Here is a 69,207-nt window from a genome sequence, read left to right on the forward strand (position 1 = left end):
GACTTTTACACAAATCTCAATGATGTTGAACACTTGATACAGTCATTTAATGAACATTGCACCACTTTGCTGGATAAAGTGGCACCTCTTAAGGAAAGGACCAGGGCTGCCTATAACACTACTCCGTGGATGACAGACGCTGTGTGCAGCGTGAGACAGAAGTGTCGCAGGACAGAGCGGCTCTGAAAAGCTACTGGGCTAGAAGTGCATCGTTTATATCTCAAAGACCTCAGAGTTTCTTTTAATACTACAGTAAAGGAAGCTAGAACTGCTTATTTTGCCAACCTAATCTCTTCTTCAAAGAAAAATCCCAAGATTCTGTTTGACACAATTAGAGGAATTGTTTTACCACCTGTCTCCACTTTACCATGCTATTCTGTTGACGATTGCAACAAATTCCTGATCTATTTTAATGATAAGGTAACAGGTATTAGGTCTGGCATTCAGCCTGGGATCTGTTCGGCTACTTGTAGCTCCTCGCAATCTCCTGCTGTTATGGGCTCTTTCCAGCCTATCAGCCTTCAAGACCTGATGGACTTAATTACCAAAACAAAGCCATCAACTTGCCCTCTGGATATAATTCCATCCTCTCTATTTAAGAAAGTTCTGCTAACTATTGGCCCTGCAGTAACATCTATTGTCAATTCCTCATTGTCTACAGGAATTGTCCCTTCCTATTTCAAACATGCCACTATCCAGCCCATATTAAAGAAACCTAACTTAGATCCAGCTTTGCCCATGAACTACAGGCCCATATCAAAACTGCCTTTCCTGTCCAAAATTTTAGAGAAAGTGGTGGCCAAACAACTTACTGCTGCACTGGAGAGGCACAATATGTACGACAAGTTCCAGTTTGGGTTTCGTAAGCAACACTCTACTGAAACCGCTCTCCTGAGGGTTTCAAATGACATTCTCATGTGTGCTGATGCAGGTGACTGCTCTGTGTTAGTTCTTCTGGATCTCAGTTCTGCATTTGACACTGTAGACCATGACATCCTGATTAAGAGGCTTCGTGATTGGGTGGGCATATCTGGCATAGCGTTAGACTGGTTTACATCTTACCTCAGTGACAGAAGTTTCAATGTCTCTGTGGGTGATTTTGTGTCTGTTACCTCTCCACTTTCTTGTGGTGTACCGCAGGGCTCGGTTCTGGGGCCTTTGTTATTTTCCCTTTATCTGTTACCTTTGGGACCGATCATAAAAAGCTATAATGTGTCCTATCACTTATATGCAGACGACATCCAACTTCATCTGTCATTCAAACCCAGCGAGGCATTCACATTAACTCGGCTCCTGGACTGTGTCAATGCCATCAGAGACTGGACGGCAGAAAACTGCTTGCAACTCAATGACTCTAAGACGGAGGTCCTAGTTATTGCTCCAGAGGAGTTTGTCCCCATGATCAGGCAGATTATTAGTCCACTCTCCTCTGCTTCCCATTGCAACCTGCGCAATCTTGGGATTTTCTTTGATCGCGCCATGTCATTTGACCAACATGTTAAGCAGCTGTCCAGGTCATGTTTCTTCCATCTAAGAAATATCAGTAAACTGAGATCTGTATTATCAACACCTGAATTAGAAATGATCATACACACATTTATCTCTTCACGCATTGACTACTGCAACTCACTTTTCACATCACTCAGTGTATCTGCTCTTAACCGTCTGCAGGTCATCCAAAACGCTGCCGCCAGATTACTCACCAGGACAAATCGACGGTCTCACATCACCCCCGTACTCCGATCTCTCCACTGGCTCCCTGTAGCATCTAGGATACACTTTAAAATTCTCACCATCACTTACAGAGCACTTCACGGTCAGGCGCCGACTTATGTAGCTGATCTACTTCGCCCCTATTCACCCGCCCGCACTCTCAGGTCAAACGCTCTAGGTCTTCTGTCAGTCCCACGCACACAATTTAAGACCCGTGGTGACCGAGCCTTTGAGGCAGTGGCCCAGAGGCTCTGGAATGCTCTGCCTGCAACTCTGCGCCTCGCAGATACTGTGGATACTTTTAAAAGCCAGCTAAAAACCCACCTGTTTAGGCTGGCGTTTGTGTAAAAGTAAACCCATGTCCTAGACCTGCTCTTAAAATATGTTTTACATTTTTATTTTATTTTTATTTTATTTTTATTTTATTTTTATTTTATTCTTTAACATTTTTTATTCACTCTGTGTAGATAATTTATTGACCCTAGGGTCACATTGTGTTTTTTATGCTTTTAAATGTCTGCTCTGTTAAGCACTTTGTGATAGTACTGTCTGTGAAAAGCGCTATATAAATAAATTCATTCATTCATTCATATCTGCTCTCTCATTACCCTCCACACCAACATGAGCAGGAACCCAGCAAAATTGAACATTAATTCCCAGTCTTTGAAGTCTCAACATGATCAGAGATATTTCCATCACTAAATCCTCTCTAATTGTTTGTTTTGTCTTCAGGCTGTTTAAAGCTGCAGCAGAATCTGAACAGATGACCACTCTCTCAGGCCTGACCTCTTCTACCCATTGCAGTACCAAGATTATTGCAATAATTTCAGCTGTAAAGACAGACAATCTGTCATTAATTCGTTTGAATATTGTCACACTAAATTCTGGTATGAATACCCCTGATCCCACGTGTCCATTCCCGTTATCTTTAGATCCATCTGTATAAATCTGCATATAGTTATAATAATTATTATTGATGTATACTTGAGTCTGATGTCCAATGTCATACAATTTTCTTTCCATCCATTTCTTCCTCTCTTCTATGAGTGTTAAATCCACATTGTGCACTGGTAGTATCCACGGAGGAACATTTCCCCATATTACATTGGGCCCATACTCTAACCCAGTTAACCCGTATTCTTTGGCTATTGCACTGATTGTCCAACCAAACCCTTTGCCTTTACTTTGGGTGTATTCCCAGCATTCATACAGCACATTTGTTACGGGAAGTTCCTCTGCAGATCCCTTTAACTTCACCCAATATGCCAGAGCTAGTTTTGCTCGTCTTAGGCTAAATGGCAGTTTGTCGGCTTCTACCAGAAGTGCGTTGTTTGGGGTCGATTTAAATGCACCTATACTAAGTCTTAGAGCTCTGAACTGAATTCTATCTAATGCTAGTAATGTACTCTTGGCAGCTGTTCCATAAACCATACATCCATAATCTATACCTGCTCGTATAATAGCCCTATAGATGTCCATTAGTGACCGTTTATCTGCTCCCCATTGATGTCCAGAAACTACTCTCATAACATTGAGCACCTTTTTACATTTAGTTTCAATATGCTTAATATGAGTTCTCCACAAACATTTTTCATCAAACCATAAGCCTAAATATTTAAACTCTGTCACCCTCTCCATACTTTGTCCATATAATTTCAGATGAGTATTGCTTATATTTCTCTTTCTGGTGAACAGCATGTAGCAAGACTTATCAACAGACATCTTAAACCCCCAGTCATACGACCACTTTTCAACATTGATTATAGCCTTTTGAATTTTACTGATCACATGTCTAATATTTCTTCCCCTTTTCCAAATTGCTCCATCATCGGCATATAGCAAGGAGCCAATATCTCTGTCAATGTCCATAAAGACGTCATTTATCATAATATTCAATAATATAGGGCTAATAACACTACCTTGGGGGATCCCATTTACTATAGTAAATTCTTCAGACACGGCATCTCCAACTTTTACCTTGAATGATCGACCAGACAAAAAATCCAACATCCAGTTATACATCCTTCCACTAATACCTATTTTATGCTTTTTAATCAATAGGCCCTCTCTCCACATGGAGTCATATGCTTTCTCTATATCAAAATAGACTACAGCCATCATCTCCTTCATACTTATTGCTTTCTATGCTGGCTCACTGGAATGAATTTGAAACTAAATAGAATGGGACCTTCATCAGTTTGATCAATCACACCTGTGTTTACGCTGCAATTATGTGTCAGATTGGCTGCTGCGAAAAGGGCATATAAAGAGACTTGGGATGTACCCTGTGTTAGGACTGGAGTCAATCATTTAGCAAGCCAGAAGAGTCGGCGTTGATGCAGTTTGTGAAAGTGCCTCTTTCGTCCTATTCAGCAAGTGTGGGTCCTATCTCCTGTATGTGGCCCGTGATGAGGGGGACTCGTGGAATGCTGTTGCTCCTTTTAATTCAGACATTAACAGGATGGACAGGTAAAGTAATTGATGTATCATCAGGTTTAAGCTTAAATTCTTCTTTACATAAAGCTGCACTAATTGATGTTTCACATTCACAATGGATCAAATCATTTCTTGTAATGTGAAGGGAGTTGCAGAGAGTATGGAAACCACAGAGAATTAGTTTTCAGTGGCAAAGTTCTGATCAACACACTGTACACTACCTGCCCAGCACCAAAGAGCAGGCAGAAAAAGTTAGCAATGATGCGCTCTTCTCACAGCAGCCATTTCAACATATCATTGCAGGGTAAACCCAGGTACAATTGCTAACATTGATTATGGCCCTGTTTCATTTAGGTGGGCCATGGCCCTGGTATTGTGGATGCTGGCTCACTGGACTGTCTGTGACAAACCAAATGGACTGGGCCCACAATTAACTTTATTTTCACCCGTGTCAAAATGGCTTCTTGTTCTATGACATAAAATATGTCTGTGAATAACTCTCTTGTGAAATTTGAAGCTTAAGTTTCTGAAAAATGATTGTTGCTAACAAGTGCCTAAATGAGACTAATGAACATCAACATGCTAAACTATAGTCTGCCTTTAGCTTAGTGGTGGTGGCGTAACGACAGGGTGGTAGTTTGTTTCCCTCAAACTCTTTCACTTTAACCCTTGAGTTACATCCACATGAAATATTGCATATCATAGAACCCCACATTTTCCAGATAATTTCTCATCTTTACCTCAGAAGAACCATGTGTGAAGGAAGAGTCTGATATGTAATAGTTTATAAAAATAATAAAGCTAAATGATTAAATTATGTTCAGTTACATTTAAGAAATTGGGCGTTTGCTCAACATTGCCATGTGGATTGACAGATATTTTGCCTTCACTTCAACTAGATATGACCACAGTGAGACTGGTCAACTCTGACAGCAGCTGCTCTGGCAGAGTGGAGATCTTCCACAACGAGAATTGGGGGACGGTGTGTGACGACTGTTGAGATTGGAATGATGCTCAGGTGGTGTGTCAACAGCTGGGCTGTGGCAGGGCTCTGTCAGCACCAAGATGTGCACATTTTGGACAAGGAAGTGGACCAATCTGGCTGGATGACCTTCAGTGTTCAGGAACTGAATCATCACTAACACACTGTACACACAGAGGATTAGGAACCCACAACTGTGTTCATTCTGAGGATGCTGGTGTCATCTGTGAAGGTAACTTTGTACATCTACACTGTTTTTTTTTTTTCTGCATAAATAAAACTGGAGGATTACTAAAACATGGTTATTAATGTAACCTTGCAGGTTTGCAGTAGGAAATCTGTTAACACCGACCATTGGACCGAAAACCTGTGAGTACAAAATATAACCAGGTATCAGAGCTGACATCTCGGCACAGTGAACTGTTCTGAATTTATAACCATGTTTCTTTTCGTTTTGATCTTTAGGCGAGGACCGACCGAATGCTGCGTCAATGTTTTTAAATGTATACAAAATGACATCAAGAGTATACAAAAATAAAATCAATATGCACACTCTCATACTTCATTCAATCATTTCTACTATGCGCGAAATCAACATATTTGGTGTTATTACTTGATATCTAAGCTTTTCTACACCCTTGCAAAATGAACCCACGTTTAATGTGGGGTACATGGAGACAAGCACATGCTCAAACTCGCCCCAAATTAGGCGAGAGGGAATAGCACAGGCTAACTAACATGCTAAAAATTATACACTTCCTTCAGTAACATTTAACCAACAGATTTAGCATGAAACGACTCATTCAAGCCTACCGATTTTGATGTGCAGGAGCCAGAAATTTTAGGAAATGCGATCATATTAGTGTAGCTAGCACTACACGATCAGTCTTAATCAGTGGTGTATAAAGTACTCAAAAGCCATACTTGAGTAAAAGTAAAGATACCTTTCTGGAAAACTACTCAAGTAAAAGTAAAAAGTCACCTATTAGAATACTACTTGAGTAAAAGTCTTAAAGTATCTGATATTTATTGTACTTAAGTACAAAAGTACTTTCGTATCAAAAGTAATTTTCTGACATTAAATGTACATCACAACCTGAACATTAAATGAACATCATAACCTGTTCATTGAAAGTAAAAGTACAAGTAAATGCTGTTAATAAAAAAGCAAAGGGTCAGAATTTTGAGAATGATGAAGTTTATTCTTTTAAGTGCTGTGGCACCATGACCAAGGACATGGAGCTGTGTTGAACATAATTGGGTTGGCTGTGATCCATTCAGGAGCAACAATGTTCAACATAATATATTGTACATAAGTATACTTTTACATCTACTATGAACTTATCATCATAATTCTCCGAAAAGCAATATGACACTGAAGGAGTTGTAACAGTGCGTTTATAAGTATGCTCATTAGACTAGAGCAGCGGTTCCCAAACTTTTTAGGCCACGCACCCCCTTCTACATCCAGACCGGGTTCACGCACCCCCAATCCCCCCCCCCCCCCACACACCTTTAAAAAAAAAAAAAGCAACAGAGCCGCATAAAAATCGGACTAATGAGAGAACAGTTTGCTCGCGCGTGGCGTTTGTTTACAAGATAAAAAACACAAAAAACTATTCCTGCACCGTGCCTTCGAAAAGGTAACGGACGTTCACCAGACGATTGGCCAGATTGGCCACATCTGTAGGCTCGTCTACTTGCAGAGAGTAAAACTCACTCTTCTTCACGCGCCCGACTAATGTAGCCAGGATGTCTTCGGACAAAGCATCGATGCGCGCGACACAGTGTTGTTGGACGCGGGATTACGTCCAACTTGTTCGCTTCTCTCTCTCCAATCATACATTCCACCATCTCTTTAACATTTTTCCCTCTCCACCACCGCCTCTCCTTCTCCCTATTACGCGGTCAGAATACTACCACAACACGCCGCCTGTCTCCGGCAGAAATGCGCTCATACACACACGCACCTCCCCAGCAACGAGGCACATCACCCGGTCACAATACCTCCACAATATCCCCCGGGTGAAATCCGGGACTTGGTTTTATGGTTCCGAGTGGCGGGCGCTCACTCGTTGGCGCCGGGACGCGAGGTCTCCAGCCGCCCCCGCCGCGAGGCACCCGGTCGTCAGGTCTTCAGCCCTCGGAACAGGCCGCGGGGCAACAACTCGTGGGTGGCGGGGTAGAGGCGAGGCAGATCACAGAAACATCATAAAGACTAGAGTACAGCAAAGATATGTTGATGAGAAGCGTATTTGTACGTCAAACACAAACGTAATCAGGGAGAAAATCCGTTCGTGGTCAAACGTAATTGAGAATGCATTTTAGTTTTGGGGGAACGTAATTTTTAGGAGACAGGACTGCACCGCCATTACATTTTTTCTCTCACGCACCCCCTAGAGGCAGCTCGCGCACCCCCAGGGGTGCGCGCACCCCACTTTGGGAATCCCTGGACTAGAGGATGTAGAGGGCCAATGCATAATATTATGTTCAGCAAAACATATCCACTTGATGCATCAGGTCAGTGTTGTGAGAAAGGACACCTGCCTTGTAAACTCCTGTGGGCCTGATTTGAACACAATAGGCAAAGGTTTTGCTCAAGCTGAATCTGCAATTGGGCGATGTTGAGAAAATTATTTCTTTTAAGGTGTAATAGTTTACACCTTCTACTGTTTGCAGTTAGTATGGATAAAATAGCTTTATAGCAGCAGCTTTAATAGTCACTAAGCTTTATAGCAGCTTTAATAACCATTAGCTTATGCAGCTTTATTAACCACTCACGCAATACACACAGTACACGCTAGGGCAAGGGAGAAGCAAGAGGGAGATTACTGATTTAACTGCGTCACAAGGAATAGGCCGCCATCTTTAGATAGGCCCAACAGCCTCGGGCTGTATTAACCCAGTCCCCCCCCCCGCAGTCGACAACATTTCATACGCACTGACAGATGACCACGCCTTCTGGGACGGGCCAGTGTGGACGGATTTGTCCAGGCTCCACCCAGGTGTCATACGTGTACAAACACGCTACGCCTGCATCTTTGAGTTTGACCAATGGGCTTCCATAAGAGGAACCCTACATAAAGCATCACGCTGCTATGTTCATGGTGGATCTCTGAGAGTGAAGCTATTAGTGACCCGTGCACGTATAACTGCTGGGCTGAATAACTCTTTTGATAATAAACCTATTGCTTTTGATATAACTAAACGCCTCTTGAGAGCTTTCATTATCCTCTTAAATCCGCTCTGAGTGTGAAAGATAGCTTTATTTTCACAACAAATTGGTGGAGGATGCGGGCAGACACGATACAGAGCTTCGGATTAGAGAAATAATGGACCTCTCTTTATCTTTTCAGAACCAAAAGGCGTTTTTTCCCGTGAGGCTGGGAGCTGGTAATTGCCACCAGAGCAGTGCGAGCAGCTCGGGAGTCTGATTGTACCGGTACATCTAAGGTGAGCAGAAGCCTATTTAACTGAATTCTGCATATTGTATTTATAGACATGATCCAAATTTTATCAGACTGACCGAACTGTGAGTATTGCATAGTCATAGAGTACTTGTAAAGAATAATCAACCGAGCAACAGAGTTGTTATACAGCCATTTGGGGGGTCTGTACACATGCGTGAATGAGTCCAACAGAAAACGTAAGATAAAAGGCGAAAAATAACGCACCTGTGGTATTGTAGAGCTGAAGTAGAGTGAAGCGCGGTCGCGCGCCTCTTCTGTCGCGGTCACGCGCGCCACACGAAGCACTCGAATTCATGCCACAAATAGCGTAATCTTTAACGAAATTTATAAGACGTTTTGGGCTACGAAGACATTGTATAACATGACGGGGATATATGTATATGTCATTGATGTCATTGATAAACTGTATTGAGAGAATTGACCGTGAAGTATTACCGTATCAAGACGTCAAGTCTCCGGACACTAAACCCGTGTGTTGCGTGTGGTGTAAAACCATGTTAACTCTGCGTAGAGTAACCTTTAGATAGTTTCTGCACGGGAGCACAGGTTTTAAGTTAACAGATGTATCGTTGATAGCGGACGAAGAGAGAAAATTACCGTATTGAGACCATCAAATCTCCGGATACTAAATTCGTGAGTGGCGTGCAGTGTAAAAACATGATATCTCTGCTTAGAGTATCCTTGACGAAGTTTCTGTACGAGAGCGCAGAATTTAAGTTAATCGATGTGTCGTTGATAACGGACGTAGTATAAAAAAAAAAGTAACCAGGGGACAGGCCCAGAGCAGAGGCCTAGGCTACTTAAGTGTGTTAAATTGTGTTGTTGATGTACTGCGCTGGTGGTGTAGTGGTTAGTATAGCTGCCTTCCACGCGGTGGCAAGCCGTGTATAGTTGGCATACGCTGACAGCCAATGAAATTGCAGCATTTCATATCGCTGGTTTCAGCTCCTGGACGCAGATTCGAGTCTCACTGGGGCAAAGCCACTCATCAATGACAAAGAGCTATTCATAAATCAAGAAATGTTTATCCAGCTTTACCTTTTACTGATTGTCACTAGATTGTAGTGGCAGATAGATTATCAAGTACTTGACTTATTTTTGGCTATAAACCTATTATATTGTAGTTTTTACTGTTGACTATAATGATTCACGTATTAATGAGACATGTGAACATTAGTGAATGAAATATATTTATTAAACACAACAGGGACAGTGACTATTGAACACAGAGCCAATAATGCAAGGTCACAAATACACAACACAAATATGTTAAACAAATATAATAATGACAAAACACTCCCCTTTTCTCTTACTTTCCCTTTTCAACCTCCCATCTCTTTTTTTCTGTCTCATAAAAAGCAGGTCGTCTGCTTCTCCATGCCCTGGTCTTTGTAAAAGGAAAAGACTTTACCAGGGCAGTAAATGTACTTCCCTGTTAGTCCAGGGAACCCCGTGTGGATGTGAGGACTGTTTGGATCCTGCTTCAGATCCATCTGACAGAATCTACACTTGCGACCTGTGGGCTGGGATTCAGTCCTCTTCCTCTTCTGCTGTCCTCTCTCCTCCACCCTTTTCCTTGTAGCATCCAGTTCCAGCTGAAAGAACTTTGGAGGAGGAAGATCAGAGATGCTGTGGATTCATTCTGGCTGTGGAGGGAGACGCCACAATGACACCATCTTCATAAGGTTGCGCACAGGAATGCAGCCTGGCCAGAGACCCGTGGATTCCAGCTCTGTCTTCATCCAGATCCTCTGCTGCTGTGAACAGGTCCACTGGCTGACTTCATGCTCGTAGCCAGGGAGCTGTGGAGGAGGACGGGTGGGGACAGCTAACGTCCTGGGTGATGGCTCACCTAGTCAGACAAGAATAAACGGAGCAAATGAGTACGATTCTGGTTGCGTCTTGATTTAATCTTTTGACATGAAAAACCTTCTAATACTAACTTTGATCTCTCTGTGCAGGTGACAGTTGAGCGGGCTCTGCAGACGTCTCAGGAGAAATCAGGGGGGCCTCTGACACTACAGAGAATATTAAACATGTTGTCATTATTATTGACAGTAAGATGAAGCAAGGATGTAACATGACAGCTACACTGTAGTCTGTGAAACTCAGCAAGCTGGACACTGGAGTGCTGCCTACCTATTGTCTGAATACAGTGCAGCAGCAACTGTATAGCATTAACAACAGTTTTGATGAACACGACATGAAGTATATTTTTAAGATGCAAATACAGGTCAAATAACACACACCAGGGACTGTGACAGTCGCCTCTGTTGAGGACGACCCGCTCCTTCTGGCAGCAGACACGTGAGCTCCTGAGGAACAGGCACTGGTCTCCTTACAGTTACAGCGGCGGCTGCAAGGAGCGAAGGATCACAAAACATAATCAACGGTTTATAACAGATATGAGCACAGTGAATATGACAGATGTGTTTACATGTTGGATGTATTTACCATCTACTTGTGAACCCTTCAGATGAGTCGGTGCAGCCAGTGTAGCAGATGGTTCTACAATGGAAAACACCTTGTCAGTAATTTATATTTTGACAAAGAAACACAACTGTTAGTATCGTTACTTCACCTTTCTCAGCCGTATCCAATGACAGACTGTTTCTCACATTAATATATAAAGAATATACTTCATTCATACACGTGTGTTTGTCTTTCAATGGGTTAATATTCAGTCGCCAGTCATTGTGATGTAACCTAGGCAGGTGAAGCAACATGGCACACTTCAAACACATGCATTCAGGTGTTAGTAACACAGCAGTTTCAGACATGCATTGTTTCTTTTTATCCATATAAGGAAACAAAGAGTGATACATACCCTCATCATGACTGGTATCAATTCATAGTCACGAGGACAACAAGCAGAACACCTAAACATGAGACAGAACGGTTCAATGCTTCATGTGGGATAAGAAGTCATGGTCCCATGCTTGTCTGTTGATGGCAGAACGTTTTTGGTGAAACACCTCTTTCTGTTCCCGGAGCCTGTTGTTGTCTGGCTGTTTGATGATGCAGAAACAGCTGGTAAACAAACAAAAAACATATCATATACACTGAATAGAACACACGATTAACCGTTCAGCAAACCGGCTGAACTGTAACTGATTTTAAATCTTCAGGTGGTAGAAATGAAAGACATCAAATGTTTACTCTCAGCTCTGCACATGTGGCTTTCAAGGAGATACTCAGCATCCCTCTCTCCAGCTCTTCATCTTCATCCATCACTGAGATGCAAACAGACGAGAATTAGAACGTCATTAAATTAATATCTTCTTGCACTTCTTGTACATAAACATTATTTTAACAGTGATGGAGAAAGTCTACACATCTTGTACTTCAGTAAAAAAATAGGTATTAATACCACCACATGGTATAAATACTCTTTAAGTAAAAGTCCTGCATTCAAATCTTACTTACTCAAAGTCTGACTTCAGTAAAAGTACAAAAAAGCATGTGTTCATCACTTTAATGACTTTATATACTGCTGGTAGTTTAATCTGTAATAACACATCATTTATTAGTTGAGTACATTTTGTCTGATATCCTGAATCTGCCAAGTAACTAACGTTAGTAACTAATGCTGTCAAACACACGTGGAGCAGTTAATGTACATAACTATGAACTACATGCATTAATGACGATACGTGACGTGATACAACGGAGACGTGCATGTTTATTTAACGTTAACGTGATTCACATGAACCACCGGGTCCGGTCACAGCTTGTTGTTCTTTTGTTCCGTGTCCGTAAAGTAACAGAGTATATCTTACGTTCACCATAACCTCAACCGGCCGCTGCTCAGCCTCTGTGTTCACTGACATGCGTCGTAAACGCGAACTCATTTTATTTGAATGCACGTTCGTGTTAACTTGTGATACTTTTGGTCACAAAAACGCATCAAAGTCGGACATGAATTAACCGGTATGAACCGTTAACGGCTCCAGATTACGTTACGTTGTAAGGTAACGAACTCATACAGAAGTCCGACTTCGACACAATATAACACAAAAAAAACACAACTAACTTTATCTTTGAAGCTTTCAAGTGAATGTCAGACAGCCCAGACTAATTGTCATGACATTTTAATTCATTGTTATTCATCTTAATGACTTACCGTTCAACGTAGTGTCCACCCAGCGAATAGATCCAGAAAATGCGGGCTGTCGATGCTCTTTCCAGGCTCCGACTGACTGACAAACACCGGAGAAAATCTTTCTCTCGCAAAACGGTACCACAGCGCTGCTGCTGCTGGTGGCCAAAGATATATTACATCCGTACTGGTTTAGGACTACCATTGAAAATGAATGGGAAACGGTTTAGGGAGTTTTAGCTAAAGAATCCCCGGGTGCCGCGCGGTAGGGCCGGGTTCGATCCCCGGCTGTACTTGTATTTTACAATACGCAGCGGTCGTTTTGATGCATTAAAAGTAGCGCTGTTTGTTTTGTGTGTAGGTTAGGGAAAGAATTGCTTATTATTTGACTGTATTTGTTTGCTGAAAAAGCAGTTTGTCATTTGTGTCGTGGTCAAGAGGCCAGCGATACGGCAGTCGGTTTGCTGAGTTTGAGTATATAGAAATTGTTGTTGAAATACGCTGATGTGAAAGTAGTGTGTCTGAAGACTGCAAAAACGCCATTTCCTAAAGGGACCACGTTCGTGCATGTTGTACACTGTAAAACGAAGATCCATTCAGAGGTTTGTGTACCAGTATTGCAGAAGTGGCCGTGTATGGGTTTGCATGCAGCATAGATGTACTCTGGGAAGACATCGATTCAATTGTAGCACAAGAATTCGCCATTTCCTTAGGGACCGTGTTCGCACAAGGCGTACACTGTAAACAATAAGGTCAATAGACCTTTCCTGTCGAGGTCTGTGTGCGATTATTTGTGGAATCACGGCTGTGTATGGTCGATTGAGTGTTTGAGTATAATATCCATTTCTTTCGGGACCGTTCTCGTGATTTGTGTGCATTTCAGAGACGGCAGTGTATGGTTTCAATTTTGTTTGAATGAGAGTGAATGTGTGGAGCGTACATGTAAGAGAGAGAGAGACAGCTGAGATCTTGAGTTGTGGTTGCACATGTTCGTGTGCTTTTCAAAAATTGACGGTCAGTTGAGCAGAAAAACACGCATGACACACAAACGTTGCAATCACACACAAACATAAAACACTAGAATAGACTGAGAGACAGCTGAGGGTTAATATACGTGTCAGTTTTACTGGAGTAGTTACAAAGACTACAGATTTATTGGAAATTGTGTTTCATAGGGACCGTCAGCAAAGTTAGAAGCGAAAACAGAGCAGGCATTCATTCAGTCAGACAGACGCTGGGAAAATTAGGGAGGAAAAGCATTCCTGATAAGAAAACAGGTGCAGCCTTAGGGAGTTGTATCGGCTTCAAGGTCAGAGGGCTGAAAGAAAATCTGGGAGAAATTCGTAACCAAGTATCAGACACACCAGCACCCATCTAATTCAACTGCCCCTCTTCCCTCTCCATCCCCGAATCAGACACACACCCAGACACACACCCAGACACACACCCGAACTAGACAAAGCACCCCACCAACTTCTGATCCAGACGATTCAGATGATAGGGACCTAAACATCGAGTTACAGCCATTGAATGAGTAGTTCCAAAACATAGAAGTTCACACCTAGCAGGTGTGAAAGGGGGATTTGTAAATAAAATATATTCATTCACTGTTAAATAATATGCGCTATACTTGTAAAGCTAATATTGCGGAGTTGTGAGGTCACTGTAAGTAGGTCAAAAACGCCGAATGGGGCATTCCGTCACCCGTTCGTACGATAGGAACAGATACAGTGGCCCTGAAAGTAACGCTTGCTTAAACCACCAGATTAGGGCAGAAACTGCCATCTTAAAGTAGGGAGAAGAGCTCTTTTCTATTCACACAGAGACTTCGAAATAGTTTAGAACTGCACTCCTTTCATTTTCTTCACCTTAAGTGTTAACAATATGCTGTAGATCAACATTTCACACACACTGACGTTCCAGAGAAGGCAGGTTTCGGACGTGAGCCAGTGTGGATGAAGCTGTCCAGAGCTCCATCAGGCCATTTGAAGGCACTACAGGAACTGCACAAGAAAATTTGGGAGAAGCTTTGGCTCCCTCTGTTGGTACTTCAGGAACTGCAAGAAGAACATTTGACAGGAGTTTTGGCTCTTCTGTGGCCACTTCAGGAACTGCAACAGGAACAGTTGACAGGAGCTTTGGCTCCATCTGGTGGACATTTGGGAATACTGCATCCAAACATTTTATATTGCATATTAGTGGAGACAGTGCAGACATGGCAGGCAAAGAACGCACTTATGATAAACACAGAGCAGCAGTGGAAGGATCAGATGTGGAGCTCAAAGCACGGAAAGTGTCACTAATGAAGAGACAGCTGGCAGAGCTTGACGTGGCTCAAAAGACTGCTAAAGACAAAAAGAAGCAGATGGCTCAACAGGAGACACAAGCAGAACAAGTGTTCCCTGTAATGATGATGCAACAACCATGGCAGCAGAACCAACGAGGAGCCCAAGGGGGTGGCCAAGGAGGAACTTTCTACTGCTACAACTGTGGAAAACCAGGTCACTACGCATGTGACTGCCGCTCGCGTGGTCAGCAACAACAACAAGGCCCACCACGTGGAAGAAGAGGAAATTACCAGAGAGGGAGAGGCAATCAGGATCCAAGAAGCCAGAATCAAGCTGGACAGCAATATCAGCAGCCACCTGCCTGGAAACAACAGAGACTCTGCTGCAACTATTAGCCTCAAAAGGCTACAAAGTCAAGAAAACCAAGGTCCAAACATGTAGGAGACAAGTCACTTTCCTGGGTCGCACTCTCTCATCAAGCGGCCTAGCTGTAAGCACAGCCCACAGGGAAAGCATTCTCCATCATGACAGACCTAGCATTGTGGGACATATGCTGTCATTCCTGGGTCTAACAGGCTACTCTCGCAGTCACATTCCTGACTACGCGGACCTCACCACCTGTGGGGAGCACAATGTGAAGAAACCATACGAAACACCTATGGGCTCTTATCCTGTACCATCAGCGTGCTTCCAGGACATCAGCATAGACTCCACTGACATGGGACCTGAAAACAGAGTACAAGGAAAAAGGTACATCTTGGTAATGGTGGACAGATTCTCAAAGTGGGTGGAGGCAATCCCAACTAAAAGAGAAGACGCACAGACCGTAATAAAGTGGCTGCAAACACAACTGATACCTCGCTATGGGGTTCCTAGATGCATAAGGTCCGATAATGGTTCACATTTCAGCAATAAGCATTTGCAGGAAGGAGAAGCCAGACTAGGAATCAGACATAGGTATGGATCAGTGTATCATCCACAGTCACAAGGACTGGTAGAGAGGGCAAATCAGACGCTAAAATTGAAAATATCGAAAACATGTGCAGCATCAAAGCTGACATGGGTTGAAGCCTTACCATTAGCTCTAATGGCAATGAGGAGCGCACAAGGAAATGAGACGCATCTTTCACCACATGAGTTAATGACAGGGAGGCAAATGCCAGGTCCTCCAAGAGATGGCTGTCATATTCCTGCCCTAGATGTGCAGCAAGTAGAAATGAAGGCATATATGACTGCATTAATCATTCTCACGGAGGCTCTCTCCAAACAGGTCCAGCGAACCAGTGCAGCTGACCAGGAGGAAGTAAAAATCTCATCCGAGTGGGTGACTGGGTCAGGGTCAAAGTTCATAAAAGAAAGTGGACTGACCCCAGGTGGACAGGGCCGTACGAAGTGAAGGAGGTTACTTCACACTCGGTCCAAGTCATAGGTAAAGCAGGAGCCCCTTGGCACCACCTGACACACTGTGCCCCAGCACCTGAGCCGTCCAGACCTCTAGCAGAGGTCCGAGGTGATCTGACGCAAAATGTGGATGTTGTATAATACCCTGTATTCGTTCTTAGGTTAGCCGTCTCATCACCACTGCCCTCTCCAAGGAACCACCACCACCCCCTCCCTATGGAGCCTACCCAGTATGGGAGGAGCAGACCAGCCTGTTAGGGTCAGATGAGGCAGAGCCAGACACATGCGTGTAACAGGACAGAAAGGTAAAGAAAGTGACGTCTTTCAGACGTCAAGAGAGGGATTTGTTGAGAAAATTATTTCTTTTAAGGTGTAATAGTTTACACCTTCTACTGTTTGCAATTAGTAGGGATAAAATAGCTTATATGCAGCTTTATTAACCACTCACGCAATACACACAGTACACGCTAGGGCAAGGGAGAAGCAAGAGGGAGATTACTGATTTAACTGCGTCACAAGGAATAGGCCGCCATCTTTAGATAGGCCCAACAGCCTCGGGCTGTATTAACCCAGTCCCCCCCCTGCAGTCGACAACATCTCACCACACACTGACAGATGACTTCTGGGACGGGCCAGTGTGGACGGATTTGTCCAGGCTCCACCCAGGTGTCATACGTGTACAAACACGCTACGCCTGCATCTTTTATTTCGACCAATGGGCTTCCATAAGAAGAACCCTACATAAAGCATCACGCTGCTATGTTGAAGGGTGTGCTTATGGTGGATCTCTGAGAGTGAAGCTATTAGTGACCCGTGCACGTATAACTGCTGGGCTGAATAACTCTGTTGATAATAAACCTATTGCTTTTGATATAACTAAACGCCTCTTGAGAGCTTTCATTATCCTCTTAAATCCGCTCTGAGTGTGAAAGATAGCTTTATTTTCACAACACTACTTACTGACTCAGCTCTCTATTAAAAGATTGTCGAGCTGGTGTTCTTGCGAGGGAACTCGCCTGGCTCCGCTAACTGCCGTTACTCCCAACGTCTACCCTGCTTCCACCGGTCAGAGCGCGCTCGGCCGAGAGACCAGTCCTGGCCCCGGGCGCTCTCACCAGTCGCGTCGGTTATGGCAGCTTCCCTCTTATGGATCCGTGCTCTTGGTAAATGCCAGGTTAGGTTTTAACGGCTAGGATTAATTCTTTCTAAAACCGTAAGGGATTGTTAAGTGGATTCGGTCTCTAGGATTACCTTTCAGAACTCAGTTGTTAGACATACAATGGCTTTAACTTTTTACTACCACGAGGAACTTTTTACTACTTGAGCAAATGAATGCACTTGAGAAATTTACTTTAAATGCAGATTAGATATTTATTGCAGGTTATATTTGGTTAGTTTTGCAAGGGTTAAAGCTACAGCTCACATAAAATGTCACTACACTTGATTCGTTAAGTTAATTTTCTTCTCTGATTATACTCATTAGTTTTAGTTGCCGAGACGGCTCGGTTGGAGCTGGATTTTCAATGGTGCGATGAAAAGGTTCTTTTGGAGTTGTTAGGAGCGAAGGTCTGGCCAGACCCTCGGTCCTCCTGCTCTGCAGCGGAGCCCGTTCAACAGTCCTCAAAACTCAGTACAAAGTCTTTCTCGGGCTGCTGCGTCTTCTCCGTTGTCCAGATGTTAAGAGTCGAGCAGTGGGGAGAGGAAAACCTCCGTCTTTAATTCTTGTTGTCCACGAACAGCAGTCTTCTTTCCGTGAACGGAGACAAAGTCCTCAATACATCAGTTGCGATCGTCCGTATCTTCCCTCGGTGCTCTTGGACGGCACTCGTGTTGAAATCCCAGTGTGCTGCCTGCAAATGTCTCCTTATATTCATCATTTGGGCTGTCAGAACCCTCCTGTTCAATACATGATCTCATCCCCCCCACCCTCTGGAAAGGGCGTTGGGTTTGAACATGTCCGGACAAGTCCAGGCTTCCTGCCTCTATGACTCATCTCTTGCAACATTCTCCTCCTAACTCCACCCATAACATCTGCTTCTGATTTCTGCAAAGTCATTCTGACTATACATTTCTATCTCAGCTCGAGTTACACAGAACATTTGTTAAACACTTATTACAATAGTTAAATCACTCTATGCATTTAAACATTCGTTACATATTGATTAAACATTTCGTTATATAATTCATACACTTTATCTTTTGATTACACTTCAACTATTGATTTCTGAGTATATGCTTTGTGCTCTTATATCCTGATTCTCCCTTGAATGTGCTCACATGTTACCGAGGCAGCTCTGAGGGGTCAACTCTTCTTGACAGTATATATGAATGAGGAAAACACAGGAACATGAAAACTAGGAAAACTGCTGCAGTGTAGACACAGAGGACTATGATGAACAGAGACGGAGGAACACAGAGTCTGAAACCACTGCGGAGGTGAAGGTGATGAGACACATGTGGAGTCAATCAGGGGCGGGGCAGAAAAACAGTCAAACAAACACAGGACACAAGAGGCAGGGAACTTCAAAATAAAACAGGAAACAAACAAACCAAGATCATGACAGTACCGAATCCCAGACATTCCAAGAGTCAAACAAGACCCGGGGGTGGATGGTGGGGTTCTAGAGGACGGCTGAATGGGACAAAATAGTCAGAGAGCTGGAGAATGGGGGGGGTGAGCAACCGAGCAGAACCGTTTCAGAGCATTGGCAGGACGATGACCAGGCGGAGAGAGCTGCTCCTGAGGGGTCAAGCTGGAGGACGACCTGGAGGGCGGAGCTCTGGTAGCTGGATCACTCACCAAGGGGTCTCTGTGGCCTGGAGCTCTCGCCAAGGGGTCTCTGTGGCCTGGAGCTCTCGCCAAGGGGTCTCTGTGGCCTGGAGCTCTCACCAAGGGGTCTCTGCGGCCTGGAGGTCTGTTGAAACAGGAGGTTGCTGCGGCCCAGCGGGAACAGGAACAGGGGGTCGCTGAGGTCCATTCAGGAGTCGGCCGGACCTCTGAAAGGAAACCTGAAGCTGGAGTCGGGGCTGTGCAGTCAGGGGCTGGGACAGGCTGAGAAGCAGACTGGAGACTAGCGGACTGGTGGCTAGCTGGTAACAGGCTAATCGAGTGGGAACCATCAGGCTTGAGGCTAGCTGACTCAGAGAAAAAACAGGAACACGAGGAAAACTGCTGGACCGTAGACACAGAGGACTATGATGACCAGGCACAGGGACGGGAACACAGGGTTTAAAACCACTGCGGAGGTGAAGGTGATTAGACACATGTGGAGTCAATCAGGGGCGGGGCAGAAAAACAGTGTCGGAAAACAAAGGCAGGAAGTGAAGTGATCTGAAACGAGAGGAGAGGTAAGTAACACAAAATAAAACATTCTGGAGCCCCACAGGGAACTGTTCTGTCTCCCTTCCTGTTCACCTTGTACACCACTGACTTCCAGGACAACTCTGTGTCATGCATCTGCAGAAGTTCTCTGATGACTCTGCAGTGGTCGGTGTGTAAGGGACGGACGGGAGGAGGAGTACAGGGCAGTAGTGGAGGACTTTGTGGAGTGGGCCGGTAGAAATCACCTGCGTCTGAACGTGACCAAGACCAGAGAGATGGTGGTCGACTTCAGGAGGAAGACGACGACTCCACAACCGCTGAGAGTTCTGGGAGAGGACGCGGACATGGTGGAGGAGGACAAGTACCTGGTGTCTCCATCGACAGCAGACTGAACTGGAAGAGGTGGTGGAGAGGACACTGAAGAAACTATTGTCCATGTTGGATAACCAGGACCACCCTCTCCATCACCTCCTGCAGGGACAGACTGATCCAGATACAGGAGAACATTCTGCTATAAGACTCTACAGTAAATCACCTCTGAACAGATCAATCACACAACTATGACTCTGTTACTCTTTTGTTTGTTTGTTGTTGGTGAAATCTTTGCACTACTGTTTAGTTCGTGAATTTAACATTATTCTATTTCATGGTATATATTGTTCATTTGATATTTAATACTTTATATTTACCTGTATCATAATTGCTGATGTAGTACAAAAATGTCCCCTTGATGGATTAATAAAGTATCTATCATATCAATCATTGAGTGCTGTCAGCCTCTCAGGAGAAGAACTCTCTGACCTCATGGAGACTACGCAGACTCCCTCAGAGACCAGCAACACTGCACTTTGGTTGGAATGTACAAAATACAAACCAGTTTTATTTGTTTTATACGATAAAAACATTAAAGGTTACACAAACAGATGATGTGAAAAGTAAAGAAAATAAAAGATAAAATGTCAAAAAGCTCAAAGGTTCAGATCAGCAATAAGCCTCGTCACACATCACACATGAATACATGAATGAAGATCAGTGAAACATGATCATCATTAAATGAACACATGATCAGTAAGAATACAAACCAAAGAATGAAAAGTTACATCGTGACACATTCTGCATTATAATATATCTTCATTGAATAAACAGCTGAGCTGGTTCTTGATCAGTAGTTTGGTTCAAACTTCTTTTGTCTCTTTTGATTTGTTTCTATGAGTTTCATCAAACTAGCACACAGTCAGTGATGAATGAAGTCAAAGTGAACAATACCACGTGAAGAAACAAGCTGCATTCATTTGATCCTTCATGTGAGACAGTGTTCTGGTGGATTTGGACGTTTCTGCTTTGACGTGATGTTTATGTGCTTTATTATCTAGAATCGTCCAAAACTTTGATTTCTTTTGATCTCAACGTCACTTCTCAGAGTTTGTTCATTTGTTACACGATGATCAAAGAAGATGAATTTAGTTTGTTCAAATCAAAACAACTCTTCACAACTTGTGCTTCTTGTTCCACAGATGCTGCATTTGATCCAGAAAGACTCTTGTTTGACATTCGGAGGTTTTTCTGAACGCAAACAAATGTTTCGAGACAACAAAGTTCAGTTTTCTACACAAAGTCAAAGATGTTTCACAGCTTCTCTCAGACAACACATCATTCCAGGTCATTACATGGACCTCGCTCAGCTCTTTCACACATCCATCTGCAACACCACAAGTCCCAGAGAGCTCTCAACCCCCCAGAGTCCAGACCAGCTCAGGTACCCCTCACCTGCTCCAACTGCATCTACAACCACTGAGAGATCAGGTTGGTACCAACTCACATCAGCTGTGTGTGATCCTGTACACACTGAAACATCTGGTCAGCAGAGAGAAGGTTTCTCTGCAGGAGGAGACTCTCCCTCCTCCAGAGAACACAGAGTCACTGAGGGACCAGACCTGAACCTGAACCCAAAGCCAGGATAAAGAGGTTCAGTGAATGTGGTGTTGAAGGTGTGGATGTGGATCAGTGTGTCAGAGGAGACTCTGTAGAAGGACAGAGAGCCAGCAGGACAGTCCACATACACTGCTACTCTACCAGAGGTGGAGGAGGAGGAGGAGGAGGTGATGGGTGTTATCATCTTATTGTGACAGACATAGTAACGACCATCATCATCATAATCACACCACAGACTCCAGGACTGATCATTCTCTCCAAACACACAGTCATCACTGCCTCCTTTCCTCCTGATTCCTCTGTAACTCACTGATATATCAACTCTTCTGCTCCACTCGACCTCCCAGTAACAGCGACCAGTCAGACCAGTTCCACACAGCAGCTGATGATAGTGGTCAAACCTGTCTGGATGATCAGGATATATCTGAACCTCCTTCACACATGTCACCTCCCTGTTGTTGTCAGACAGTTTGAGTTTTCTGTTCACTGTGTTTGTGTCGAGTGTGAGTTCACAGGAATCTGATGGAGAGAACAAGACACAACACAGCTGCAGTTATTAATCGATCATGTGTTTGATGATGACATCAGAGATGTGAATGAGTGATGTCACAGTTTGAAGATGCTTTGTTTCCATGAATCAAACTCAAAGCACACTTACACTTCCTCAGACCTGGTCTGGACCATCGGACTCCAGCAGGCTCCACCCTGAAAGGAGGAGGGGGGTCAGAGCAGCATGGAGACATGGACATTACATCGCTCTCACACACAGAGCTTTGTTATTCATCTTCACATGAGCACTTATTGTTCATCAGCTCATACTCTGTGACTTCACTGGAGCTTCTTCTGATTGGCCCATCACGACAGCTCATTATCTTCACTTATTCATGATGTATTATTATCAGTGTTATATTGACCTTCATCATCCATTTCACACTCAGTTTCCTCTCCAGTCAGTCAGTGAGTCACATGTTTAAACCTGCATCTATTCATTTCTTTGTCCACTTGTGGTTCAGTGAGAACAAGCTGTGAACACAACATGTGACATCTTATCAGCTTACAGAGTCGTTGTGTCTCATGATATCAACAGCTGCTTCCACATCCAGCAGTTACACATCAACATGATGACTCATCAGAGTCTTTGTGTTTGTGTCTCCTGATGAATGGAAGTCCACTCCTCTCTCTCTTAGCTCTGTGTTTGGTCTTGTTGTGAAAAAATGTGTAGCTGTCTTTCACACTTAGAGCAGGTTTAAGAATGAAACAGAAAGCTCTCAGAGGCGTATAGTTGTATCAAAGCAATAGATTTATTTATCAACAGAGTTATTCAGCCCTGCAGTAATACGTGCACGGGTCACTAATAGCTTCACTCGCAGAGTTCCACCATTCGAACACGCTTGAACACATCAGCATGAACCTTAATATAGGGGTCCGCCCCCTTGATACACATTAGTCAAAGTCAAAGATGCAAACGTAGCACGTTTATTACGTGTATTACGCTTGGTTGGAAGCCGTGAATGTCCATTCACCTTTGGCCCCTCCCAATAGGCGTTGGTTTCCGTCAGTGTGAGTGCGGTGTTGAATGCGTGAGGATCTAGAGAAAGAGTGTGTGGAGAAAGCCGGGCTCAGCTGGGCGTAGTCCCTCGCTTGAATCTGAGTGTCTTATCTATTTAAAGATGGCTGCCTGTTCCTTGTGACGCAGTTAACCTCAGTAACCTTCCTCCTGCTTCTCTCAGGCCCTGTGTATGCTGTGAGCACTGTATAAGTGGTTAATAGAGCTGCATAAGATAATGGTTATTAAAACTACAAATATGCTAGTGATTAATTAAACTGTATATATAAGCTAGTTGCTGATTAAGCTGTATTATAAGCTAGCTGTTAATTAAACTGTATATAAGCTAGTTGCTACTTAAAGCTGCATATAAACTAGCTGCTGATTAAGCTGTATATGAGCTAATTTTATCAACAAATCCCTCTCTTGACGTCTGAAGGACGTCACTGTCTTTACCTTTCTGCCCTGTTCACACGCTGGTGTCTTCCTCTGCCTCTCCTGACCCTACCAGGCTGTTCTGCTCTTCCCATACTGGGTAAGCTCCATAAGGAGGGGGTGGTAATGGTTCCTTGGAGAGGGCAGTGGTGATAAGACGGCCAACCAAAGAACGAATACAGGGTATTATACAACATCCACATGAGACCAATATTGCAATGAACACACCCACTGACACTGCTATTGACAAGATCAGGTGCTTCCATTTTCCAAACATGTTTTCCATCCAATCTCCAAATGGATTGTTCACACCTGATGCTTCCTGCATTTCGTTTGACAGTGCCCTCAGACTATTCAGTGCTTTTGTGACTGAACCGTCCGGCGCAGTATTGTTGGGGATGACAGTGCAACACAGGTCTCCAAACATTGAGCAAACACCTCCTTTTTCAGCAAGCAACATGTCCAAAGCCATTCTGTTTTGTACAGTAATCAAAGAAGTAGGGGCCAGCTGCTCAGCCAGACCCTCTATTGCATCCCTAGTATGATTAGCCAAACGAAGAACATTGTAATGCACATAATTGATACGATCAACATTTTTATTCACAGTTATCCATGGAATAATACTTGCGACACTCTCAAAACCTGCTGCAATTTGGTCTACCAATTTGTATTCATTAGGCACTCCTCTGGGCACTCCGATAGCATCTATGTAGGTTGGACCTCTGTCCAGGCTGAACTCAGCTCCAGCTGCTCTTTTAGCTAAGATATGTCTGCGTCTGCGTTGGGTCAGGCTTTGTACTTTGTTTTGCTCCTGTAGTATTTTGTCTCCCACTAAGGTAAGTGGCATTGCTAGCCTCACCATAGCACACATTCCCATTGTAGATGTTGGTATGTTAGTGAATAAGCGCAGACCCCCACAGTAGTAAAATAGCCCTCCCCTAGCCCAAGAACCTATCTCTGAGCCTGGTCGTGTCACGTTGCACCAGTCTTCTGGCACACTACCTAAGTTGGTTTGAGCTCTATCGTTGGTGAAATGGTAACAGACATATCTGGATCCTAGTCCTTTGTAAGCTTTGAAATAACCTACTGTAGTTTGGTTGTCAATCGGTGGAAATATGGATGCCAGAGTAGTGCAATTTGGTGGAGTAGCCATTTTAGTCATATCTGTCATGCACGCGTATCCTGTTGGGTCAGATTCAGGATATAGTGGTGCTGGTTCGGTGAACATAGCTGGTCTAGCTGCAGCACAAGCTACACAGCCACTCATTTTGTTTTTTATAGCATTATCAACAATCCAATTTAACCAAACATTGTCGCTTCCTTGTCCTGTAGCTAATTGAATCACCTGTTGGGGAGTCCATTCAGAAAAGTCTTCTGATAAGACAGTAGGTGGGTCTGGTGGTGGCGGTTGTCTGTGCGGAATTATATTTATCTGAATTCCTACTCTCGGGTCTTTGCCGGGGACGTCCACTAATAGGGCGAACCATATTATGTTTTTTCCTGTGCTGCTTTTGGTGACGTTGTTCAGAGACAGAGATAAGGGATTGGCTGTTGCTGAAAAGTCTCGTTGGAAGTTTATTTTGTCCCATAAGGTCCTTCTCGGACTTTCCCCTCGCATTGTTGGCTTCCACCGCCCTGTATACTTTGTTACCGCCCCCCAGGAATGACAAAACGCTATGTACGCGACGTTCACGTAATTCTCACATCTGTTGACTATGGCATTGTCAGCACACAAATACACAGCATGACCTCTCCATGCTCTTGGTCTTCTTCCACAGTTAATCACATCACACAAATCAAAAGTAAAAACGGTTTTGCTCCCCTGGGTGTAGTTTAAGGTCAGATATGCACGACACGCTTTTGGTGGTGGCTTGTATGCCGGTTCTGCGGCATCTCTTTTTTGCCTAACCTTCCCTCTCTCGAGGTCGTTTTGAGTTTTGTTCACATCCTCGCCGCTTGTTGTCAGATTGAAGCTTGGATGACTCTCAAATCCTGTCAGATTTTGCACTGCCTCTGGCAGACAGTCATAGTTTCCGCTAGTTGGTTTGTTCACTGTTTTGTCCCCCATTTTCAATCCCCAAGTCAAGAATATCACAAATGCCACACCCAAACCCAATAGGACCCACCCAGTTCTTTTACCTATCCCCATGTCTTTCCAGGTGACTGGGGGATGAATCCCCAGTGGCTGGATTTCCGTTCTCCCAAACAGATAAACCGGCATTTTGTGTCAGATTACCTCGGACCTCTGCTAAGGGTCTGGAACGCTCAGATGCTGGGGCACAATGTGTCAGGTGGTGCCAAGGTGCTCCTGATTTACCTATGACCTGGACCGAGTGTGAAGTAACCTCCTTCACTTCGTACGGCCCTGTCCACCTGGGGTCAGTCCACTTTCTCTTGTGAACTTTGACCCTGACCCAGTCACCCACTCGGATGAGATTTTTTACTTCCTCCTGGTCAGCTGGACTGGTCCGCTGGACCTGTTTGGAGAGAGCCTCCGTGAGAGTGATTAAAGCAGTCATATATGCCTTCATTTCAACTTGCTGCACATCTAAGGCTGGTATATGACTACCGTCTCTTGGAGGACCAGGCATTTGCCTCCCTGTCATTAACTCATGTGGTGAAAGATGCGTCTCATTTCCTTTTGCGCTCCTCATTGCCATTAGAGCTAATGGTAAAGCTTCAACCCATGTCAGCTTTGATGCCGCACATGTCTTTGCTATTTTTGATTTTAGCGTCTGATTTGCCCTCTCTACCAGTCCTTGTGACTGTGGATGATACACTGATCCATATCTATGTCTGATTCCTAGTCTGGCTTCCACTTCCTGCAAATGCTTATTACTGAAATGTGAACCATTATCGGACCTTATGCATCTAGGAACACCATAGCGAGGTATCAGTTCTGTTTGCAGCCACTTTATTACTGTCTGTGCGTCTTCTTTTTTAGTTGGGATTGCCTCCACCCACTTTGAGAATCTGTCAACCATTACCAAAATGTATCTTTTTCCTTGTACTCTGTTATCATGTCCCATGTCAGTAAAGTCTATGCTGATGTCTTGGAAGCAGGCTGATGGTACAGGATAAGAGCCCATAGGTGTTTTGTACGGTTTCTTCACATTGTGATCCCCACAGGTGGTGCATTCGTCGCAGAAGAGGTACACCATACTTTCCATGCGTGGGTGCCACCACAGTGCTTCCACCCTTTGTAATGTTCCTTTCTTTCCTTCGTGCGTTGGTCCATGTGCCTCTGGTATCAGTGAGACACACAATTCTGCTGGTGCTACCACTCTGCCATCATGGGATCTCCAAAGTCCACTTTCTCCTTTTGTTGCTCCTTTCCTTTGCCATTCAGACCATTCGTATGGTCCAGCCTTCTTCTGTATCTCAATCAGTGTTTCTTCAGTGATTTCGGGTTCTTGTATGGCCATTTTCAGAATCATCTGTTTTGGTCTGTATCCTCCTACTTCTTTAGCAGCTTCATCTGCCCTGTCGTTTCCCACACTTATTCTGGTCTTTGCCTTGCCATCATGTCCTTTGCATTTCATGATTGCCACTCTTTTTGGTAGCTTCATAGCTTCCACCAGTGCCATGATTTCCTTCTTGTGTTTGATGGGTGCGTCCATTGATGTTGTGTATCCTCTTCTTCGCCACATGGGCCCATCAACGTGAGCTGCTCCATGTGCGTAAGCAGAATCTGTGAAGATGTTTACTGATTTTCCTTCTGCTATTTTCAAGGCTTGTATGAGCGCTTCGACTTCTGCCAGTTGTGCTGATGCTGGTTGAGGTAGGATACCTGATGCTACTATTGTGTGTTCCATGTCTTCGAATTGTCTCACCACAGCATAGGATGCTGTGTTTCCGTCATCTCCTTTGTAGCAACATCCGTCCGTGTATAACCACATTTCTGCTCCTGGGATTGGTGTATTTCCTAGGTCTGGCCTTAGTTTGTTTTCAATGATTGCTCTTGCTTCGCAGCTGTGTGGTTGATCTCCTTGTCCTTGTTGTAGTGATGACGCCATATTGATTCCTCCTGTTTCATAGACAATATGTGGTCTTGTGCATTCTCTTTGAATTTTCGATTTTCTTGCAGCTCCGAACGTGAATTCTTTGCTGAGGAGGAATGCAGCCACACCATGATGTGTGTGGATTTTCAGAGGGTGGCACATGACAATGTGGGATGTTTTCTCGATCGCCTTTGCAATTGCCGCCATGTGTCTTGTACAGGTGGATTGGCCAACTTCAACTGGGTCCAGTTTTGATGAGTGATACATGAGTACCACTCTTTCTCCCCCTTTTTTCTGATACAAAACTGCATTTACCATCCCTCCTTTTTGTTCAGAAACATCTAGGTGGAAAGGGAGTGAATAGTCTGGAGCTTGAAGTGCCGATGCGTGTGCCAGAGTCTGCTTGAGTTTGGTGAACGCGTCTTCAGCGTCTTGTGTCCACACCAGTGGGGCAGAGGTGTTTCTAGTTCCTGGTTCCTTGAGCAGGCTTCTGAGACAGGTGGTGAGGTCAGTGTAGTCTGGAATGTGACTACGAGAGTAGCCTGTTAGACCCAGGAATGACAGCATATGTCCCACGGTGATAGGTCTGTCATGATGGAGAATGCTTTCTCTGTGGGCTGTGCTTACAGCCAGGCCGCTAGATGAGAGAGTGCGACCCAGGAATGTGACTTGTCTCCTACATGTTTGGACCTTGGTCTTCTTAACTTTGTAGCCTTTTGAGGCTAACAGCAGCAGCAGAGTCTCAGTGGCCTCCAGGCAGGTGGCAGAAGATGGGGCAGCAATCAGGAGGTCATCCACATATTGTATGAGGACGACACCATCCGGCACCTCTATATCAGACAAGTGTAGTCTGAGATGATGGTTGAACAAACCTGGAGAACAACGAAAGCCTTGTGGCAGGCGAGAATAGGTGTATTGCTGGTCGTTGAATGTGAAAGCAAACAGTGTCTGTGAATCTTTGTCCAGAGGGATGCTGAAGAAGGCGTTAGCGAGGTCAATTACCGTGAAATATGAGTGCTGTGGGCTGAGATTTGTTAAGGCAATATGTGGATCTGGAACTGGATATGACGCAGGTTGTGTGGCATCATTGATTGGTCGAAAATCTTGTACCATCCGCCAGCCTGTGTTGTTTCCGGCCTTCTGCACTGGCAATATTGCTGTATTGTATGGTGATTGAGTTTTCACCAACACTCCAGCTTGTAGCAGACCTGCAATGGTCGGGGCGATGCCTGCGATTTGTTCTGGCTTTAGTTTGTACTGTGGATGCCAGATAGGAGGTGCAAATGGATCCAACAGCGTCACCTTCACAGGTTTGACCGTTGCCAATTTTCCCACATCATAAGGGCCAGTCGTCCATAGTTTCGCAGGCACGCCGTCCAATAGAGCTTGAGTTGCAGGATGGTCAGTGCATGGTTTTCCATGATGGCGTGGCAGTGGTAAATGTTCAGGTAGTGTGTGTTCTTTGGTAGAGATGATCCATCGCCACATATCTTCTTCTGTTGCCTTCAGCAGTCCTGCTGTATCTGTGTGTGTCCATGACAGAGTATGTGCTCTTTTTATCATGGGGCCGAGTCCTCTGGCCTCTTGTCCAAATCCAACCGCTAGGGTGACGTGTGGAGCAGATTCTTTGCTGAGACCATACCACTTGGTCTGATAATCATCCAATATCACTGCTGCAGCCACTCCTTCTTTTCCACAATACACATCATGACATATTAGTTTTGGAGTTAGGTGTGCCATATTGTTGTCCCAGTCTTCAGCATATGGGCAGTCTGGATCGTCCGTGACATTCATAGTGCAGTGCACATATGGCAGAGGAGTTTTATATGGATGCAGTCTTTGGATTTGTTCTCTGTGTATGTTGAACCAGAATTGAATTGTTGGTGTGCTTGGTCCTGTGGCTAGACATCTCAGCCAGTACACTTCTTCATCCAGTGATTCCACATTAATGGACGTTTGTGGCATAGATAGTATCCGCACAGGCATTGATAGTGTGCTTGCAGGGGGAGGGTCCAGTGAGACCTGGACCCCTTCGTTGTTTAGCCATATTGTTAGACCGAATTTAGTCATCAGATCGCGGCCCAGTAGGTTTACTGGGCAGTTTGGAGCAGATAGGAAGCTGTGTGACCATTGTTGACTTCCAATTTGGACATTTAGAGGTTTAGTGCACCACTGGCGTTCTGGCGCGCCTGAGACCCCAACCACTGACACATATTTAGAGGACAGGACCTGTGGAGACGTGAGGCTGGAATATGTTGCCCCTGTGTCCACCAAAAATGTGTGATCCTGTCCATTTATTGTGCAAGTGAGAGTCGGCTCACTTGCTAGTCCAAATTTCATGATGCCGGTGCCAGGTGGTTGTGGGGTGTCCTAGTAGGAATAATGGTTATTCGCCCACTGAGTTTGTAGTGCCTGATTGACATTGTCTCCGGAGCTAGGATCATTTTGCGTCCATTGATCAGTGCCTCCTAGTGGCGCCTGGTATGGCTGTCCAGCTTGATTCTGGTTTCGTGGATCCTGAAAGCCTCCTCTTCCTCTCTGATAATTTCCTCTTCCTCTGGGTCCTCCTCCTCTTCCACGTGTCGGGCCTTGTTGTTGCGGCTGACTACGTGAGCGGCAGTCACGTGAATAGTGACCTGGTTTTCCACAGTTGTAGCAGTAGAAAGTGCCTCCTTGGCCACCCCCTTGGTCACCTCCTCTTTGTCCTCCTCTTTGGTTTTGTTGCCATGGTTGCTGCACCATTACAGGGACCACTTGTTCTGCTAGTGTTTCCAGTTGAGCCATCTGCTTCTTTTTGTCCTTAGCAATCTTTTGGGCCGAGTCCAGGTCAGACAGCTGTCTCTTCATCAGTGCCACTTGCAGTGCCTTGAGCTCCACATCTGATGCTTCTGCAGCTGTTCTGTGTTTATCATAGTGATGCAGTACATGTTCTCTCCATGCAGATTGAGTGAAGGAGGCGATGGCCACAGTGTTTTCAATTGCCTCTCGTACCTTTGCAGGCAATCCTTTGGTCACCATGCTTCTCCAGAGTGCCAATGATGTCTGAGATGCATCTGGGGATTCTCGAAATGTTGTTCTCCATACTTGCTCAGCGCGAGCTAGGAGATCTGTAGCAGCCTCCCCAGGCTTGGCCATGAAGGTTGACATTTGGCTGTGGTCTGTTGGGGTGGGGTACTCTCTCCTTATGGCCTGATGTAGTGCCAGCCTGACACCGCCTATGGGCGTGGGGTCAGGCGCGTTTGTGGTTCCTGCTGCGGCTTCAAGCTTTTTCAGTGTGTGTGGGTCTGATGCTCTGGCCAGCAGGCCTCTGTAGTCACCAAGTGCCAGTTTGTGGGCCTTTGTATATTTATCTAGCTCGTCTAGCCATGGCTCTGCTCCTGAAGTCAGTGAAGGAAGTGCAGTCAGGAGTGTTGACATGTCCATGAAGGAGAAGGGAATAAATGCCATCTGGTGAGGGGCTGCAGCTGTTGGAGCTGCTCTGAGTGGCATCTGACGTGAATCAGGCCGATATAGTTTTCCACTGCGTGTTGTTGATGGGGCTGTGGCATATCCTGTGAATTCTCCATTCAGCGTTAGCTTCTGTACTTCATGTGGTTGTGGCCATGTGTGTTCGTTGGCTGGCCGTGCAGCTAGTTCGATCAAAGCCTCCTCTTCCTCTGCACCAGGAACCCACAGGTTCGTTTGTGGTATAGCATGTCCCTTAGCCTCCATGTATGGCGCATAGCATGCTGCTCCTGCACGCTCTTTTTCCAGCTGTTCGAGGTCCTCCAGTTGTTGTTGCAGGATTAGAATATCATCTTGTGTTTCGTCTTCTTGTCTGAGTTGGTAACGGTCTCTGATTGAGTTGCTCACTCTGTGCCGAGTTTCGAGTGGGGCTGTCAATTCAAAAGCATCGAAGCGTGGCCCATTGTGTGCGTCGACAATTAGTCTAGGTGTAGTTGCAGGTTCGGGTGTGTTTGGCAGCCCTAGGGCGCCAAGCTGAGTTATCAGGTGTCCTACAGTCTTCTCAACTTGCTTCGCTCTTTTTCTTCTCTCCTTTTCCTCTACTGAGACAGGTATATGCAGCTCTCCTCCTTCTACTGCGAAGATGCCTTTCAGGAACCCCTTTGATACTGGTCTTACTGGAGCCTGAATGAAAGGGTTTGTGGGCACATAATCTGGAGGGGGAGGTGGGAGATCAGGGTACAGTTGGCTCTGTTCATGTTCATGCTTGTCTTTGTGTTGAGGTGGCAGGTCAGGATACAGGTTGCTTTGTTCATGCTTAGGCTTGTCATTGTCGATAGGGGTGAATGGGTTGTTGGCATATGAGGGAGGGGCAGAGGATGAGGGTGTTAGGACCGGAAACATGCCTCCGCTGTGTTTGGCGGCCTCTAGTGGTGAACGTGCTGCTTCAGCATCCAGCACCTGCTCCGTCCATTGCTGTTGTTGTCCAGTGGGAGTCGGCTTCCTGTCCATCTTGTTGTTATCAAAATCGAAGCACCTTTTAAGATAAGGCCAGACGCCTTTTTCTGCAGCTGCGTGGTTCCTTGCTGTTCTTTTTCCCATGTTTAGATATCTTGGATTTCTGTCCTGCCATTCGTTCTTCTTCTCTTCACAGTGTCTCATCACTTCTCTGCTCATCTGTTGCACCATCTCTTCTGTAGGGGAACAATTCAGCCGTTCTCCATCCCAAATGGCTTTATCTTTCCATCTGTTTATCAGTCTTTTGTAGGCTTGCTGTTCCACTGGCCAAAGTTTGCTTCGTCCATTAATCCTGCTCTGTTCCTGGACTGCATTCTCCAAGATGCACAGATAAGAGGAGTATTTCGCAGCCATGACGTCTCTCTGCAATATGCAATAAAAGTCTGAAATCAGTATTCCCAAATGTCCACACGATGGAGCCAAAGCTCCTGTCCACTGTTCCTGTTGCAGTTCTTGAAGAGGCCACAGAAAAGCCAACATGCATGACAAATGTATTGTTTTTTTTTGTTTTTTTTTATCATGTAGCACCAGCAGAGGGAGCCAACGCTTCTCCCAAGTTTTCTGGTGTCTGTTTGAACTCAGATCAATGTCATGTACACTGGCGCATGTCTAAAAACCTGCTTTTCTCAGTAATATGTGTGTGTGTGAAATGATGATCTATTTTATTATTAACACTTATGGTGAAGAGGACGAAAACAGTACAGTTATAGATTTATTTCGAAGTCTCTGTGTGAATGGACACAAAAGCTCGTCCATTATACTAATTTGGCAATTTTCAGCCCTAATCTGATGGTTAGCAAGCATTACTGTTCAGGGGTCACTGATCTTTATTCTGTTGTACGAAAGAATGACGGAGTGCTTCTTTCGGCGTTTTAAACCTTCATACAGTGACCTCACAACTCCGCAATATAAGCTTTACAAGTATAACGCATATTATTTAACAGTGTATGAATATATATTATTTACAAATCTCCCTATATACCCCTGCTAGGTGTGAAATGCTATGTTTTGATTACTCAAGCAATGGCTTGTAACTAAATATTTTATAAGGCAGAGAGTGTCAACCTAGCCCCCACCTTTTTAAATATCTGCCGCTCACTGTCCTTGCAGGTAGACACAAATCAAGGCCACATCTGTGTTTTTATCAGGAGTAGTCAAACCCTCCCTAATATTCCCAGCGCCTGTCTTGACTGAATGAATAGAAGCTTTGTAGCAGCTTTAAACCTTGTACATTCCTAATTTTTAGCGTCTGTCTGGCTGGATGAATAGAAGCTGTGTATCAGCTTTAAAACTTTTTTTTTTTTTTTTTTTCTGGTTGCATGAGTGACTGCTGTGTTTCCGCATTGCACTTTGCTACCGATCCCTAAGGAACACAATTTTCCAATAAATTTAACTACGCCAGTAAAACTGACACTTATATTAACCCTCAGCTGTCTCTCAGCATATTCTAGTGATTTATGTGTGTGTGTGAATGCAACACTCGTGTATAATGTGTGTTTTCCTGCTCTAGACACCAAACTTTGAAACAACACACGAACATTCAGCCACAAATCAAGATCTCAACTGCCTGTCTCTCACAGGAACGCACCAACGTTTTACAGTTGTCAACACACCTTCTGTCTTATACAATCACTTCAAACAATCACACGCATTTAAACAAAATTGCAACACACTGCCATTCTTGAAATGCGCACAGATCACAAATACGGTAAAGGAATATCTTTAGAAATACAGTCAAACAAATAAACAAAAGTTAAAACGTACAGCTCAGCAAATAGTCACCCGCATTTATACCAAATAATCAACATCACACGCTTCCGTCTCTTTAAGCATAAATCAGTCACAAGCGCGGAACTGTAGAGGAGATGTACAGCTCTTTTTTACACACTCATCACATTCCATCAGCAAGTTTCTTTTTCTCAACCTCATCAAACAGACTGTCGCGCCACTGATCTTTCGATCACAACGCAAATGACAAACAGCTTTTTCAGCAACCAAAAAACAGTCAGATTATAAAGGATTCTTTCCCTATTCCTTGACAGTTAATCCACTTTATCAAACTAAACAAACAGACACCTCTTGGCCACCGCACAATTGACAACCTGCTTCTCAGCCAACAAACACAGTCAAATGATAAACACAAATTAAAACCAAATCTGAAATGCGCACAATTCACAAATACGGTCTAGAATGAAATTAATATCTTTACAAATGCAGTGAAACAATGAACACAAATTAGAACATACACGGCTGTCTCTTTAAATATAAATCAGTCAGAAGCGCAGCCTTCGGATGAGCTGAACAGCTCTTTTTCTTTTAGACACACTTTTATCAGCAGCGCACTTTAACAGCAATTTGTCTTTTCCTCAAACTCAGCAAACAGACTGTGTACCGCTGACCTCTCGACCACGATACAAATGAAAAACTGCTCTTTTAGCAAATAATCAGTCAAATTATAAAGGATTCTTTCCCTATCGTACACATATCAAGAAAACAGCGCTATTTTAATGCATCACAGCTACCGCTGCGTATCATAAAACACAAATACAATATCTGCTTTGGCTGGGCCGCGATCACGGCCCTTCCGCGTGGAAGTCCGCGGTGCTTCCAACCACACCACCAACGCAATACATCAAACAACACAATTTAATACACTTTTAAGTAACCTAGGACTCTGCGGGTCCTTTTCTCTAGTTACTTTATTACACAACGTCCGTTATCAACGACACATCACTTAACGTAAATTTTGTGCTCTCGCCCAGAAACTCCGTCGAGGATACTCTAAGCAGAGTTATCATGGTTTTCCACTAAGCGCCGCACACAAATCTAGTATCCGGAGATTTGATGATCTCAATAAGGTAATTTTCTCTTCGTCCGCTATCAACGATACATCGGTTAACTTAAAACTTGTGCTCCCGTGCAGAAACTTTCTAAGAGTTACTCTAAGCAGAGTTAACTTGGTTTTTACACCACACGTAACACACTCGATGTCTTGATACGGTAATTTTCACTCTTCGTCCGCTACCAACGATACATCGGTTAACTTAAAACTTGTGCTCCCGTGCAGAAACTTTCTAAGAGTTACTCTAAGCAGAGTTAACTTGGTTTTTACACCACACGTAACACACTCGATGTCTTGATACGGTATTATTTCACGGTCAATTCTCTCAATACAATTTACAGTTTATCAATGACATCAATGACATATACATATATCCCCGTCATGTTATGCAATTTCTTCGTAGCCCAAAACATCCCATAAGTACGTTAGAGATTACGCCTTTTGTGACATGAATTTGAGTGCTCAGTGTGAAGCGCGTGTCTGCGAGCAGATGCGTTACACGGCTCACAACACCTCACATCTACGCTATCACAAGTGCGCAATTTCTCGCCTTTATTTGACGTTTTCTGATGGGCTCATTCATACATATACACAGACCCCCCAAATGGCTGTATAACAACTCTGTTGCTGTGTGTTTAATCTTTACAATTACTCTATTTTTAAGCAAATACTTACAGTTCGGACAGTCTGAGCAAAATTTAGAATATGTCTATGAATACAATGTTGCAGAATTCAGTTAAATAGGATCTGCATACCTGTTAGATGCGTACCGGTACGTCTCAGACTCCCCGAAGCTGCAAGTTCGCTCCGATGGCAATTATCGGTTCCCAGCCTCGAAGGGAGAGATGCGCCGTTATCTGGAATCAAAAGGAGAGGCCTGTTAACATTCCAACCTGAAGCTCTGTATCGTATTGGATCACGTCGGGGTCACCACTTTGTTGTGAAAAAATGTGTAGCTGTCTTTCACACTTAGAGCAGGTTTAAGAATGAAACAGAAAGCTCTCAGAGGCGTATAGTTGTATCAAAGCAATAGATTTATTTATCAACAGAGTTATTCAGCCCTGCAGTAATACGTGCACGGGTCACTAATAGCTTCACTCGCAGAGTTCCACCATTCGAACACGCTTGAACACATCAGCATGAACCTTAATATAGGGGTCCGCCCCCTTGATACACATTAGTCAAAGTCAAAGATGCAAACGTAGCACGTTTATTACGTGTATTACGCTTGGTTGGAAGCCGTGAATGTCCATTCACCTTTGGCCCCTCCCAATAGGCGTTGGTTTCCGTCAGTGTGAGTGCGGTGTTGAATGCGTGAGGATCTAGAGAAAGAGTGTGTGGAGAAAGCCGGGCTCAGCTGGGCGTAGTCCCTCGCTTGAATCTGAGTGTCTTATCTATTTAAAGATGGCTGCCTGTTCCTTGTGACGCAGTTAACCTCAGTAACCTTCCTCCTGCTTCTCTCAGGCCCTGTGTATGCTGTGAGCACTGTATAAGTGATTAATAGAGCTGCATAAGATAATGGTTATTAAAACTACAAATATGCTAGTGATTAATTAAACTGTATATATAAGCTAGTTGCTGATTAAGCTGTATTATAAGCTAGCTGTTAATTAAACTGTATATAAGCTAGTTGCTACTTAAAGCTGCATATAAACTAGCTGCTGATTAAGCTGTATATGAGCTAATTTTATCAACAGTCTCCACCACCTCCTGAGGGAAACATCTGTCTCTTTAGCTGCTAAATGCTCCACTATGTTCACCAGCTCGTCTCTAACTGAGTCTGTCTGCTGTTTGCTGCTGAGCAGGGAGTGAACAGCGGCTTCATCACAGCTTGTTGGATGGAAACAGCTGCTGCTGGAAACACTGAGACTCAAGCAAACAGGAAATGTGCTGCAGAACCAAAACTAGGAGCTAAAACAGGCTAAAAAGCTGTGTAGAGCTGCAGAGATGGAGACAGTTCTCTGTGGGTTCATCACCACTACTTCTGTCTGTGTTGATGGTCTGATGTGGGACACAAACAGTCTGATGAGTCTCTGGTAGTTTGAGGGCAGCTTGGTGTATCAGGGTCATATTAACCAGGCTGACAGTGTGACAGAGAACAAGTCTCCAGCTCGACCTCCTCCATCAGACTGAGTGTCTGTGGCTGCAGCAGGCCTCTTCATACCTGAGAGTTTCCAGTCTCCAGTGAGGATCCTTCTGTCCATCAGACAGCATCTTCACTCCTGAGTCTCCTGGATGATTGTAGCTCAGGTCCAGCTCTCTCAGATGGGAGGGGTTGGAGCTCAGAGCTGAGACCAGAGAAGCACAGCCTTCCTCTGTGATCAGACAGCCTGACAGGCTGCAAACACACAAAACAACACACATGTCACATGATCTGAGGGAACTGTGAGGGCTGGAAGGTTTATGTTTATGACTGTCATCACCAATCTGTTTGTGTGTGAACTTTAAACTTAGTACTTAGTCCAAGAAAAGTAATTCACAGGATCACCTGAGAGTCTCCAGTGTACAATGTGGACTCTTTAGTCCTCCAGACAGCATCTTCACTCCTGAATCCTGCAGGTCGTTGTTACTCAGGTCCATCTCTCTCAGACTAGAGGACTGGGAGCTGAGAACTGAGGACAGAGCGTCACAGCTTCTCTCTGAGAGGTTACAGCCACTCAGTCTGAAGAGACAATGATGAAGAAGAAATAAACAATAAGTAGAAAAGATAGCAGCGTATTTAAGTTATGATCTATGAATCTAACTCTCTCTGTACTTACAGAGCTTTGTTGGAGGCTTTGACCACTGGCACCAGCCTCAGAAGAGCCTCCTCTGAAGCAGAGTATTTCTTCAGGTCAAACACGTCCAGATCTTCTTCTGATGACAGTAAGATGAAGACCAGAGCTGACCACTGAGCAGGAGACAGTTCGTCTGTGGAGAGACGTCCTGAACTCAGGGACTGTTGGATCTCCTTCACGAGAGAACCATCATTCAGTTCATTCAGACAGTGGAACAGATTGATGCTTTTCTCTGGAGACACATCCTCACTGATCTTCTTCTTGATGTACTGGGCTGTTTCCTGATTGGTCTGTGAGCTACTTCCTGTCTGTGTCAGCAGACCTCGTAGGAGACTCTGATTGGTCTCCAGAGAAAGACCCAGAAGGAAGCGGAGGAACAAGTCCAGGTGTCCATTTGGACTCTGTAAGGCCTTGTCCACAGCACTCTGGTAGAGATGTGTTCGTTCAGGTTTGCCTCTAAAGACTTCAGACCAACGGGAGGTTGTTGGTTCTTCTGACAGCAGATTGACTCCAGAGCTGATGAAGGTCAGATGGACATGAAGACCTTGTCCTGGTACAGTCCTCTCTCCTCTCTAAAGACCTGTGTGAACACTCCTGAGTACACTGAGGCTGCTCTGATGTCGATGCCACACTCTGTCAGGTCGGATTCATAGAAGATCAGGTTCCCTTTCTGCAGCTGATCAAAAGCCAGTTTTCCCAGAGACTCGGTCATCTTCCTGCTCTCTGGACTCCAGTGTGGATCTGTCTCAGCTCCTCCATCATACTTGACCATCTTCAGTTTGGACTGAACCACCAGGAAGTGGATGTACATCTCAGTCAGGGTCTTGGGCAGCTCTCCTCCTTCTCTGGTCTTCAACACCTCCTCCAGAACTGTAGCAGTGATCCAGCAGAAGACTGGGATGTGGCACATGATGTGGAGGCTTCGTGAGGTCTTGATGTGGGAGAAGATCCTGCTGGCCTGCTCCTTATCTCTGAACCTCTTCCTGAAGTACTCCTCCTTCTGTAGGTCAGTGAACCCTCTGACCTCTGTCACCATGCCAACACACTCAGGAGGGATCTGATTGGCTGCTGCAGGTCGTGTGGTGATCCAGAGGCGAGCAGAGGGAAGCAGTTTCCCCCTGAAGAGGTTTGTGAGCAGCACATCCACTGAGGTGGACTCTGTAACATCAGTCAGGACCTCATTGTTGGTGAAGTCCAGAGGAAGTCGACACTCATCCAGACCGTCAAAGATGAACAGAACCAGGAACTCTTCAAACCTGCAGATTCCTGCTGCTTTGGTTTCACTGAAGAAGTGATGAACAAGTTGCACCAAGCTGAACTGTTTCTCTTTCAGCACATTCAGCTCTCTGAAGGTGAATGGAAATGTGAACAGTATGTCCTGGTGGTCTTTGTCTTCAGCCCAGTCCAGAGTGAACTTCTGTGTTAAGACTGTTTTCCCAACGCCAGCCACTCCCTTTGTCATCACTGTTCTGATTGGTTCCTCTTCTCCAGGTGAGGCTTTAAAGAGGTCTTCTTGTCTGATGGTTGTTTCTGGTCTGTGTGGTTTCCTGGATGCTGTTTCAATCTGTCTGACCTCATGTTCATCATTGACCCCTGCAGTCCCTCCCTCTGTGATGTAGAGCTCTGTGTACATCTCATTCAGAAGGGTTGGGTTTCCTGCTTTAGCGATCCCCTCAAACACACTCTGGAACTTCTTCTTCAGGTTAGATTTGAGTTCACGCTGACAAACTGCAGCAGGAACTCCTGAATGACTTCCTGAATAAAAACAAAGAACATCAATGAATAAATTATTACACAAATATGTCAACATATCTGAATATATGTTGGTCCATCTCTTGAGACTTCAGTAAACGTCACATTTATCCAGCATGTTGAATCTTTAGAGAAATCCTCTTACTGCTCTGCAGACAGTCAGCCAGCTCCTCCTGCTTCATTCTCCTCAGGAAGTTCATTGTGATCTTCACAAATGCCTCTCTGCTGTTCCTCCTCTGCTCTTCATCCTCACCGTCCAGCACCTCCTCATCCTCCCTCTGACTCTCTAAGCATTCTGGGTAATCTGAACTCAGTCCCTTCTGGATCTTCTTCAGCTCGTTCTTCACAAAAGTGACGATGTTCTCCTCCAGCAGCTGGAACAGAATATTCTATGAATGACACAAACTAAAAGCATGGAAGCAAACATCAGATCCATGTTGGACAGACTGACGATCCACTGGTCTACAGAGTGCAGCACGGAGATGATTGTGAACACAAGAGATGTAACAGTAGTTGTACATGTACAGACCATGAATATGGAGTCCAGGTGTGTTTGATGCTGCTGGGCAGACGGACCTCTGGGAACCTCTGAGCTCTCCTGGTCCTCTCTGTGGAGGGATCATGAAGAATCAGCTCACGTTGTGTTTGTACCATTAACACAAATACAACAATCAGTTAAAGATGTTGTGTTCTGTTAAGATTGATCATAATGAAAACAGATGCTGAACAGATTGTTATCTCTGCTTTTATTGGACAGTAAGAGTTATTTCATTGGCAGCATGGTCGTGTCAAAAACTATATCGTAGGTCAAATTCATACCGGTTTACTTTATATACCTTCTATACCTTCCACCTCTAGATACAACTACAACTAGAAACAACTAGAATCACATGTGATGTGACACTTTTTCATATTTGGTGTGGTTTCTACTCTACCATTGTGTTGTTAGTCAGATGTACCAAGACTTAATACTGTTGATCTGCCACATCACTGAAACAAAGGGTCTGTGTTTGGTTTTGTCCACAGCACCATTGGGGAGACTTCCTCCTCCGAGTCTTTCTAGTCTCCAGACCTCTGCAACTAGAGTTAGGATTATATCCAGAATGCTACTTCCTGTCTGATGTAAAACCTACAACAAGTAGTCACAGATATTGTGTCATGTCATGATCATAATGAGAAATGAGATCATAATGACAGATCAAAGACAATAACTGATAGTAGGGCTGCAACTAACGATTATCAATAATCGATTCATCTTGCAATCATTTTTTCGATTAATTGATGAATCGGATATTAATGGGTGAATAAAAGGCGGGTGAATAAAAACGTGTCTTTAGTCTTGCAAACTATACCAGCCCTGCTTTACTACTGTTATTAACGAGCTAACGCTAACTTGTCATGCTTGTCAAGCTGGATAACGAGTAAACAGCAGCACCAGAAGAGCTGCTGGAAGGACGTTAGGTTCCTCACTTCAAAACGGAACTAAAGTAGGATTCTGTAGTGACTAACCTTGCTGTTGAACTCCCTTCCTCCTCATCAAGGACTCCAACATGTTTACGTTTTAGGTGCTGAATCATCACGTGGTGCTCCCGTGCCATGCCATGTCGCTTTTGCATATCAGCATCATTACGTAACGTTAGTTGTTTCGGAGTCCCTTTTTGTCGGTTTATTGCCGTTAAATCACAGCCAAATCAGTTTATTTTGTGTTCCTACAGCTGTAGTAAACAGCGACCGGTGGCTTGCTAGACAGTGAATACAGCTCGATGAAATCCACGGAGCTCCTCTGGACAATGTTATGAACCAGACATGACGGCGTTTAGTTTCCAGGGATATCTCTGACTTTCAGAACGCCTACTAAGCAGAAATAGAGGTTCTTTTTTCCATGGTTAATGGCGGACAGTTGAACGGCTTTCAGGGCGATAAGCCACGCCACCTCTCCGGCGCGTCCAGTGCGAATGAACACAAATAGTCCCCGGCGAGACCGGCGAGACCGGCGGCGCGAATGGCTCAACTCAACTTTGTTTTTTTACACTCAAACATCTCCGCGACTTATTGAGTGGCATAATAATCGCGCGACACAACGAATCGATAATGAAACTCGTTGCCAACTCTTTTAATGATAGATTTTTATCGATTTTATCGATTCGTTGTTGCAGCCGACTGATAGACGACCAAAGTTGTATCTGTGTAACAGCTAGTCATCTGTTTCATCTGTTTTAAGAACTTACTCTGGGTCATAAGAACGGCGTCCATCTTTGAAGTCAATCATACGACCACTAGACCAATCACTCTTCATGGACACACAGCTGGGTTCATGACCAGTATCAGGTCCAGGTTCAGGTCCAGGTCCAGGTTCAGCTCCAGCTCCAGGTTCAGATCCAGGTTCGTGTTCAGATCCAGGACAGTGTGGTCCCTGATGGGTCCTGGTCACATGTGTAGAAACAGAGTCAGTGAATGAAAGACTTTGAGTCATGGACAGGTAGAGATGGTCATCTCACCTCTGAGCTTTGGTGTGGCTGGTTTTAGAGGGAGGGACTCCCTCCTCTCCGTCCTCACACTGATTCATAGCAGAGTCCACACCTTCACACAAACACAACAACATTATTTCTCTTCATCATGACAAACACACACAGCTCATTCACCTCAACACTAAAGACACTCATGGGACAGTTTCCATGCTGTTGTCCCTCTGAGCTGCAGAGTCCTCTCTAAGAGATGACGTTCACAACGCTCTTTAGTCTGTTGGCTTGTTGGAAGACCAGAGGAAGACTCTTCATCTGGCTTTTTATTGGCCTTTCTTTGGGGATGACGTCACTTTTCACTTCTATTTGAGTGACTTTGAAAAGCTCTTCAACGTTTGAAATGTTCCTCTGTTTCCACGTCTACTACATCCAGTCAGAGCAGGAAGCAGCTACAAACCGGAAGAAACGTAAGCTGTGAACGTGCTTCAGTGTTTGTAACATAACAGGCTGTCAAAGTAAAAGCAGCTCTCCAAACTCTCGGTCTCCTGGAGGTCTGACAGTAATCTAGTAGAACATGTCGGCAGAGGAGACGAGTGAGGAGTCCAGAGAAAAGGACCGGCAGTGAATCCAGAGGCTGAGAGAGGAAAGTGGGCTCAACTGGCTGTTAGTTGAATCCTTCAATGAAACACTGTGAGCTCTCATCTGCAGATGTTTACTGATGTGTTGTCACAGTGTAGTGTGCATCCTTTATTGTGACATGTAACCTGTTCACAGTTCATAACTTTATGATCTTTTTTATCACTTTTCACTGTAAAGGTCTCAAGAGCAGATTGATCGGATCTGAAGTCAATCAGGTTAAATCTCTAGGAGTTAAAGTACGTTAATAATAATAACAATAATAAGAATGCAAAAACTATAATCATAACAATCATAACAATAATAATAAATATAACCACTGACTTCTGGTTTAATCTAAATTAAGTTTCATAGGTACCGTATGACGTCATCGTCCGCTCTAAAGCTACCGTACATCCCTCCAAGCAGTACTTCCGGTCCGGTCAAAGTAAAGCATCGCGTGTCTTTTAGTTTACGTTAAGGAACAGAAGAGTAACTTAAGATCCTCAAAGTCTCTTTAAGTCAGGACGAGTCAAGACTGGCGACACGTTCTTTTTGTATTTGTTTAACAGCAGACACTCTCTGTGTCCAAATGTCCTTCGGGACAATAAAGTCATCTCTAGTGTTGTTTTCATAAAAACACACAATTCAACTGAGAAGGAAATTAAAAAGAAATGTATTGATTAAAATAAATCTTTTTATTATTATGTTTACTGAAGGATAATATGTTCTTAGAGCTAGTGTTAGACGTTAAACAACTCATAATTCATCTCTAATTTCTATTTTATATTCATGTGGAAACATCTCCTTCAAACTACTGGATTTCTTCAAGTTCATCACCAAATTTTACAGATGACACCTGAACACATCATGATAACGTTATAATGTACCTTCAGCCAGTACTCCTGTTCACTGAGCAGAGCCTGAAGGCATCATGATGTAACTGAAGTGAACCTTCTGTTGGTTAGCCGTTAGCGGTGCTGCTAACGTTACTAGCTCTCCTCTGATTGGTTGTTTACAATGAAACGTGATCACAGATCAGAGACTAGAAACTATAAAGGTCTTGATCACATGTTTCCCACTCAGTGATGACACGAGGCTCTGATCGGTGTCTGATGTGTTTTCAACAACTGAAACTAATCTGACTTTACACTCATTGAACAAACTAATAGATATAGCATGGTATAGTAGCTTGTACTCTGAGTAGCAGCAGTAATAGAGTTGACGGTGGTACAAAGTTAATGTTTCATCAACGCTGGTAAAACTTGTACTCGTGCCGTTTTTATAGCCGTTGTAATATTTATCAAAGGATGATCTAACGTCCTCGTTCACCTTTAGTCTGATCTTCAAACCCTTCAGTCTATCGTTAGAATCATAAAAGGCATCAACACGTTTCTCAGTATCAGCATCAATGATATCCACTGTAGAAAACTTCACAGCGCTTTAAAGCAGATCGTTGAGAGTTCACCATCGTGATGAAACACTTCCAACAGTAACCTCCGTGTCACTACTCACCTGAGGTGTGTGTGCTCGTTCTGCTGGTGGAATAGATTGTGTTCAGCTCAGGTCAGCTGGTGACTTTGGTAACAAACAGTGGTTGTGTTCCAGCTGATCACCTGGACAGTCAGCAAACACCTGAGGAGTAATAATCAGTCTTTACTCATCAGTCTGACGATGTGGACTTCTTTACAAGGACACACGTTTGGTTGTTTTAATTGATATTCCAGTTGTTTCTACTCACCAGGTGAGATCCTCTGTGCTGCCATCTGTGAGGTTAAAAACTCCCCAATGAAGCCAGACTCACCTGAGTCAACCTTTGCTCTGTGACACTCACCTGATATCAGTTAATGTTTAACAAGCTGCACTAAGAGGCCTGCTGCAGACCAGTACGTCACATTGTTAATAACACACAGTGGGTTTATTCCACCTCCAGGTTGGAAGCATGTTTCATGGAGGTGTAGTAATCCTACACCAGAATGCCACGACGATTATTCAAAATAGTATTGTTGTGCATAATGCATGTATGCTGACAAGAACAGGAGAATGCTGAACAGAAATGTCCAAGATATGTTTTTGGAGAACTTGAGGAACAATGTTACCTTTACCAGAGTCAGCTTTATGAACAAAGTACTGTACGTGTTCACATACAAGCAGTTAGTTTAGTTTTTGTTGCTCTGAATGCACAAAAGACCAACAGCATGTTCAAACAAAACCTACAACCTGTCTATGCAATGACATCAGTACTGTGTACTAGCAATCATTCAAGCAGTACTTTGTAAAGGTGTCCTGTTGATGCTGGTAAGGCGTATACATAGTGCTTGTTAGCCATGACCAAAGCTAGTGAGCTACAACGCACCTGATCTGAAGTAGAGAGCACATCTTCTTCACATTTGATGAAAGATCAACAGTTGTCTTCTTTGCTGGAACATATTCTTCTCCCTGGTGCTACACAGAACTGCTCTTTGAATGAATATATATGATATATAATACATATAATATATAACATAGCTACCATTTTCCCCCAAAATTCAAAATGACCACGAGCAATTGGAAGGACTAAACTATTTCCCAAAATACCAATCCTACGTTCATTGTTACGCAAAAGTAAAAACAGAAAGTGAGTTGGTCATTTGAGAGCAGGACTGTAACTTGCAGCAGAGTTCTTTAGACATAAGTGTGTCCAGCCGCCCTGATAACATACCCATTGAAAGTCAGTCGCTGTCAAATGTGTCAGTTCAGGTAATGCCCTCATAGTTCATAATAAATACATAGAGTAGATAATGTGGCTGCAGATTTATGAAGGCCAAAATGAGTACGCTGATGTAAATACCACTTTGCGCTATTAGTTGTTGATCAAACTTGCTGACTAGCGAGTTCGTGGAGTTCAAATGATACATTTTGTTTTCTTACCAACATGTTAAGCTAGCATTACCTCGCTCAGCTTGGCTGTGAAACCTTTTCAACACTGATTCAGTAGTCGCAGCAGCCATCGCGAAGTCATGCACGGCTTGTTGGAGCTGCATTCAGAGTTTATGATGGTTGAACTTTATGATGGTTTGATATCCCTTATGTCACGGTTAGGCTGTGCCTCCTGTGTCTCTTTGTGTGTGTGTGTGGGTGTGGGTGTGTGTGTCTGTGCTTCAGTAGACTGGACTACTGTAACGGTATGTTTACAGGTCTCTGTAAAAAGTCCGTCAGAAAGCTGCAGCTGATTCAGAACGCTGCAGCTCGAGTCCTCACTAAGACCAGGAGGGTGGACCACATCACTCCAGTTCTGAGGTCTTTGCACTGGCTTCCTGTCCAACAAAGAATTGACTTTAAAATCCTGCTGTTGGTTTACAAAGCACTGAATGGTTTAGGGCCAAAATACATCTCTGATCTGCTGCTACCTTATGAACCATCCCGACCCCTCAGGTCGTCTGGGACCGGTCTACTATCTGTTCCCAGAGTCAGAACTCAGTTCAGATGTTCTGCTCCACATATCTGGAACAAAGTCCCAGAAAGCTGCAGGTCTGCTGAGACCCTCAGCTCCTTTAAATCAAGACTGAAGACTTTTCTGTTTGCTGCCTTTAATTGAACCACATTCAAGGATATTAACACATTTCTGCATTTTACGACTGTATTTTATTCCTTATACTGCTTTCTAGTGTTTGAATTGCCTTGTTGTTGAAATGTGCGATACAAATAAACTAGCCTTGCCTTGCCCAGTCAACCCAGCTGCCTTCCATCTACTCATCACTCAACAGTATATCTACCCCGGTTCCACATCCACTCTTCTCCAGATCATTGTACAACCTCAGTGGTATTTTGTTCTCGCTCGGCCACTGTGTTTAATATTTATTCAGAGTTCAAACGTGTTTTCCCGTGTTCGTACTTTGTCTTCCTGTGCCTCCAGTGTTTGGATCACTCTCCTGGTTCCCCAGTCTGCCACCCTGCCTTGTCCTTCCCGGTTTTCTCTCTCGCCCTCTCGTCCTCCCCGCTGTTCCTTGACAATTTTCCCTTTCTGTCCACCTCGAATTGAACCCTTTTGTTTTCACTCAGTATTCCCTGGTTATGTCTGCTTTTTTGGGTCCACCACCACATCCCGTGACACTGTGTTAGATACAGTATCAGGGACCTAAGGGACATCTTCAAGGTGGGAGGCAGACAACCAGGGGGCTCCCTGGAGAGGGCAAACGAGCTAAACTGTTACTTCAATAGATTTAGCTCACAGCCCTCATCTGTCTCCTCCACACACCACACCTCCCAAACACCTCCCCCTCTGTCCCCCCTGGTGAGCTGCATGGACTCAGAGCCCTCCACTTCTAAGGGCTCTGCCACCACCGAGACTATGACCCCCCTCCCCCCCCCCTCTCTGTGACGACTGGCCAGGTTAGGAGACAGCTGGAGAGACTCCACCAAGGCAAGGCTGCTGGACCTGATGGCATCAGCCCCAGGGTTCTGAAGACCTGCGCCATCCAGCTGTCTGATGTCCTGCAACACCTCTTCAACCTGAGCCTGAAGCAGGAGGAAGTCCCGGTGCTGTGGAAGACGTCGTTCCTGTACAGAAGAAGACGACACCATCTGGCCTCAATGACTACCGACCAGTTGCCCTCACATCTCATGTGATGAAGGTGCTGGAGAGGCTGGTCTTGGCCCACCTCCGTCCACAGGTGAGATCCTCACTGGACCCTCTGCAGTTTGCATACCAGCCTCATGTGGGAGAGGACGACGCCATCATCTACCTGCTGCAACGAGCTCAGTCTCACCTGGATGAACCGGTGGCTCTGTGAGAATCACTTTCTTTGACTTCAGTGCATTCAACAGCATCCAACCAGTGCTGCTGAGTGAGACGCTGCGGGTGGTGGGGGTGAACGCATCCACCGTCTCCTGGATCACTGACTACCTCACGGGCAGACCACAGTTTGTCCCACTGGGCCGTGTGCTGTCTGATGGGGTGGTCAGTGATACTGGAGCCCCACAGGGAACTGTTCCGTCTCCCTTCCTGTTCACCTTGTACACCACTGACTTCCAGTACAACTCTGTGTCATGCATCTGCAGAAGTTCTCTGATGACTCTGCAGTGGTCGGTGTGTAAGGGACGGACGGGAGGAGGAGTACAGGGCAGTAGTGGAGGACTTTGTGGAGTGGGCCGGTAGAAATCACCTGCGTCTGAACGTGGCCAAGACCAGAGAGATGGTGGTCGACTTCAGGAGGAAGACGACGACTCCACAACCGCTGAGAGTTCTGGGAGAGGATGTGGACATGGTGGAGGAGGACAAGTACCTGGTGTCTCCATCGACAGCAGACTGAACTGGAAGACCAACATCAACGCTGTGTACAAGAAGGGGAGGAGTCGACTCTTCTTCTTGAGGAAACTTGGATCCTTCAACGTGTGCAGCAGGATGCTGGAGATGTTCTACAGTCTGTTGTGGTCAGTGCACTGTACTTCTGTAGTCTGCTGGGGGAGCAGCATTGGAGCCGGAGACACCAACAGACTTAATGAACTGGTTAAGAAGGCCGGCTCCATCATTGGCTGCAAACAAGACTATCTGGAAGAGGTGGTGGAGAGGACACTGAAGAAACTATTGTCCATGTTGGATAACCAGGACCACCCTCTCCACCACCTCCTGCAGGGACAGACTGATCCAGATACAGGAGAACATTCTGCTATAAGATTCTACAGTAAATCACCTCTGAACAGATCAATCACACAACTATAACTCTGTTACTCTTTTGTTTGTTTGTTGTTGGTGAAATCTTTGCACTACTGTTTAGTTAGTTAATGTAACATTATTCTATTTCATGGTATATATTGTGCATTTGATATTTAATACTTTATATTTACCTGTATCATAATTGCTGCTGTAGTACAAAAATGTCCCCTTGATGGATTAATAAAGTATCTATCATATCAATCATTGAGTGCTGTCAGCCTCTCAGGAGAAGAACTCTCTGACCTCATGGAGACTACGCAGACTCCCTCAGAGACCAGCAACACTGCACTTTGGTTGGAATGTACAAAATACAAACCAGTTTTATTTGGTTTGTACGATAAAAACATTAAAGGTTACACAAACAGATGATGTGAAAAGTAAAGAAAATAAAAGATAAAATGTCAAAAAGCTCAAAGGTTCAGATCACCAATAAGCCTCGTCACACATCACACATGAACACATGAATGAAGATCAGTGAAACATGATCATCATTAAATGAACACATGATCAGTAAGAATACAAACCAAAGAATGAAAAGTTACATCGTGACACATTCTGCATTATAATATATCTTCATTGAATCAACAGCTGAGCTGGTTCTTGATCAGTAGTTTGGTTCAAACTTCTTTTGTCTCTTTTGATTTGTTTCTATGAGTTTCATCAAACTAGCACACAGTCAGTGATGAATGAAGTCAAAGTGAACAATACCACGTGAAGAACCAAGCTGCATTCAACTGATCCTTCATGTGAGACAGTGTTCTGGTGGATACTCTTCACAACTTGTGCTTCTTGTTCCACAGATGCTGCATTTGATCCAGAAAGACTCTTGTTTGACATTCGGAGGTTTTTCTGAACGCAAACAAATGTTTCGAGACAACAAAGTTCAGTTTTCTACACAAAGTCAAAGATGTTTCACAGCTTCTCTCAGACAACACATCATTCCAGGTCATTACATGGACCTCGCTCAGCTCTTTCACACATCCATCTGCAACACCACAAGTCCCAGAGAGCTCTCAACCCCCCAGAGTCCAGACCAGCTCAGGTACCCCTCACCTGCTCCAACTGCATCTACAACCACTGAGAGATCAGGTTGGTACCAACTCACATCAGCTGTGTGTGATCCTGTACACACTGAACCATCTGGTCAGCAGAGAGAAGGTTCCTCTGTAGGAGGAGACTCTCCCTCCTCCAGAGAACACAGAGTCACTGAGGGACCAGAATTGAACCAGAACCCAAAGCCAGGATAAAGAGGTTCAGTGAATGTGGTGCTGAAGGTGTGGAGGTGGATCAGTGTGTCAGAGGAGACTCTGTAGAAGGACAGAGAGCCAGCAGGACAGTCCACATACACTGCTACTCTACCAGAGGAGGAGGAGGAGGAGGAGGTGGTGATGGGTGTTCTTGTCTTATTGTGATAGACATAGTAACGACCAGATTCACACCACAGACTCCAGGACTGATCATTCTCTCCAAACACACAGTCTTTACTGTCTCCTTTCCTCCTGATTCCTCTGTAACTCACTGATATATAAACTCCTCCTCTCCACTCGACCTCCCAGTAACAGCGACCAGTCAGACCAGTTCTACACAGCAGCTGATGATAGTGGTCAAACCTGTCTGGATGATCAGGATATGACTGAACCTCCTTCACATATGTCACCTTCCTGTTGTTGTCAGACAGTTTGAGGTCTCTGTGCACTGTGTTTGTGTCGAGTGTGAGTTCACAGGAATCTGATGGAGAGAACAAGACACAACACAGCTGCAGTTATTAATCTATCATGTGTTTGATGATGACATCATAGATGTGAATGAGTGATGTCACAGTTTGAAGATGCTTTGTTTCCATGAATCAAACTCAAAGCACACTTACACTTCCTCAGACCTGGTCTGGACCATCGGACTCCAGCAGGCTCCACCCTGAAAGGAGGAGGGGGGTCAGAGCAGCATGGAGACATGGACATTACATCGCTCTCACACACAGAGCTTTGTTATTCATCTTCACATGAGCACTTATTGTTCATCAGCTCATACTCTGTGACTTCACTGGAGCTTCTTCTGATTGCAGAAAATATTACAGTTCAAGTCCGTCTGCAGCCACAGAGCACTGCCTGTGTCCCCCTAGAACTCTGGTCCAGTCCTCAATAAACCTCTTTGGGCTCTGACACACCACGTCCACAACCAGCTGCTGGTTCTTCACTGAGCGTCTGTGGCCGACTGTCACCTGTACTTTCAACAAGTCGACTCTTCTCAGCCAGGGAACTGGCTCTCAGTGCAAAACAAACCAAACCAGGTAAAGCTGAACTCCTTCAGAACAGCAAAACATTCCTGTTGTGATGATTCATCGAGACGCTTTAAACAGATTGTTTCTGTCTGTTTGTCTTTTCACAATAATGTCTGGACTAAAGGGCAACACACACGAGCATCAGAACATCAACTGTTGTTTGATATGAGCCCACAAACCTGCAGCGTGACGACGTTGACTCATGTCAACCCACCATGATGCCGTCAGCGTGTCAGGATGCACCACTGTCCTCTTTACTAACGTTCAACCAAGACACCGCTCCAGAACAACAACAGTTTCATCACCTTCCCTCCCTGTTGGGCTCATCCTGGCTACTGTTCCCTGATACTTCTGTCTGTGTTGATGGTCTGATGTGGGACACAAACAGTCTGATGAGTCTCTGGTAGTTTGAGGTCAGCTTGGTGTATCCGACAGAGAACAAGTCTCCAGCTCGACCTCCTCCATCAGACTGAGTGTCTGTGGCTGCAGCAGGCCTCTTCATACCTGAGAGTTTCCAGTCTCCAGTGAGGATCCTTCTGTCCATCAGACAGCATCTTCACTCCTGAGTCTCCTGGATGATTGTAGCTCAGGTCCAGCTCTCTCAGATGGGAGGGGTTGGAGCTCAGAGCTGAGACCAGAGAAGCACAGCCTTCCTCTGTGATCAGACAGCCTGACAGGCTGCAAACACACAAAACAACACACATGTCACATGATCTGAGGGAACTGTGAGGGCTGGAAGGTTTATGTTTATGACTGTCATCACCAATCTGTTTGTGTGTGAACTTTAAACTTAGTACTGAGTCCAAGAAAAGTAATTCACAGGATCACCTGAGAGTCTCCAGTGTACAATGTGGACTCTTTAGTCCTCCAGACAGCATCTTCACTCCTGAATCCTGCAGGTCGTTGTTACTCAGGTCCATCTCTCTCAGACTAGAGGACTGGGAGCTGAGAACTGAGGACAGAGCTTCACAGCTTCTCTCTGAGAGGTTACAGCCACTCAGTCTGAAGAGACAATGATGAAGAAGAAATAAACAATAAGTAGAAAAGATAGCAGCGTATTTAAGTTATGATCTATGAATCTAACTCTCTCTGTACTTACAGAGCTTTGTTGGAGGCTTTGACCACTGGCAGCAGCCTCAGAAGAGCCTCCTCTGAAGCAGAGTATTTCTTCAGGTCAAACACGTCCAGATCTTCTTCTGATGACAGTAAGATGAAGACCAGAGCTGACCACTGAGCAGGAGACAGTTCGTCTGTGGAGAGACGTCCTGAACTCAGGGACTGTTGGATCTCCTTCACGAGAGAACCATCATTCAGTTCATTCAGACAGTGGAACAGATTGATGCTTTTCTCTGGAGACACATCCTCACTGATCTTCTTCTTGATGTACTGGACTGTTTCCTGATTGGTCTGTGAGCTACTTCCTGTCTGTGTCAGCAGACCTCGTAGGAGACTCTGATTGGTCTCCAGAGAAAGACCCAGAAGGAAGCGGAGGAACAAGTCCAGGTGTCCATTTGGACTCTGTAAGGCCTTGTCCACAGCACGCTGGTAGAGATGTGTTAGTTCAGGTTTGTCTCTAGAGACTTCAGACAGCGGAGAGGTTGTTGGTTCTTCTGACAGCAGATTGACTCCAGAGTTGATGAAGGTCAGATGGACATGAAGAGCAGCCAGAAACTCCTGAACACTCAGATGGACGAAGCAGAAGACCTTGTCCTGGTACAGTCCTCTCTCCTCTCTAAAGACCTGTGTGAACACTCCTGAGTACACAGAGGCTGCTCTGATGTCAATGCCACACTCTGTCAGGTCGGATTCATAGAAGATCAGGTTCCCTTTCTGCAGCTGATCAAAAGCCAGTTTTCCCAGAGACTCGGTCATCTTCCTGCTCTCTGGACTCCAGTGTGGATCTGTCTCAGCTCCTCCATCATACTTGACCTTCTTCAGTTTGGACTGAACCACCAGGAAGTGGATGTACATCTCAGTCAGGGTCTTGGGCAGCTCTCCTCCCTCTCTGGTCTTCAACACCTCCTCAAGAACTGTAGCAGTGATCCAGCAGAAGACTGGGATGTGGCACATGATGTGGAGGCTTCGTGAGGTCTTGATGTGGGAGATGATCCCTTTGGCCTGCTCCTCATCTCTGAATCTCTTCCTGAAGTACTCCTCCTTCTGTGGGTCAGTGAACCCTCTGACCTCTGTCACCATGCCAACACACTCAGGAGGGATCTGATTGGCTGCTGCAGGTCGTGTGGTGATCCAGAGGCGAGCAGAGGGAAGCAGGTTCCCCCTGAAGAGGTTTGTGAGCAGCACATCCACTGAGGTGGACTCTGTAACATCAGTCAGGACCTCATTGTTGGTGAAGTCCAGAGGAAGTCGACACTCATCCAGACCGTCAAAGATGAACAGAACCAGGAACTCTTCAAACCTGCAGATTCCTGCTTCTTTGGTTTCACTGAAGAAGTGATGAACAAGTTGCACCAAGCTGAACTGTTTCTCTTTCAGCACATTCAGCTCTCTGAAGGTGAATGGAAATGTGAACAGTATGTCCTGGTGGTCTTTGTCTTCAGCCCAGTCCAGAGTGAACTTCTGTGTTAAGACTGTTTTCCCAATGCCAGCCACTCCCTTTGTCATCACTGTTCTGATTGGTTCCTCTCCTCCAGGTGAGGCTTTAAAGAGGTCTTCTTGTCTGATGGTTGTTTCTGGTCTGTGTGGTTTCCTGGATGCTGTTTCAATCTGTCTGACCTCATGTTGATCATTGACCCCTGCAGTCCCTCCCTCTGTGATGTAGAGCTCTGTGTACATCTCATTCAGAAGGGTTGGGTTTCCTGCTTTAGCGATCCCCTCAAACACACTCTGGAACTTCTTCTTCAGGTTAGATTTGAGTTCATGCTGACAAACTGCAGCAGGAAGTCCTGAATGAACACAACAAAGAAGATCAATGAGTCAAAGAATAGATTTCAACATGTCATTTCCTCACAGAATGAGTCTATGAATATATGTTGGTCCATCTCTTGAGACGTTAGTAAACGTCACATTTATCCAGCATGTTGAATCTTTAGAGAAATCCTCTTACTGCTCTGCAGACAGTCAGCCAGCTCCTCCTGCTTCATTCTCCTCAGGAAGTTCATTGTGATCTTCACAAACGCCTCTCTGCTGCGCCTCCTCTGCTCTTCATCCTCACCGTCCAGCACCTCCTCATCCTCCCTCTGACTCTCTAAGCATTCTGGGTAATCTGAACTCAGTCCCTTCTGGATCTTCTTCAGCTCGTTCTTCACAAAAGTGACGATGTTCTCCTCCAGCAGCTGGAACAGAATATTCTATGAATGACACAAACTAAAACCATGGAAGCAAACATCAGATCCATGTTGGACAGACTGACGATCCACTGGTCTACAGAGTGCAGCATGGAGATGATTGTGAACACAAGAGATGTAACAGTAGTTGTACATGTACAGACCATGAATATGGAGTCCAGGTGTGTTTGATGCTGCTGGGCAGACGGACCTCTGGGAACCTCTGAGCTCTCCTGGTCCTCTCTGTGGAGGAATCATGAAGAATCAGCTCACGTTGTGTTTGTACCATTAACACAAATACAACAATCAGTTAAAGATGTTGTGTCCTGTTAAGATTGATCATAATGAAAACAGATGCTAAACAGATTGTTATCTCTGCTTTTATTGGACAGTAAGAGTTATTTCATTGGCAGCATGGTCGTGTCTAAAACTATATCGTAGGTCAAATTCATACCGGTTTACTTTATATACCTTCTATACCTTCCACCTCTAGATACAACTACAACTAGAAACAACTAGAATCACATGTGATGTGATACTTTTTCATATTTGGTGTGGTTTCTACTCTACCATTGTGTTGTTAGTCAGATGTACCAAGACTTAATACTGTTGATCTGCCACATCACTGAAACAAAGGGTCTGTGTTTGGTTTTGTCCACAGCACCATTGGGGAGACTTCCTCCTCCGAGTCTTTCTAGTCTCCAGACCTCTGCAACTAGAGTTAGGATTATATCCAGAATGCTACTTCCTGTCTGATGTAAAACCTACAACAAGTCGTCAGAGATATTGTGTCATGTCATGATCATAATGAGAAATGAGATCATAATGACAGATCAAAGACAATAACTGATAGTAGGGCTGCAACTAACGATTATCAATAATCGATTCATCTTGCAATCATTTTTTCGATGAATTGATGAATCGGATATTAATGGGTGAATAAAAGGCGGGTGAATAAAAACGTGTCTTTAGTCTTGCAAACTATACCAGCCCTGCTTTACTACTGTTATTAACGAGCTAACGCTAACTTGTCATGCTTGTCAAGCTGGATAACGAGTAAACAGCAGCATCAGAAGAGCTGCTGGAAGGACGTTAGGTTCCTCACTTCAAAACGGAACTAAAGTAGGATTCTGTAGTGACTAACCTTGCTGTTGAACTCCCTTCCTCCTCATCAAGGACTCCAACATGTTTACGTTTTAGGTGCTGAATCATCACGTGGTGCTCCCGTGCCATGCCATGTCGCTTTTGCATATCGGCATCATTACGTAGTTATTTCGGAGTCCCTTTTTGTCGGTTTATTGCCGTTAAATCACAGCCAAATCAGTTTATTTTGTGTTGATACAGCTGTAGTAATAGGGACATCAGATCCAGAGTGGATCCGTGTAGAATATCAGCGTACACACTATCCTGGAGTGGTAACTCTGCTGCTGTGAATTTATTTTTCGGGCTAGAACAAAACGGTTTGTATCTATGGAAAGGTTATAAAATGTAGATTAATAATATCAAAACATCTGTATTCATTGCTCGCATACATTGTGACGAACTAGCCCGAGAAGGCGAGTAACGGGGGTTCCACCGCCGCCTCGCTGCACGGCACGGAGTTTCCCGGCAATGACGCGACTTGAGCGGGTGCACAAAACCATTTACGGTTGTTACCGAACCTTATTTGGAACAGCCGAGTAGTCACGATTGAAGCAGACGATCGCAGCTCCATGCAGGTGGGTCAACGAAATTTAAGTACACGAGAAGTTTGTTGACTTTCAGTTTTGAGCTTTCAGTTAGCAAAATCATGCGTCTATCATCACTTTCAGAAAATCGATTTCACTGTATCTTGTAGCAAAAAGTACATAGAATCTGTTGGTAAGTAACAGAAATCCCTATAAATTGATTAATCTGCCATAAATTAATGTTTTTCTGACCCACCCTTCCCGCCGCAAACGCCGGCTGCCTTGGGCGATGCCATTAAAGCCATAACCCCTTTCTGTGACGTCACGCGCTCCTCCTTGGACTATGTGGAGGGTGACCTAAAGCTCATCGAGTAGACTGAGCAACTCTTTTCCAATGCTGACCATGTCTCCTGTAGTAACAGAGCAAACACATTCATAAAAATAAAATTTGTCGCTGTCATCTTGAAGATCGGCTTTTGTTTGTGCCAAGATCCAAATTTCATGGCTGCAAGTATAATTTAGAGCAAATGGTTACATTTTGTTTGCCAAATTTGTGATAATCCTCCACATTACGGTGCCATTGCCTATAATACAGATACATGGAAATCTATTCATTAATCCACACGTTTCTACCATCTTCAAAGTGGAAAAACTTTGTAACGCCTTGACCGAATTACATGATCTTTGTATTATTTTATTCAGACAAGGCATAGCTATCTAAATAACAGAACCAAACAACTGAAAGATGGATATAAGATTTTGACCTGATGTAGCTGGTAGTAAACAGCGACCGGTGGCTTGATAGACAGTGAATACATCTCGATGAAATCCACGGAGCTCCTCTGGACAATGTTATGAACCAGACATGACGGCGTTTAGTTTCCAGGGATATCTCTGACTTTCAGAACGCCTACTAAGCAGAAATAGAGGTTATTTTTTCCATGGTTAATGGCGGACAGTTGAACGGCTTTCGGGGCGATAAGCCACGCCCCCTCTCCGGCGCGTCCAGTGCGAATGAACACAAATAGTCCCCGGCGAGACCGGCGGCGCGAATGGCTCAACTCAACTTTGTTTTTTACACTCAAACATCTCCGCGACTTATCGAGTGGCATAATAATCGCGCGACACAACGAATCGATAATGAAACTCGTTGCCAACTCTTTTAATGATCGATTTTTATCGATTTTATCGATTCGTTGTTGCAGCCGACTGATAGACGACTGATAGACGACCAAAACCTGTAAAACCTACAAAACCTACAACAAGTCGTCAAAGATATTGTGTCATGTCATGATCATAATGAGAAATGAGATCATAATGACAGATCAAAGACTATCAATGACAGACGACCAAAGTTGTATCTGTAACAGCTAGTCATCTGTTTCATCTGTTTTAAGAACTTACTCTGGGTCATAAGAACGGCGTCCATCTTTGAAGTTAATCCAACGACCAATAGACTGATCACTCTTCATGGACACACAGCTGGGTTCAGGAGACTTTCCACTCTGCTGCTGTGGACTGATAGAAACACTGACATTACATCATCATCATCATTCAGTCATGAAGATCAGCTCACATTGTGTCCGTCCACACAGAGACCAACAGAAGGTAAAGGTCCATGAAGTGATATGTGGATGTGGATCAGATGAGTCCCTGTAGTGGTAAAGGTTTACTAGTCCTGCTGATCCCTCTGAGAATCAACAGCTCAGTCTTTCAGCTCACCTTTGATCAACAGAGTGGCGTCCATCTTTGAAGTTCATAGGAGGACTCATAGACCGGTCACTCTTCATGGACACACAGCTGGGTTCAGGTCCAGGTTTACGTTTATGTTTAGGTCCAGGTCCAGGTTGTTCCAGCTTCCTCCTGATAGAAACACCAGATACATTCAGTGATGTAATAAACCTACTGTACTCAGTGTATTAGTATCCTGGTGGTTTTAGGAGACGTTTAGTGTGAAATCAATGTTTCATGTAGAAATGTTTCAGTGTTGATGTTGAAGCTGTATTCAGTGCAGCAAAGACAGGAAGTGATGCAGTGAGGTGACCATGATGGTTGAAGAGTAATGCTGTCCAATCAGGATGAAGAGAGGAACCATGTGGTGGAAAAGAGTTTTACCTGAGTGACCTTCTGACTTCATCATCATCATCATCATCAATCACCATCATCATCATCATCATCATCATCATCATCAATCACCATCATCATCAATCACCATCATCATCACCATCATCATCATCATCATCATCTTCATCATCATCATCAGTTTGAAATCCTCACCTTTGATCAACAGAGTGGCGTCCATCTTTTAAGTCTATAAAACGACCCATAGACCAGTCACTCTTCATGGACACACAGCTGGGTCCAGGTTCAGGTCCAGGTGCAGGTCCAGGTTCAGGTTCAGGTCCAGGTTCAGGTCCAGGTTCAGGTCCAGGTCCAGGTCCAGGTCCAGGTCCAGGACAGTGTGGTCCCTGATGGGTCCTGGTCACATGTGTAGAAACAGAGTCAGTGAATGAAAGACTTTGAGTCATGGACAGGTAGAGATGGTCATCTCACCTCTGAGCTTTGGTGTGGCTGGTTTTAGAGGGAGGGACTCCCTCCTCTCCGTCCTCACACTGATTCATAGCAGAGTCCACACCTTCACACAAACACAACAACATTATTTCTCTTCATCATGACAAACACACACAGCTCATTCACCTCAACACTAAAGACACTCATGGGACAGTTTCCATGCTGTTGTCCCTCTGAGCTGCAGAGTCCTCTCTAAGAGATGACGTTCACAACGCTCTTTAGTCTGTTGGCTTGTTGGAAGACCAGAGGAAGACTCTTCATCTGGCTTTTTATTGGCCTCTTTGGGGATGACGTCACTTTTCACTTCTATTTGAGTGACTTTGAAAAGCTCTTCAACGTTTGAAATGTTCCTCTGTTTCCACTTCCATTCTCTCTGCTGCTCAGCTCCTCTTTCACTCAGAAAAGTCTGAAGAGAAAAGTTAAATAGAAAAAGTGTCTCAGACACTTGAGTTAAGAAAAGGTCGACTACAACCTGCTGATTAATGTGCACACTTTGAAAAATAAATCTTTATAAAATGTTTAAAAGTCTGTCAGCAGATGTTCTCATTAAAATACAGAACAATAAAATATATTCTACTGCAATAAAATACCATTAAATACAGATATTAGCTGTAAATACTCTGTAACATTACAACAAAACTCTAGTACAAGTACATTTAGTTATTATTAGAAAACATGTGAAAGGTTTTAGAGAATACTGAATATTTAATTTAATTATTTTATAGAATTATTCATTTTATCTCCAACATCTGTTAAAGTTCAGATTTCTGTAATAAATCAAACTTCACTTTTCCTTCTTTTAAACCCCGTTAACGTGTCAAAATACGTCATTTTAAACGCTCGTCCTATAAGTTTACAGTGTTTCACAAGTTAAATATTGTTCATCAACCTCCAACAGATGGAGCTGAGCTGTTCGTCCTCATGATCTCCCTTCAGAGTCCAGAAGTCAGTCAAACACAGCAGAGTCACATGACATGTAGCTGTCCTCATAGAGAACACTGTGGGCACTGTGGGAACATGTGGAAGCTTTCATTTGACGGATTGTTCACTTCACCGTTTGATCAGTTAGTAAAAGGTCGACGACAACCTGGTGATCAACGAGAGAAAAAGTGAACACTGAAGGAAACAAACACATTCAAACACGATCAAACACGATCAAACACATTCAAACACGATCAAACACGATCAAACACGATCAAACATGGAGTAAATGTGTTGAAAAGCAGAAGAAGAAATGAAGATGAAGCTTTGTGGCCTTAAAGGACTGAAAGCAGCAGGTGAGACAAACAGAGTCTCTCAGGTGTGTTTCAGTGCAGCAACAAAGGCCCAGGTGAGCTCTCTGGTCCCTGCTGGGTCCTAGTGCTCCACACAGTAACAGTCCTAACAGACCCCAGATCAGACTGAACTCCTCTTCTTCATCACAGCGTCATCATTCAAAGCAACACTTCATCTGGACTTCAACATCCAAACTAACAGCAGCTTCTCTCTGCCTGCTCACACAGGCGGCCATCTTGTTTCCCAGCTGACGTTTGTGTTTGAAAGCAGCTTTAAACAATCACACGTTCACAACAATCAATGACGTCATTCCAACCAATCGCAGCTCCACTTACTGAACTTTCAGCATGAACTTCATCCGTGTGCAGCTCTCTTCTGTCCTCAGCAGGTCTGTGTAGAGAAGGAGCTTCGTGCTTCACGTCAACTTCAACTTCCATCAGACGAAGTGAAGTGACGCAGCTTGTTGTGCTTCAGCAGAGAGAGGGTGCGTCCTCACGTCACCATCTCAGTATCCAGTCTGACTGGTTGGACTGAGTCTCAGGCTGAGCTGCGTTCACAGGATCAAATGTCACTGTGAACACAAACAACAGACTGGATTGTGTTGTTTAGACCAGATAGTAGGACCACTAGTGGTGCAACATGGACAGGTGCTGCTCTGAACCCTGTTGAAGTGTCCACTCCCAAAGGGCACACTGGGTGTTTTCTCTATGAGTGGATGAGAGAGTAAAGGTGATGATCTGTCCACATCAGAACAGACACTGCTGCCCTGTGCAGGGCCGGGGATCTGACCACCTCCTGTCTGTTGAGGTTCACCTCCACAGTGGTGTTGTCCCACCTCAACAGGACGGGCTTCCCCCTCAGCTGTGGAGTGAAATGGTTCAGCAGCTTCTGCACAGCAACAAGCTGCAGCAGGTTGATGTGACGGGAGGAGTCCGGCCACGTGCCTCCTACTCCCACTCGTCCGTGAAAACCTGGAGGTGATGGAGGACTCACACCAGTCTTACACTCCAACCACAATACAACAAAACATCAACAAGGATTTAAGTTAAAGCTCATCAAAGGTCACATTAAAGGACAGGTCTTCAGTTTATTTTGAAAACTTCAAAGGGAGTTTTCTGTTCTAAGATCCAAGGGGAGAGAGTTCCACAGTTTAGGGCCATAACAACAGAAAGAACCTCACTAGAACTATTGTGGGAGTTCAGGACCTTCTGAAAGAACGGCAGTGGAAGATCTCAGAGTTCTTGTTGGGACGTAAAATGAAAGGCAGTCTCTGTTAAATGAAGGTGTTTGATCATGTGAGTCTTTGTACAAGGACAAGGACTTTGAAATCGACTGTCAGAGACACAGGGGAGCAGTGTAGTGATGCGAGCAGAGAGACCTACCGATCCCTCAAGTCCACTCATTCAAATGTCACGATCAACAGCATCAAATGCAGCGCTCAGGTCTAATGACAAGAGGACAGACACATTGTGTGAATCAGAAGAAACTCTCACGTCATTTACCACCTTAAATAAAGCGGTTCAGTGCTTTGGTTGGTCCGATAGCCAGACTGGAGTTTATCTAATATATCATAAGTATTCAGACCATCATGTAGCTGCTCAAATACAATCTCCTGATGAAGTGTACTCTGAGGAGGATGTGAGATCGGCCTGTAGTTATCAAGGTCACTGATGTCCCGACCTGATGTCAGTGCATCCTATAAACAGCTCATCATCACCAACATGTCCACCGGTCATCAGAACCAACGTTGGGCTTTAACACTGCAGTCAGTAGAGACACGGAGTACAAATGACTCAAAGCATGAAAGGCATGTTTATGCAACATGACATGTTCATGTCATTCATACGTCATCTGATGAGAACAGGCTTCTGAAGCAGAGGCTTCATCAAAGCTGCAGAGACACGTTGATTCTTCTTCTTGTGTTGTGAGAGCGGCTCAGGAAGCTGGAAGCTTTCATTGAAAAAACTGGAACACACCAAAGTGTCAGAGTGCTGCTCTCACTGCTTTCATCGTGTTGGACGCTGATGGACAGTTATGGTATTTTATTTCATTTCTACAGTATTTTATTTATTTTAATTTGTTGTATCAAATTAATCTTTATTGGTCCATAGAACACAGGTTCATAACAAACAGGTTCCAACCCAAAAATGTGAAGAAATAATCACACTCATCCCAAATACAGAAACTTTTATTCTGAAAGATATTTGCCACAAATTGTGTTTCAGAGATACATGTCAGATTAACTTTTACAGAGTAGGAGACTCTTTCCCGTATGATATGAATTCTTCTTCACACCATCATACCGGTAGCGAAACAACTGTCTTCCACAGGAAGCTAAATGTATTGTTCACACCTGGAAGTGCTGTGGTCGGAGCTAGTTCTCTAATATGTATTGAGACGGAACTCTAGTCATGGTCATAACTTCATACCACAACTATTAACAATCCGCAACTAACGCTCTTTAACAGAGACCAACACCACAGCACACAACAGTCTGTGACACATAAACAATTTGTAACACTAATAATTGTACATTTACAAAATTTCCCCACCGAACTGCATGCTGGGTACAGCTCACTCGCAAGCCTGCTAGCACAACAGTCTGCGAACAGCTGGGAGAGGCTCCGTCCTCCAGTAACGTTACATTAAAGAACAGAACAGAGCGATGCAGGAGGAAGGAAACAGGAAGAGACGGAAGACACGCCACACAAATAGCTGTTCACCGCTCGTCACCATCCTGCAGACCAGTGATTCTCAACTGGTGGTTCGTCGCGGACCCGTTTTCAGTGGGTCGCGGGGCTTTGCTTTATGCAGCGGAGTTATTCACGCTCCTTTCCAACATTTACGGCACTTGTTCAGCGGTGCAGGAAAAACACCGACCAATGCGTTGTAAATCACGTCACGTGATGCAGTTTAACCAATAAAAGAAGGGTATTCTGATACGTTTCCTGACGCCAGTGAGATACACCCACACCGTGACACAGGGGGGAGAGACGAGGAAAGACTTTACACAGCAGAGCTCTCATAATGTTAGATAAAAAAAAGTGAATTATCTGTATGATCCCTTCAAAGAAGCAAACTGCTATAAACCCCACAGTCTTTCACTGAACACCTCAGATCTGTTCTGAGAATTGACACAACCAAACTGACACCAAACATTGATGCAGTGACAAAAAAAGGTGCCCAACAACACTGTTCCCACTGAAATTAAATGTAAGTTTTCTTTACTTTTTAGGTCATGTATTTTACTTGTAATTTATATCAGTTCACACAAACACTCTCCATTCATCTGCTACTGGCCCGGCCCGTCTCTCACATTTTAAAACTCAGCCGAGCCAAAAGGTTTGCTCACCCCTGATCAAGACTCACAACAATCAGAACTCAGAACAATGTTCTCAGCTTTGGTCACTAGAGGGCAGCAGAGGTCTTTCCTCACTAAATCATTCAGAAGATCTCAACAAACTTGGCCCCGTTAGATTCACACATTCTGACATCTGTCACTACATATTCTCCATCAGCTGTGAAATCAGTCAGAGTGAACACAACTAACTATTAATAATATAGGAGGAGCTTCTTCTTACAATATGGTGTATTATGAGACAATCAGCCCATAAAATACCTCACCAGCTCTCCTTCATAAGAGGAAGACACACTTTATCGTTGTTTAGCCTCTTTTTGTTCTTTGATCTCTTTGTAGTTGTTTTGAGTCTCTTTGTAGTTGTTTTGAGTCTCTTTGTAGTTGTTTTGATCTCTTTGTAGTTGTTTTGAGTCTCTTTGTAGTTGTTTTGATCTCTTTGTAGTTGTTTTGATCTCTTTGTAGTTGTTTTGATCTCTTTGTAGTTGTTTTGATCTCTTTGTAGTTGTCTTGTGTAACTTTCACTGGTTCAGGCAGACTTGAATCAAAAAGCCTGACAATGCGACAGTTGAAGGAATTTCAGTTTACTCATCAGGTCGGGCGAGATCAAAACCAGGAGATCAGTCCCAGTGAGCATTTTTTGGTTCAAAAGACGTTTAAAAGACGTCTATGCCCGATGTTGAAAAAACGTTCAAAAGTGAAAGTTTTTTCGCCGACTATTTGTAGACGTTGAACAGACGTTCACGCTTATGCCGTGTTCACACCGGTCGCGTTGATTTTTTGACGCGCGTCGAGATTACATACAAAGTCTATGCACAGACGCGATGAGACTGGGGCGCCGCGATTTTGCGATGGCGCGGCGCGTTGGACGCGTTATTGCAGTGCGGTGGACGCGGTGGACGCGTTGGACGCCGCAAAATCGCCAACGCGCAAGTTGAAATTTTTCAACTTCAGCGACATAATCGCGTGACGCTGTGGCGCGATAGCCTATCAGCGTTGAGTTGCTGCCCCCGTCATCAGTGCCGTAGCTCCTGCCGGTGCTGAATCGCAAACAACAATGGAGGACAAATTAATAGTGGCGGTTTGTGGCTTATCCGAGCTCTACGATACGTCGTCGTATCTCTACCGCGACCGAACTAAAAAGGATATGGCATGGAGGAAAGTAGGTGAGGACGTCGGACAACCTGGTAAGTTATTATTATGTCTTTGTTACTTGATTCTAGCTATCGGTTGTAATTTACTAACTAGCTATATGAACCATGTTAGCATGAAAGCTAGCCCAACCACCGGCTTTCACACTAAATACGTGCGTTCCTTGTCAGATGAGATTTGCCGACGGAAGTGGAAGACTCTCAGGGACACCTATTTGAGAAAGAGGAGAGAGGAGACAGAGAGAAAGAGTGGCTCAGGAGCAGGGCCATCAAAGAAGTGGAAGTACTCTGCGGTTATGTCTTTCCTCAACCCCTTCGTGACTCCCAGGGAGAGTAGCGGTAACATGGGGAGGGTCGAGGGAGACAGTACCGCAGAGTACTTCGCAGATGCAGGACCAGACCAGGACGACATGTCAGAGGCAGCAACAGGGCCATCTGAGATTGACAGGAGAGGTTTGTTGAAGTGAAGACACAAAAGCACAGCATAGTTAAGTCATACAGAAAATATTACTACAGCTGAAGTAGTAACGACAGGCCAAAGCAGTGCAAGAGGTTTGTTTTTTTCATTTGGCAAAGCCTGGTTCTGTATAGTCTTCATACTTATTAAAAAAAATGTTTCATGAGCAAAAATAAGTTATAATAAAGGAGCTTTGAACCCTGGGCTCCGGATCTTAAACCACTATACTGTAGTAGCTTTGAAGGCAAATGACTATTTAATTAAAGCAGCACTTTTGAGTCATAAAATTGTTTTATTGTTCATGTTCAAAGATGAAACAGATTGGTCATCAGGACGGTGAGGAAGAACCTCAAGGTGCTGCTGCTCCTCCTCCTCCTGCTGCTCCTCCCGCTCCTGCTCCACCCATGGGTATGTACATCACAAAAGTTGGATTGCATTTTTTTGTATGAATACAATTTATGCATTCATCGTATGTTTTTCACAATTACAAATATTTACTTTACAAGCTATTGTAGTGATGGGATGCAATAGTTTCACGAAATATGTTGTTTCCATGTCATACAGGAAAAAGAAGGGCCCCAAAAAGGCCAACAGGGATCGAGAAGCAGCAGGAGATAGAGAAGCGCCTTCTGCAGGCATTGGAGAGAGACACCCCTGCTCCACCTGCTCCACCAGCTCCACCAGAATCTGAGGATGAACTCTTCATGAGGAGCCTGGTTCCTTCCCTGGAAAGATTGCCACGCCAGCAAAAGGAATATATAAAATTGCAATTTCACAAATTAATTTATGATGCCAGCACTGTGGTGCTGAATTTGGAACATTTGGATTAGACATCTGGGGGACAATCTTTCCAGGGAACGAACCAGGAATTTAAAAAAAAACAATTAGTTTGTATTTTGTTACAATTAGTTTGTTTTTTGTATATGTTTTTCTATACATTTTCAATAAATCAATGCACTTCATTTCATGTTACTTTGTCCATGTTCTTTATTGTAGTTTTACAAGAAAACTTAAGGATACAACTATATATATATATATATATATATATATATATATATATATATATATATATATATATATATATATATATAGTGAAGGACACACTGCTACAACATATATTAAGTAACATTGCAGGAAGTTTGCTCAGTAGTAATGTGTGGGTGGCTCTTAAAAGAGCTGTTTTGGATGTGCTTGGGCATTACACGGTGTCTTGCCATGGGAAGATCTGGAATTAGCAGGGGCTTTGAGGACAACATGCTTTCCATCCAGTGCTCCACAGCAGAGAGGAAAATTCCACCGCTCCTCAAACTGCACAGCAATTGATCTCCACTCCTCTGTGGTGGGCACAGCCATGAACTCCTCCACAAGGCAGTCCCAAATAGCTGTGGCAACATCTGGGACAATACCGGAGACAGTGGAGACCCCGACACGGAAGCTGTTTGCGATGGTCCTAAAGGAGTCACCAGTAGCAAGATATCTGCAGCACAGAAGAACATTCAATTTAACAGAGTTATTGAACATACTGTAGCTGCTAATAGAAGTCGTTTTTATTGATATGACTGCACAGCTGCTGTCATGAATAATAAACATCTTAAATGCTGGTGATTTTCGTAAGATTACGTTATTTTGAGTATTGTCGGACTTCGGATCCATCATGGATCCAAACTCCATTCAGAAAAACTATGCTAAAGTGGCTTCCTTGCCCTGTTGTGGACCGACAAAGCCTGAACTTATTTCATTCTTTCATTAATTCATTTTATGGAACTGCCACTCACCGGAGACAGACGGACAGGCGCTCCGCAGCTGAGATGGAACGCCTAGGTGTCCAGTCGACAAATCCTGGGACCGACCGAGCCATTAGGTCATCAAACTGGCTAATGGTTAGCCTCATGTAGCGCTGGAAGCGGCAGTCATCCAGACGTAGTTCCTGGAGAAGTCTGTGAAATTCACCGAGCTGTGTTCGCCTACGGATGCTGTTATCGACCCAGAGACGACGGCGTTTGGCATTCCGACGTTTGAGGGACTTCCACAACACGTACAGAGCAGAAATTGTCCTTATTCCTCCGGTTGACGGCGGAAAACAATGGCGGCCAGATTGAGGCTTCCAGGACGATAAACCACGCCCCCTCTCCGGCGCTACGAGATTTTGCGGCGTCTGGTGTGAACACGACCGGCGGCGCGTTGGACGCGATTGTGCAGTGCGTTGGACGCTTTTTTGCAGTGCGTCAAAAAATCAACGCGACCGGTGTGAACGCAGCATTAGACCAGATTTAAACGTGATTTGCAATACTATAATTTTTCTTCCTCTACATTGTGCTCATACTAATATATCATGATTTAGAGGCTTACTAAGAAACCACATCCACATTTATCAGTTGAAAGCCAGTATTGGACATCACGTTGATATCTGGTCTAAACGTGAGCGTTGAATCAACGTCTACAAATAGTCGGCTAAAAACCTTTCACTTTTCACCATGTATTAACCGTGTATTCAACCTCACCGTGTTTTAACCGTGTATTCAACCTCACCGTGTTTTAACCGTGTATTCAACCTCACCGTGATTTAACCGTGTATTCAACCTCACCGTGTTTTAACCGTGTATTCAACCTCACCGTGATTTAACCGTGTATTCAACCTCACCGTGTTTTAACCGTGTATTCAACCTCACCGTGTTTTAACCGTGTATTCAACCTCACCGTGATTTAACCGTGTATTCAACCTCACCGTGTTTTAACCGTGTATTCAACCTCACCGTGTTTTAACCGTGTATTCAACCTCACCGTGTTTTAACCGTGTATTCAACCTCACCGTGTTTTAACCGTGTATTCAACCTCACCGTGTTTTAACCGTGTATTCAACCTCACCGTGTATTCAACGCCGAAATGCTTACAGTGCTTCTGGGTATAGAACACATCAACAGTTTCCACTTACAGGACAAAAGACCAAGTGACACAGCAACAGTTCATTTAAAGCACAATATAAATATAACAATGTTCATTATATAAAAACATAATCTCCTTTTCCTTCTTTAAATGTCGTTTTCAAAGCCACACAGGAGCCTGTTTCAGGAGATCTGCCATATTTTCAAGCTGGACATCTGTAAATAAAACAAGTATTAGAAAAACATATTGACTTAGACCAGTTTTGAACGTCTCTACACCGGAGACCATAGACGTGTCTTCAACGGAACGATGCAGACCTGGATATTACACAATATTGTTTATATATTGCCATAACCCAAACAACAATGTTTTGACCATGATCATATTAACGTTAGTACAGTACATTAACTAACACACACGTCTGCTGTTTACTGTTTAGGTTTACTGTTCGTAACATGCTAACGCTACATGCTAACAAGCTAGCAGCCTCGCCCTCATGATGATCATAACATGATATTAATGGTATGGTAATGATATTTTGGCTTGCAATACTGGAATAAAGTAGTTCAAGTACTTACAGAGTACGTCGTTAGCGTGAAGCCTCGTTTATTCCATCAGCTCGTTCACTTCCTCATCACTCAGTAAGAGCTAGCTAGCTCAAACCTTGTCGTGTTTCCAGCCTCTAACTTAGAACAATGCAGAGTCCGTGCGCATGCGTATTCCAGCAGTAAACACTGAGTTGTATTTTAGTGAACATATGCAGACATAATGTGCTCTGCTCTCATTATGATGTCCTGGGAGCTTCTTGTTGACAGCACACAGTCTATAGTTCCATATTTACGACGTTTTATATGAGACATTGAATGCGTTGAAATGACGTCTTCGTGTAGACCACATATGAACGGACAGCGTAATATGATTTTGGAGAAATACGTTTAAAGGAACCAAAATCGCGTCTCTTTCAACCTACAACTGAACAAACCATCAATATTTTAAAACAAATTGGTGTTTTGTGACACGTTGATATTGTAACCGTAATTTAGCCGGTTCAAAAGACGGTTAAAATACGTCTTAGACGTTCAGACCCCATATCAACGCTTTTTCAACCAGAAATCAACGTTGAAATCCGGGTTAGTGCTCACTGGGGTCACTCAGGATACCAAATGTGAAAAGTTTCAGGTAGAAAATCCAAAGTCCAAGAAGCAGACAACCAGAGTCAGAACAGGCAGATCAGATAACACGGACTAGGAAACACTGGAGAGTTTGACAGAAACATACAAGTCAACCTGACAAGGACCGAGTGAAAGTAGACTCGTAACAATACTGAGGCACTGATGAGAGGATGAGCTGCAGGTGAGGAGATGGTCGGGGAAGACCAGAGGTCTCATTGATAAACCAGAGTGTAGGATCCACACTCAATGTTTGTTTACGTTGAAATGAGGAAATGCACATAAAACACATTCAGATCCATAAAACCTTGTGTAGTCCTGTTCGTGAGCTACTTCCTGTTTTAAATCAAGCTGTAAATGTGAGCAGCTGGTTCAGCCTCACATCCCTCCCTCTACACGCCCACATTCAAAGAAAAGGAGTTTTAAATGAAGCTTCTTGTGGGTGAGGTGATCCCTGAACACTGGTTCCCTCCTTTCTTCTACTCATGTCGTCCTGACACTTCCAGAGCTTCCATCGTGCAGCACCACACATAACGAGTGTCACTGTAGTATCTACATGTTCACAGGAATCACACTGATGCTTCCACAATGATGGAGACAACCAGTGGATCCACCACCCTGGATATCATTGAACAAAGGAAGTATGAGAGGTGAACACTATTTATGACTTTATTGAAGTTCTCTCATGGTGAACTTGTCCTGCATTGTGATTATGACTCATAATGAGGATATGGAGACTGTTACTGGCTTCATGTCCACACTGTGTTAACTTACACAGTCCTGATGTGCAGGTGATGAAGATGAAGGTGAGGTGACTGGAGTGTGTGACAGTCACAGTGGTGACTCCAGTGAGCTCTGATAGTTCATCAGAGAGCTTTATTTAGTCTG

At 44.3% G+C, this 69,207-nt stretch overlaps 1 protein-coding gene across 1 annotated transcript; it reads right to left on the reverse strand.

The window, feature by feature from the left end:
• Window positions 1–20,631: 20,631 nt before the first annotated feature.
• Window positions 20,632–59,755, reverse strand: LOC306797398 (uncharacterized protein). The gene is given in 23 exon segments (XM_079296746.1): window positions 20,632–22,162; window positions 22,302–22,348; window positions 37,093–37,266; window positions 37,417–37,618; window positions 37,621–37,686; window positions 37,689–38,249; window positions 38,252–39,460; window positions 39,603–39,831; window positions 39,987–40,065; window positions 41,686–41,880; window positions 41,956–42,037; window positions 49,379–49,957; window positions 50,097–50,143; window positions 51,012–51,185; window positions 51,336–51,509; window positions 51,607–53,410; window positions 53,572–53,800; window positions 53,956–54,034; window positions 56,863–56,976; window positions 57,181–57,321; window positions 57,736–57,936; window positions 58,012–58,093; window positions 59,640–59,755. Coding segments are annotated over 22 exon segments (7,047 nt in total). The 5' UTR covers window positions 58,080–58,093; window positions 59,640–59,755; the 3' UTR covers window positions 20,632–21,569.
• Between the last annotated feature and the right edge of the window lie 9,452 nt (window positions 59,756–69,207).

The sequence above is a fragment of the Melanostigma gelatinosum genome, assembly GCF_949748355.1.
Source record: "Melanostigma gelatinosum genome assembly, chromosome: 3".
NCBI classification, from domain to species: Eukaryota; Metazoa; Chordata; class Actinopteri; order Perciformes; family Zoarcidae; genus Melanostigma; species Melanostigma gelatinosum.